Source organism: Sphaeramia orbicularis, chromosome 5, assembly GCF_902148855.1.
Source record: "Sphaeramia orbicularis chromosome 5, fSphaOr1.1, whole genome shotgun sequence".
Classification (NCBI taxonomy): domain Eukaryota; kingdom Metazoa; phylum Chordata; class Actinopteri; order Kurtiformes; family Apogonidae; genus Sphaeramia; species Sphaeramia orbicularis.
Genome location: NC_043961.1, coordinates 7,758,800 through 7,830,443, shown reverse-complemented (window position 1 = coordinate 7,830,443; position 71,644 = coordinate 7,758,800). Strand labels below are relative to the sequence as shown.

Below are 71,644 nucleotides of genomic sequence, written 5' to 3'. Positions count from 1 at the left end.
TTTGAGGGTTAAATCTGACTGGAAATGACCTGGGGAAAAGAAATAAAATAATAATAATAATAATAATAATAATAATAATAATAATAATAATAATAATAAATAATAAAATAAATGTGTATCTGTTGCTTAATTAAAAAGAAAAAAACATTTCATAAGGAAGTATAGAGTTGAATGACACTTTGACAAGTAAAATATTTGTAAAATGTTAAATCCATTTACTAAGTTCATTAATTATGAGTTGTTTTATATAAGTCTGGTAAACACCATGTTATAAATAAAATGGAATAATGACAAAATGACTTTTTCTATCACTGAATAGATTGAAATGTTCTTCAAAAATGAACACGATTTATTCAAATTATTGAAGTAAATGTAATAAATAGAATCTACATGAATGTGTGTGAAATATTTAATGAATGTGACTAAATGTTTGAAAAGTATTGAACATATTGAATGTATTTCATATCTTTACTGTCAAAAACATATAAATCTTGAGAACACCATGTTATTAAATAAAATGGAATAATGACAAAATGACTTTTTCTATCACTGAATAGATTGAAATGTTTTGCAAAAATGAACATGATTTATTCAAATTATTGAAGTAAATGTAATAAATAGCATTAGTGAATCTAAAGTCTAGATATTCAGGTAGAATCTACATGAATGTGTGTGAAATATTTAATGACTTTGAATGAATGTTTGCAAAGAACTAAACATGATTTAATGTATTTCATATCTTTACTGTCAAAAACAAATACAAGTTAAAAAAATCATCCAAAAATGTTAAAATGTGAAAGTTTAAGTAGATTAAGTAGATTTTCTGATGACACTAGTCTAATATCCAGGACAGAGTTTAGAGTTTGAGGATTAAATCTGACTGGAAATGACCTGGGGAAAAGAAAAAAAAAAAAAATAATAATAATAGTAAAATAAAATAAATGTGTATCTGTTGCTTAATTTAAAACTACTACTACTACTACTACTACTACTACTACTACTACTAATAATAATAATAATAATAATAATAATAATAATAATAATAATAATAATAATGAGGAAGTATAGAGTTGAATGACACTTTGACAAGTAAAATATTTGTAAAATGTTAAATCCATTTACTAAGTTCATTAATTATGAGTTGTTTTATATAAGTCTGGTAAACACCATGTTATTAAATAAAATGGAATAATGACAAAATGACTTTTTCTATCACTGAATAGATTGAAATGTTCTTCAAAAATTAACACGATTTATTCAAATTATAGAAGTAAATGTAATAAATAGAATCTACATGAATGTGTGTGAAATATTTAACGAATGTGACTAAATGTTTGAAAAGTATTGAACATAGTGAATGTATTTCATATCTTTACAGTCAAAAATAAATACAAGTTAAAAAAAAAAAAAAAAACGTCCAAAAACAGACTAAATTGTGAAAGTTTAGTTTGTTCAGTAGATCTAGTGTTTTAAAGTGATGACTCTAGTGGAATATCCAGGACAGAGTTTAGAAGTTGAGGTTAAATGTGGCAGAAATGACCTCAGATAAAACATTATTGAATGTCTTAAGGTCAGAACTCCAACATCCCGTAGTCCGTGCTTTTCAGTCTGATGACTTCCTTTTCTATAATAGTGATGATGCATCGGGGCTTTCCACTGAAGCAGCGTTTCTGAGCAGCGTTCGCACCTGCTCCTACATTAGGTGACCTGCCCCGAAGTTTCAGAGCTGGAGGAGAACGTCACTTTGTTTTACTTTGAGCTGGAACCAAAAGGTGAAAAAGAAGGTTTAAGGACAGAAACAGTCGACTGTTTTCAGTTCAACAAACAAACCTGTGTCTGTGACTGAACGGCATCTGGAAAAGAAAACAACACTTTCTGTTTGTTTCCTTCTTCTCATAGTACGACTGGGAATTAGAGCCACGTAAGGGAATAAAAACACCTGTCAATACCAGAATGAAGTCAGAAAATGTAGACAAAAGCCTGTAATTTATGAGAATGAAGTCGAATACAAAAACAGTCATAATTTAATGAGAATAAAATCATAATATTATGAGAATATGTGTTATTTAAAAACAGGTGGGAAAAAGGTCCATAATTTACAAGAATAAGTCGTAAAATATCAAAAAAACAACTAATTTTATGAGAATAAGTTGAATGCAAAAAGAGTCATAATTTAATGAGAATAAAATCATATTATGAGAATAATGTTGTCATATTTGGAGAATAAAGCCATATATTACAAGAGCAACATCATATTTAAAAACAGGTGGGAAAAATATAATAATTACGAGAATAAAGTCGTAAATATTTTTAAAAAAACGTAATTTTATGAGAATAAAGTCGAATACAAAGCAGTCATAATTTAATGAGAATAAAATCTTAATATTATGAGAATAATGTCATCATATTTCGAGAATAAAGCCAAAATATTAACGAGGATAACTGCGTAATTTAAAAACAGGTGGGAAAAATATCATAATTTCCAAGAATAAAGTTGTAAAATATTGAAAAAAAAAAAAAAAAAAAAAGTAATTTAATGAGAATAAAATCCTAATAATATGAGAATAATGTTGTCATATTTGGAGAATAAACCATAATATTACAAGAACAATGTCGTAGTTAACAGCAGGTGGGAAAAATATAATAATTTAAGAGAATAAAGTTGTAAAATATAAAAAAGCATAATTTTATTAGAATAAAGTCGAATACAAAAAGAGTCATAATTTAATGTAAATAAGTCATAATATTACGAGAATAACATTGTAATTAAAAAAGAGGTGGGAAAAATATAATAATTTACAACAATAAAGTCGTAAAATATTGGAGAAAAAAAACTTAATTTGATGAGAATTTAGTCAAATATACAAAAGTCATAATTAATGAGAATAAAATCATAATATTATGAGAATAATTTGTCATATTATGAGAATAATGTCGTAATTTAAAAACAGGTAGGAAAAATATTATAATTTACGAGAATAAGGTTGTACCTACTCGTCACATAATGAAGAAGGTGGAACGTTTTGTCAGGTTCTGCTTTTATGGGTCCATTCTGGGGCCAAATGTTTTGTACATGAAAAAATAAAATTTGAAACTGAAAATTCAAGTTTAGTCTTGAATTTTGAAAATACAACAATGAATTAAAAAATAAATATCCAATCCACTTTATTTATAGCACATTTAAGCAACAAGAACGTTTCCAAAGTGCTGCACATCATCAAAACAATTAAAAGAAATGCACAAAAACACTTTAGGTCGGGTGGGAAAGTGGGAAGGATAAAAAGAAAAATGAAAGAATGGAAGTCCTTTGTCTCACATTGCACTGTCATGCCTGTGAAATTACTTCCAATAAAAAAGTTAATATTTGATGATGACAAAAAGCTAAAAGAAAACCCAAAACAAAACAAAAAAAAAAAAACAGAACAGAAAACACAGAATACCATTAAAAAAGCTAAATATCAGTCCTTTAAGTCAGAGTATTGCTGTCACATAAATCAGTCTCTGTCTTTATTTATTTTGGGACTGGACCATCTGTTTTTACAGCAGATTAAAGCTGGATATTTGGAAACAAACCACATCTGAACATTCTGCATCTGAAAATCAGAGCCTGAACGCGTCCCAGAGGAAACGCAGACGGGGGAAGTAGGCCAAAGGCGGACCACTAATCCTCCAAGCAGCGCCGCGTCCACCCGTCCAGGCCGGCCGTAATCTGGGCCGGTCCCAGCCCCGTGGATGTGGGCTCCAGCTGTTTGACGGCTGGATTAGAGGGTCAAGTGGGATCAGGGCGCCGCGCTGCACCACCACTTCCACACCAGGGTAGGTCTAACCACACCCACAGACTGGGACAGAGGATCTGGTTCCATCAAACTGAACCAGGATTAGATCAACACAATAATCTGAACAGTACCATCTGATCTAGACCTGAATCTGAACGGTACCATCTGATCTAGACCTGAATCTGAACGGTACCATCTGATCTAGACCTGAATCTGAACGGTACCATCTGATCTAGACCTGAATCTGAACGGTACCATCTGATCCAGATCTGATCCAGATCTGACTCTGAACGGTACCATCTGATCCAGATCTGATCCAGATCTGACTCTGAACGGTACCATCTGATCTAGACCTGAATCTGAACGGTACCATCTGATCTAGACCTGAATCTGAACGGTACCATCTGATCCAGACCTGACTCTGAACGGTACCATCTGATCCAGATCTGATCCAGATCTGACTCTGAACGGTACCCTCCGATCCAGACCTGAATCTGAACAGTACCATCTGATCCAGACCTGACTCTGAACGGTACCATCTGATCCAGATCTGATCCAGATCTGACTCTGAACGGTACCATCTGATCTAGACCTGAATCTGAACGGTACCATCTGATCCAGACCTGAATCTGAACGGTACCATCTGATCTAGACCTGAATCTGAACGGTACCATCTGATCCAGACCTGACTCTGAACGGTACCATCTGATCCAGATCTGATCCAGATCTGACTCTGAACGGTACCCTCCGATCCAGACCTGAATCTGAACAGTACCATCTGATCCAGACCTGACTCTGAACGGTACCATCTGATCCAGATCTGATCCAGATCTGACTCTGAACGGTACCATCTGATCTAGACCTGAATCTGAACGGTACCATCTGATCCAAACCTGAATCTGAACGGTACCCTCCGATCCAGACCTGATCCAGATCTGACTCTGAACGGTACCATCTGATCTAGACCTGAATCTGAACGGTACCATCTGATCTAGACCTGAATCTGAACGGTACCATGTGATGTAGACCTGAATCTGAACAGTACCATCTGATCCAGATCTGATCCAGATCTGACTCTGAACGGTACCCTCCGATCCAGACCTGAATCTGAACGGTACCCTCCGATCCAGACCTGAATCTGAACAGTACCATCTGATCCAAACCTGAATCTGAACGGTACCCTCCGATCCAGACCTGACCCAGATCTGACTCTGAACGGTACCATCTGATCTAGACCTGAATCTGAATGGTACCATCTGATCTAGACCTGAATCTGAACGGTACCATGTGATGTAGACCTGAATCTGAACAGTACCATCTGATCCGGACCTGAATCTGAACGGTACCATCTGATCTAGACCTAAATCTGAACGGTACCATCTGATCCGGACCTGAATCTGAACGGTACCATCTGATCCGGACCTGAATCTGAACAGTACCATCTGATCCGGACCTGAATCTTAACGGTACCATCTGATCCGGACCTGAATCTGAACAGTACCATCTGATCCGGACCTGAATCTGAACGGTACCATCTGATCCGGACCTGAATCTGAACAGTACCATCTGATCCGGACCTGAATCTTAACGGTACCATCTGATGTAGACCTGAATCTGAACAGTACCATCTGATCCGGACCTGAATCTGAACGGTACCATCTGATGTAGACCTGAATCTGAACAGTACCATCCGATCTAGACCTGAATCTGAACGGTACCATCCAATCTAGACCTGCATTTGCATTTTTAGAGAAAATCAACATGTTTATGGAATGACTTCTTGTGTCATCTTGCGATAATAAATAAACAAATCAAGTAAATATTCTTTATTAAACATTAAAAAGTAAAAAAAAAAAAAAAAAAGCAAAATCTCATGTAAAGTTTGGGCAAAAAAATGTATTTTAATTATGGAAAATTACCGTATTTTTATGAGATGGTTATTTTTCGTTATTTTACAGTATTTTTTGGCACCCCTGCTGCTGGAATAATACTGTTTGTTTTTTTTTACTTTTTTTGTTTGTTTGTTTGTTTGTTTTTTACAGTGTGTCTGTATGTGGAACCTGAATTAAAATGATTTTAACACCACTGATTGTTAAATCTTCAGTGTAATTTTTGCATTTCACAAATTCATCCAGGGGCTGGACTGAACCCTTTGGTGGGCTGGATTTGGCCCCGGACCGCATGTTTGACACCTGTGTAGTAAATGTTTAGGAACTCCTGTCAACACTCTCTCTCTCTCTCTCTCTCTCTCTCTCTCTCTCTCTCTCTCTCTCTCTCTCTCTCTCTCTCAACAGGAAGTGAAGAACAAAAGTCTGATCAGAAGTCCAGATCTAATCACTTGGACGTAAACAACTGAAAAACACGATGCTGCCTCTCACTCTATTTTCAGCTCCTTCCTCCTGGCATTGAAATGTGGAAATGTGGCATAAAAAAAAACCCCACACAGTAAAAAAAAAAAAAAAAAAAAAAAAAGACGTAAAAAATGGTATTATTCTGGCAGCAGGGGTGCTGAAAAAATACTGTTAAATAACGGAAAATAACCATCTCATAAAAATACGGTAATTTTCCATAATTAAAATACAGCTTTTTTGCCCTAATTTTACATGAAATTTTGCATTTTTTTAACTTTTTAATATTTAATAAAGAATATTAACATGTATTAAAACAAGCAAATTACATATATATATTTATATAGTATATATATATATATATATATATATATATATATATATATAAATGATTTCCAATGAGACTCAGTTGTACAATCCACTGATAAAAACTGTATTTGGACAGTTTATCAGTGCTTATACATGTTATACATTCACAAAAATACATTTATTCAACATTTTTCTTGTGAAACCTCCCATAATTACACAAGATATTTGTCAGTTAACAAACACATCTTGTTAAACTTGCAGAACAAATACTTCTTTTATGGTTAATTGTCTGTAATTTTATTTCATTTTATTATTATTAGTTTTTTAGAGTATTCAACTTTAAGTTAACAGTTTAATCTCATGAATAGAAAAGAAATATTTGTGGAGGATTCTGTTGGGTTCTGTAAATTGGCTTAGAATCTGGTTTTGACCAACTCTATATATAAAGTGTCATGAGATAACTTTTTGTGATCTGGCGCTATATAAATAAAATTGATTGATTGAGTGATTTGATTGGTTTTCTCCTGTAAGTCGCTTTGGAAAAAAGCATCTGCCAAATGCATAAACATAAACATAAATTACAGTGCATTTGCAAATGTATTTTAACTGTATTTTTCTGTGAAAAAAGAAAAATATTCTTTTTTAAAAAATAGAATTTTTTTGGTTATTCACAGTTACAGTTTCTTCATGTTATTTTACATTTGACGTGTAAAATCAGTCTATTTTTGTCATTTCATTTATATTTACCTGTTTCTTAAAAATACAGGAAAAATCTGTAAAATAAACAGTGAAAATTCTGTTAAATGACAGATGTTTTTTACAGTGCATAGTCTGCCACCTCGTAGCTAATTATGCGGATCGGCCTAATTGCAGCTGTTGTTACTAAAATAACTGTGTGATGGTGCGCCTCTCAGCATCTCGTTAAAGAACAGCCTCGTGCTTTTGCAACACTTCCTGTCAAGCTCGACTGGTTGGTCCACATTGTTCCTGACAGAGGGAGTTCCTCTATGACTGTAAGGAACTGTTGTTGTTACACAGACCCACGCTGAGCTCTGATTGGCTGAATGACAGGTGTGTAACAGGCCGAGGTGTGCTCCAACTACAAACACATCCAATAAAAACAGATAAGACCAATAACACCGACGTAAAATACTCCGAACGCGCTGATCCGTGGATCTATGTTTTATGACACACTTTACATTTTATTAGATCTCAAGGATGTGCAGGATGTGTTCTAGTGCATGAAAACAGAACTTTTACTCATAGGAAAACAACTCCACAGGGTGCATTAAAACTGCAGCAGATGAGCCAATGAAAATCAATTACACAGAAACGAATATGGTTTGAACTCAAAGCCTCCACCCTCTAAACCCATAAAGACCCAAACATCCACTGGTGACCAAAAGAATTTACTAAGATAAAAAGTTAAATAACTGTTGATCCTTTAATCCTATCAATCCGTGTAAATAATTAGTGTAAAATACAGTTCTTCATTTAATTAATTCACAGTAACCCAGTGTTTGCAGAATCTCCCTCCTGCCTCTTCCGTTTTGTCCTCTGCTTAGGGAACTCCTCTTCCCCTTAAAAGTCCTCTTCCTGCTCTGAACAGATCTGACCTTAGGAGTTCTCTGAAGGGCGGGGATTCTTAAGGAATAGCTTTTATCTTTACTAGGATCTACTCTTCATTTTTAGGGCAAATTCTAAGAAAACATCATGATTCTAAGAATTTTCTTAGAATTTGGCCACTAGGAGCAACTCTTTGCACTAAGAATCTTCAGGAATACGGGCCCAGGAGCGCTACTGCTGTGAATTTGTGTTTGTAGCAGGTGCCATTTTCTTTTAAGTTTTTTGTTTTGAAATAATTCTTGAAACTTTAGATTTTTGTTTCTGTATGCCAATATCCTAAACAAATGATTCATATTAAAAATTCCAGTTCAGGGTTTCAAAATAAAAATTATGTTGAAAAATATGGTCTCAAAGTTTCATTGACTGTGAGTGTACAAGCAGAGGATCAGTACCTAATAAAAATATTATCTGCGAGTAAAAAGTCCATTATGAGATTGTGGTGCAAACTAACACCCCCGACCATGGACCAGTGGGCATACACTGTGGAGGAGAGACTGACACAAACTGAGACTGCAAGAGTCACAGTTTGATAACAAGTGGGAAAAATGGACAAATTCTAGAAGGCAGGAAGAGGACGCCACCACCTTTTCTTCTCCTACCGAACATCAAGGACATGATGATTCATCGCAAGGTTGAATACTCACCAGTGTACATGTGTTTCACCTTTCCACTGTAATATTCAAGAAAACTTTAATAAAAAATAAGTTAAAAAAAAAAAATACTCATCATTTGTCTTTTAACCCTTTCATGCATAGTGGCCACTCCAGTGGACAGTTCTTCTGCATCTGTTCTCTTGTATATTCATGGGTTTTGTTGTTTTAGTTCCATATCAGCCAACACACTGGACACTTCTGCACCATCACAAACACTGACATTCATACAATTATTGTAACTTTGCTGCTCTTGATAAACCTGATCTGCAGTAACATGGTTAGTGTAAATTAATTGCTAATTGTTATTTGACTCTAATTAACAGTTTTCTGAAACAAAAAGGTCTTTTTTTTTTTTTTTTTTTTTTTTTGGGGCATATCCTCCTGAGACCCAGCAATACAATGTGTCTTCTGTCGGGGACAAAAGTTTGACAGTTTAACTTAAAAAATACTTTCCATTGCAAAGGACATTCCATTAAAAAAAATAAATCAGTAAATAAAAAATAATTTTTAAAATGTATGTGGAAAAAACTATTGCATTATGCAGTTTCCAATCAAGACCATTTTTAATGTAAAAAAGCTAAAATTGTCAATTTCCTGGGTCTCAGGAGGATATTATCTCCATGAATTGAGTAATAGCTATATTAGAGTATGATAAAATGTGAGAAAACATCAGATTAGCAACATTAAAAATGTTTTTATTTCATAGTTTTCACATAGTATATATATAAAAAACCTCTTCTTCTTCTTTTTTTTTCATACTTTATTTACAAAATACTGTATATACCAGAACATGGCATGGAGAAAAAAACATAATGCTCGAGGTGAGACAGGAAGAAATTAAATACAATTACATAAATAGGTAAGTAAATAAAATAAAATAAAAGTAAAGGAATAAACAAGAAGAGAAAAAAAAATTACAACTTAAATTCTTCACATAAGGCTTTAGTCTTCACAGCTTTAGGGTTAGTGCAAAAGTTAAGTGTGTCTAGATCGGATTTCAAGTAAGATTTAAAGACCACAAAGCTGGGTTTCTGACTGGCAAATTTGCTTGTATGTATATGAAATGTAGCTAATAAGGAAATGAGATTAAGAATAAACAATTTCCAAACAGGCAAATCAGTAATAAAGAAACCAAATAAAATATCTTCAATTTTGAAGTTAAAAGAAATATCCAGTTTTCTATTAAAAATGAAAAAGATTGATATCACACCAAAAAATTTGACAAAAGGCACATTCCCAAAACAAATGAGTTAATGTTTCATCCGAATTATGACAAAATGAGCAAAAAGGGTAAAAAAAAAAAAAAAAAAAAAAAAAAAAAGTCTTCTTTTTTTTTTTCTTTTCATACTTTATTTACAAAATACTGTATACACATATACCAGAACATGGCATGGAGAAAAAAACATAATGCTTGAGGTGAGGCAGGAAGAAATTAAATACAATTACATAAATAGGTAAGTAAATTAAATAAAATAAAAGTAAAGGAATAAACAAGAATGTATGAATGTATGTTTGTCCCTTGGTTGTTTATTGTAAAGCATCTTTGAGTACTTAGAAAAGCGCTATATAAAACCGATGTAGTATTATTATTATTATTATTATTATTATTATTATTATTAAAAAAAAAAAAAAAAAGATTGATATCACACCAAAAAATTTGACAAAAGGCACATTCCCAAACAAATGAGTTAATGTTCATCCGAATTATGACAAAATGGGTCCAAAAAAAAAAAAAAAAAAACTTTTTTTTCATACTTTATTTCCAAAATACTTCACATAAGGCTTTAGTCTTCACAGCTTTAGGGTTAGTGCAAAAGTTAAGTGTGTCTAGATCGGATTGCAAATAAGATAAATAAACCAAGAATAAGATAAAGAAACCAAATAAAATATCTTCAGTTTTGAAGTTAAAAGAAATATCCAGCTTTCTATTTAAAAAAATAAATAAATAAATAAATAAATAAATTGATATCACACCAAAAAATTTGACAAAAGACACATTCCCAAAACAAATGAGTTAATGTTTCATCTGAATTATGACAAAATGGGCAAAAAGGGTAAAAAAAAAAAAAAAAAAAAACATAAAAAAAAACAAAACAACTCCTTTTCCCTCCTTCCCCACATGTTGTTCCACGCTGCGGAGAGCCTGTGAGTGACAGCCCCCAGTAGAGCCCGCCTCCATCCCTCCTCAGCCGACCAATGGGGTTGCGCATCGGGGACGAGCCTTCCTCCTCCGCCTCTCCCTCCACTCCAGGAACAGGCTGAGCGCACACACGGCCGGTCATGTGACGGGCATATAGTAGAAGTCCAGGAGCGGCTCCGTCAGTCCAGTCTGCTGCTGCTGCATGGCGAAGCTCAAGGGCAAAGGCCGCTCTGGAATCGCACCGACGCACCGGACGGAAACACCACTGCCCTTGCACGCGCTCTGCCCTGGGATTCTATCATCTGGGAGCGCATGAAGGTAAGGGGCTGGGGGGGTGGTTCTGGGGTTCTGGTGCTGCAGCAGCTGGACGAAAACATGTTTACGTTGAGAGCGGAGACGCGCGTGTACTCATGCGTTATGCATAGCGGAAGAAAAACAGCGCGCGGATCTGTGTATGTGTGTGGGGGTGGGTTTGTCATTATTATTATTATTATTATTATTATTATTATTATTATTATTATTATTACTATAGGTTCCAGATACAGGTCAGGAACAGAATGTAAATAAATGAATGGATATGGGGTTTGTAGGTGTTGGTGTTTTTGGCCTAAGTTTGGCACATTTTTGGTCTCTGCGCACTTTTTGGATCCAAATAACGCGATTCGCTTTGACGCGCACGTTAATGTATGAAATATGATATTTAAGGTTTTTTTTAATGTGAAATCAGCGCAAATGTGTGTTGGAATGGATGCATTAAACCAGTCCAAACATGCTCCGGCCTGTATGTGCTGTATGTAAACACAATCTAAAAGCTGATCCCGTGCGTCTTTTTTGCGTCTCAGATTGATTTTGCTGCTGTTGAATAGTCGCGTAAACAAACAGGACAGGTGATTTACGCATGCAGCTCAGGAGCGCACACTCTGCTCCCGGCTGCCCCGTGCGGTGTTTTCTGATAATAATGTTGACAGTTTTTTTTTTTTTTTTTTTTTTTCCCTCTCTCTTCTGGTTGGGTTTACTCTCGGTCAGGCGGACCATACGGGGGCCCCTGGAAAAGGGAGGGAGGGAGGGATGGGTGTTGGGGAGGAGGGGGAGTGGGTATGACCGACGCTCCTTGTTCCAGGAAAATAACCTATTTATGAAGTGTGTAGTGGGACAGAGTGAAAGGCATGATCTAATAACAGAAGAAAAACTGTTAGACTTAGAAGTACTCCACTGCTGTAGAAAAAGCAAAAAGGTATGATTATGAAAATATTAAAATACAACTTAGTGAAAAAAAAAAAAAGTAGAACGGGGATCATGGTTGTAACAGTTTTGGATTTTTCATTATAGTTTAATTTAGTTTTGACTTTTTTTTTTCTAATTCAGTTTGTTTTCATTTGTTTTTAGAGCAGGTTTGCTAGTTTTTATTAGTTGAAATTTTTTTTCTAAATGCTTAGTTTTACTTTTTTTAAAATATTTTTTCTCTTCTTCTCCGTCGTATTCAAATAAATCCCAGACAGGACTCTGCTGCTTTCTCCCAACTTTAGTCTCCATGTTTCCAGGTAGAGTGGGGACCAGAAGACGACTGGAAACCACAAGTGACAAGAAGTGATGGACCGTTAAATATCATATGGTGCCGCTAGCTAAAATTGCTCGAGCGAAATAAATCGCTTACGTATCAAACCGACATTAACAAAGACGAAAACAAAGGGAATTTTATCCATAATTTTTTATCTGTTTTAGTTAGTTTTGGAAGCACACAATACAGTTTCAGTTAGTTATTGTTTTTTTCTTTTAATTATAGTTTTTATTTATTTCAGTTAACGAAAATGTTTTTTCAATTCTAGTTTTCGTCATTTCGTTAGTTTTCGTTAATGATAATAACCTTGACAGGGAGTCGTTTTAGGGCAGGGGTGTCAAACTCATTCCAGTTCAGTTCCACATTCAGCTAAATGTGATCTGCAGTGGGCCGAACCAGTAGAATAATAACATAATAATATATAAATAATATATAAATAATGTCAACTCCAAACTTTCCTCTATGTTTTAGAGGGAAAAAGTAAAATTACATTATGAAAATGATTACATCTCCAAACTATCCTTGCAAAAGATGTGAATAACATGAACAAACTGAGAAAGTAAGTGTAATTTTAACATCATGCTTAGGGATGTAAGAAAATATCAGTTCTGCAATATATCACGATATTTCATTTCACATATTACTGTATCGATATTAAAAAGTGCTGTATCGATATTTTTAGGTATTTATTCAAATGCAGATATTGTGGAGGTTCGTTTTTGGTTTTTGTTTTTCTTTTTTGTTTATATATTATTTCACACTCTTTTATTAAATAATGTTAGTTCCTTTGTTGGGATTGAACTAAAATACTGTTCTGATGTTAGTTCTGAACTAATAGAATATGAACATTTGAGCAGGATCTTAAACTGTAATGTCTGAAAAATATGATTTCAGTTTGAACACAGGAACAGTTTGTGATTTAACATTAGATCCTGTTGTGATCAAACACAAATGTGTTTAGTATTTGTGCAGATTTTTGATGTAATTCAGTTCTTCAAGGAAATAATCATTTAAAAAAAAGAAACAAACAAAAAAATTGCCTTTTTAACAGTATCATGATATATCGTGATACATCGTATCGTGATCCTTGTATTGGGATTTGTATCGTATCGCCAGATTCTTACCAATACACAGCCCTATATTGACAGTAGGGAAGTGTTCCAGAATAAGGGTCCAGGCCCCTCAAAGGGTCCCAAGACAAATCAGATGATGAGGTCAATGATGAAGGAGGATGAAAGTGAAGCTGAAAATGTTCTAAACTGTGCTGCACTTTAGGTCCTTGGACTGTTCTATCGTTCTACTGCACTACAGCTCAAGGACAAATATCATATCGCTAGATTCTTGCCAGTACACACCCCTATTCTCAGTTGATTTTGCCTGATAAAATAAAGTACTGGGGTGACACGGTGGTGCAGTGGTTAGGACTCGTGCCTCACAGCAAGAAGGTCCTGGGTTTGGTTCCAACACCAGTCGATGGGGGGTGGGACCTTTCTGTGGGGAGTTTGCATGTTCTCCCCGTGTTTGCGTGGGTTCTCTCCGGGTACTCCAGCTTCCTCCCACCATCCAAACACATGCACTGATAGGTTAATTGGTTAATCTAAATTGTCCATAAGTGAGAATGTGAGAGTGATTGTTTGTCTCTATATGTTCAGCCCTGTCATGAACTGGCGAAATGTCCAGGATGAACCCCGCCTTCGCCCGTAAGTAGCTGGGATAGGCTCCAAGCGACTACCGTGACCCTAGTGAGGATAAAGCGGGTTCAGAAAATGAATGAATGAATGAAAATAAAGTACTGCTGTTACGCTCGGTCTAGGGATTGCCGAGACGCAACATGGTGTGAGACTCCCCTCCCTCCATGTCCCTTAACAAACAGGAGCAAATTAAAAGAAACAAATGACCAGCAGTCACGCCACTGCAATTTGAGAAATGTATTTACAAAAAAGAAAATTAAATCAGGTAGGGAATCTAAATAACAAAGAGAGTCATACTTCAAATTCGGCTGATCTACAAACACTAACGAAGGAAACCAAATACATCAATCTTACCTAAAACTCTAACGGAAAAACAGGAGAAAACTTAAAGAAAAAGATTCCCTCCTTTGTAGCTGATTTTACAAAGTTCCAAAAAATGACAGAAGTCTGGTCTGAACAGAGGGGGATGGGACGAGAGGAGTCTCCTGGGACGAAGGAAGATCTGGCTTTTAAATTTCCCAGCTCATCTGTGAGGCACCAATCAGAAGCAGCCAGCAGAGCAGCAGCACTCCTGCAGCTCAACCTCAATCAACCACTGTCTGTTTGGAGGGAAAGACAGAACACACCCACGCACAGAAGAGAACAGAAAAAATGACAAAAATACAACAGAATCACAAATGACACAGCCCATTACAGAATAAAAAAAAAAACACTAACCCTTAACAACGACTAATAAATTTAACACATATTCCAACTAAAAAAAGTGTATAAAGAAAGAACAATGAGATTATATGAACAGTTATAAGTTTTACATTTGGCTTCGTATTTGTTTTGTATTTTGTGACATATTTATTTACTTGCTTTGGACTGGTAAAATGTTTTTGCATCATTTCATCAGGTTTATATTTACCTGTTTAATACTTTCTGGATATGTAGTTTTGCACTTGGTTTTGTATTCATTTGGTACTATCTTTGGATGCATTTAGTTGGTTTGTCTGACTTTATACAGTATGATTTTATAGCTAGTTGTGTTTGGCTAACCATTAAGGTTATTATTAGTTAGAAGGGGGTAGGAAATATAAGATTTTCTTCATCCTGCTCCTTTTCGAGCATGGGCGTGTACATGTTTGTTTACTTGATGATTATTGAATGTTACTGATGAAATGCACAACCATGAAATAAATAAATAAATAAATAAACACCAACAGCATCTCTCAGATTTAAACCAGCAGAGTCGTGGTTATTTCCAACTTTTCATAAAATAATCTGTGGCGTTTGCCCATACTATAGATGTATACGAGGCGCTAACAGCTCCCATAAATAGAGATTTTTTTCTCTCTTTCAACATTTCACTTGGTTTTGTTTCAACAAATAAGAAAATCATCCATTTTTTTTTTTTTTTTTTTTTTACCAGAAGCGGTCCAACTGAAGACAGATTTTTGTATCAGAATTGAGTTTTTTCTTGTGTTTCCCATTAATCATGTGATGAAGCATCAGATTTCTGTAAATGCCCGTTTTTAAAGTATTTCAGACTCGTTCAGTAGTATTTGTTTGTACTGTGTTGGGACTTTAACCTCAGTTACAGATCTGAATGTAACCAATGTGCTTATTGTGTTGTAAGATTAAGTCTCTTTTCATGGCGTTGTTTCACTGACGCTGATATTTGCGGACAGCCACATTCCTCTGTGAACTAACTCCACTGCATGTGCACTGAATATGGGATGAAGATGATGTGTCTTATCACCGTCTGTGTTTGTTTCCGTTTAGGTAAACTATCCTGACTGCAAACCTTGGATTGCAACAGTGTCCTCAGCGCTGGTTTTTTTTCTACCCTGAGAGCGAACACCAGCTGTCCCGCTATCTCATTTGAGTGGGAACGGTGGCCTCGGTGACCTGGCTTTGTTTGGTTTAACCGTCCCAGGAGCAAGGAATAACTGTGGTCCAAATCATCCTAAACACAGACTGCGAGTCCAGCAGGAGACAGCGCTTTGGCCCTGGCCAGGGATGGTCGATAACTCCCCTGTCGGAGAGCAGGTTTTTCTTCCGTGCGGTGGCTCTCCGCCGGCCTACAGGCTGTCTGACATGGTCACAGACCTGGGCTCCTACCAGGTGATGCCATCGCCGTTTTCTGAAGATGACATGAGCGAATCATCCAGCCCCCGTTCCTGCTCCAGCCCGGACTCCCAGGTGCTCAGCTCCAGCTATGGGAGTAACTCTAGTGCTGAGAGCCAGGACAGCATCCTGGACCAGCTGTTGTCCCAGGCCTCTTTAGGAGGGGCTGGTGGCGCTGCGACAGGAACCACGGCGCCTATTCCTTTATCGACTTTCCTCTGGGACTCGCGGAGAGAGGAGTCATCCAAACGCGAACCGGTGAAGGAGGAAAGTTTTGACTTCTTATCCTGGTCCAATGTGGAGGTGGAGGAACGACTGGCGGGGCCCTTCCAACCAACGCTGGAGGAGATCGAAGAGTTCCTGGAGGAGAATATGGAGGTGGTAACAATGAAGCAGGAGATCCGAGAGGGTTGTCCAGGGTTCGGAGTAGGACTGGAGGAGGCGCTTGGTCTGGAGGTTGGTGTGGAGTGGTGCAGGGAGGCCTCACCGGAGCCCAAGCTGGAGCCAGAGGCCAAGTATTCAGACCAAACGGTTCCGAGCAACAGTTCTGCTGCTGCTCCGGCTTCTGACGCTTCCATAGAGACCAAAACCACATCAGGAAACCCCACACACGAGTCCAGCACAGGGGCCAAGAAGGCGCCGACCGGCAAACCTGCCGACGACAACAGCGGCAGCGGAGGGATGCCGGTCATCCTCCAGATTCAGCCCGTTCAGATCAAACAGGAGCCCACGGTGGCGTCTCTTACCCCGGTAGCCCCGCCCCCACAAACTGCTACGGGCTCAGACATCAAAATTGCGCAGCTGCTGGTCAACATCCAAGGCCAAACCTTTGCCCTGGTGCCCCACATAATGCCCTCCCCCAGCCTTAACATCTCTTCAAAATTTGTGCGCATCGCCCCCGTCCCCATCGCCGCCAAGCCTCTGGGGCTCGGGGATAACTCCGGCAGCCAGGGATCAGGGATTCTTGTCGGAGGTCAGAAGTTCCAGAAGAACCCAGTGGCGGATCTTATCAAAATGCACAAATGCACTTTTCCGGGTTGTACCAAGATGTACACGAAGAGCAGCCACCTGAAGGCGCACCTGAGGAGGCACACGGGGGAAAAACCCTTCGCCTGCAACTGGCAAGGATGTGGATGGAGGTGGGTACCGGAGATTCACGTCACAGCCAAGACTTTATATTGTTGTGTTGAACCATGTTTCTTAGAAAAAATGCCAAACTTTTTGTGGGTCTTTTTGTTTAATGCCGTCACTTCCTTTAACCCTTTTAGGACCATAGTGTCTCCAGTGACGCATTGTTACACCCACTGTCATTCAGATAACTGGAACTCCTGAATCATTGGCACTATTGAGAAAATCTAAACATCATCTGAAAACTGAGATTGGGTTCTTTCTACGGCTGTAGAACACATTAGGGTAGAGGCCCCCATTCGCCGAGGGGGAGGGGTGGAAATGGGCGGAGCAGACTGCAGTAGGGGAGAGAGAGATGGAAGATTTGTATTACCTTTAGTGGTGTTTTAGGGAGGTTTTAGCGTTATTTTAAGGAGGTTTTAGCGTTATTTTAGGGAGGTTTTAACGGTGTTTTAGGGAGGTTTTAGCGGTTTTAGCAGTGTTTTAGGGAGGTTTTAGCTGTGTTTTAGCTGTGTTTTAGGGAGGTTTTAGCAGTGTTTTAGGGAGGTTTTAGGGAGGTTTTAGCAGTGTTTTAGGGAGGTTTTAGCGGTGTTTTAGGGAGGTTTTAGCTGTGTTTTAGGGAGGTTTTAGCAGTGTTTTAGGGAGGTTTTAGGGAGGTTTTAGCTGTGTTTTAGGGAGGTTTTAGGGAGGTTTTAGCAGTGTTTTAGGGAGGTTTTAGGGAGGTTTTAGCTGTGTTTTAGGGAGGTTTTAGGGAGGTTTTAGCAGTGTTTTAGGGAGGTTTTAGGGAGGTTTTAGCTGTGTTTTAGGGAGGTTTTAGCTGTGTTTTAGGGAGGTTTTAGGGAGGTTTTAGCTGTGTTTTAGGGAGGTTTTAGGGAGGTTTTAGCAGTGTTTTAGGGAGGTTTTAGCGGTGTTTTAGGGAGGTTTTAGCTGTGTTTTAGGGAGGTTTTAGCTGTGTTTTAGGGAGGTTTTAGCGGTGTTTTAGGGAGGTTTTAGCAGTGTTTTAGGGAGGTTTTAGCAGTGTTTTAGGGAGGTTTTAGGGAGGTTTTAGCTGTGTTTTAGGGAGGTTTTAGCTGTGTTTTAGGGAGGTTTTAGCTGTGTTTTAGCTGTGTTTTAGGGAGGTTTTAGCTGTGTTTTAGGGAGGTTTTAGTGGTTTTAGCAGTGTTTTAGGGAGGTTTTAGCGGTGTTTTAGGGATGTTTTAGCTGTGTTTTAGGGATGTTTTAGCTGTGTTTTAGGGAGGTTTTAGCTGTTTTAGGGAGGTTTTAGCTGTGTTTTAGGGAGATTTAACGGTGTTTTAGGGAGGTTTTAACGGTTTTAGCAGTGTTTTAGGGAGGTTTTAATGGTGTTTTAGGGAGGTTTTAACGGTGTTTTAGGGAGGTTTTAGCTGTGTTTTAGGGAGGTTTTAGCTGTGTTTTAGGGAGGTTTTAGCTGTGTTTTAGGGAGGTTTTAACGATGTTTTAGGGAGGTTTTAGCTGTGTTTTAGGGAGGTTTTAGCGGTGTTTTAGGGAGGTTTTAACTGTGTTTTAGGGAGGTTTTAGCTGTGTTTTAGGGAGGTTTTAGCTGTTTTAGGGAGGTTTTAGCTGTGTTTTAGGGAGATTTAACGGTGTTTTAGGGAGGTTTTAACGGTTTTAGCAGTGTTTTAGGGAGGTTTTAATGGTGTTTTAGGGAGGTTTTAGCTGTGTTTTAGGGAGGTTTTAGCGGTGTTTTAGGGAGGTTTTAGCTGTGTTTTAGGGAGGTTTTAGCGGTGTTTTAGGGAGGTTTTAACGATGTTTTAGGGAGGTTTTAGCTGTGTTTTAGGGAGGTTTTAGCGGTGTTTTAGGGAGGTTTTAGCTGTGTTTTAGGGAGGTTTTAGCTGTGTTTTAGGGAGGTTTTAACGGTGTTTTAGGGAGGTTTTAGCTGTTTTAGGGAGGTTTTAGCTGTGTTTTAGGGAGGTTTTAGCTGTGTTTTAGGGAGGTTTTAGCTGTGTTTTAGGGAGATTTAACGGTGTTTTAGGGAGGTTTTAACGGTGTTTTAGGGAGGTTTTAGCTGTGTTTTAGGGAGGTTTTAGCTGTGTTTTAGGGAGGTTTTAGCTGTTTTAGGGAGGTTTTAGCTGTGTTTTAGGGAGATTTAACGGTGTTTTAGGGAGGTTTTAACGGTTTTAGCAGTGTTTTAGGGAGGTTTTAATGATGTTTTAGGGAGGTTTTAACGGTGTTTTAGGGAGGTTTTAGCTGTGTTTTAGGGAGGTTTTAGCGGTGTTTTAGGGAGGTTTTAGCGGTGTTTTAGGGAGGTTTTAACTGTGTTTTAGGGAGGTTTTAGCTGTGTTTTAGGGAGGTTTTAGCTGTGTTTTAGGGAGGTTTTAATGGTGTTTTAGGGAGGTTTTAGCTGTGTTTTAGGGAGGTTTTAGCTGTGTTTTAGGGAGGTTTTAATGGTGTTTTAGGGAGGTTTTAACGGTTTTAGCAGTGTTTTAGGGAGGTTTTAATGGTGTTTTAGGGAGGTTTTAACGGTGTTTTAGGGAGGTTTTAGCTGTGTTTTAGGGAGGTTTTAGCTGTGTTTTAGGGAGGTTTTAGCTGTGTTTTAGGGAGGTTTTAGCGGTGTTTTAGGGAGGTTTTAGCTGTGTTTTAGGGAGGTTTTAGCGGTGTTTTAGGGAGGTTTTAACGGTGTTTTAGGGAGGTTTTAGCTGTGTTTTAGGGAGGTTTTAGCGGTGTTTTAGGGAGGTTTTAGCTGTGTTTTAGGGAGGTTTTAGCTGTGTTTTAGGGAGGTTTTAACGGTGTTTTAGGGAGGTTTTAGCTGTTTTAGGGAGGTTTTAGCTGTGTTTTAGGGAGGTTTTAGCTGTGTTTTAGGGAGGATTTAGCTGTTTTAGGGAGGTTTTAGCTGTGTTTTAGGGAGATTTAACGGTGTTTTAGGGAGGTTTTAACGGTGTTTTAGGGAGGTTTTAGCTGTGTTTTAGGGAGGTTTTAGCTGTGTTTTAGGGAGGTTTTAGCTGTTTTAGGGAGGTTTTAGCTGTGTTTTAGGGAGGTTTTAGCTGTGTTTTAGGGAGGTTTTAGCTGTGTTTTAGGGAGGTTTTAGCGGTGTTTTCGAGAGGTTTAAGCAGTGTTGTAGGGAGGTTTTAGCTGTGTTTTCGGGAGGTTTTAATGGTGTTTGAGGGAGGTTTTAATGGTGTTTTAGGGAGGTTTTAGCTGTGTTTTAGGGAGGTTTTAGCGGTGTTTTAGGGAGGTTTTAGCGGTGTTTTAGGGAGGTTTTAATGGTGTTTTAGGGAGGTTTTAATGGTGTTTGAGGGAGGTTTTAACGGTGTTTTAGGGAGGTTTTAGCGGTGTTTTAGGGAGGTTTTAGCTGTGTTTTAGGGAGGTTTTAATGGTGTTTTAGGGAGGTTTTAACGGTGTTTTAGGGAGGTTTTAGCTGTGTTTTAGGAAGGTTTTAACGGTGTTTTAGGAAGGTTTTAGCGTTTTTTTTTAGCGGTGTTTTTAGCGGTATTTTTAGCGGTGTTGGAGCTGCATTTTAGGGAGGTTTTAATGGTGTTTTAAGGAGGTTTTAACTGCCTTGGTGGAGGTCTGTGCTCTCCGAGTGCTTTTCTAATTTTTTCACTTTTTTATCTGTATTTTTCCAGAGAATGACTAGAAATAAGTAAAAATAAGAAGCTGGAACATGGACACAGAATAATCTAGACAAACAAAAATGTTTGAGCAGATGTAAAATACTTGAAAGTCTATTTCTATAATCTGATAAAATTTCATTATCCACATTTACAGTTGTTTTTCATAGTAAATATGCTAAAAATTAAAGTCTGTTTTTTTTGTTGTTGCTAAAACGCAGTGCTTTAAATATTTATTACATACAATAATCATAATTAATAGACAGATGTTGAAAGTTAAGTTCTTCCTGAAAAAAGATGCAAAAGAATTGACAAAAAAGACAGTTTCTGATACTTTTATAGCAAAAACGCCTTAAAGAAATCTAGGCGGCCTGTCATAATGGTAGTCATTAAAGGGTTAACTGGTCCGAAATACCAAACCATTGATGGAACATTGTCTGCTAATACTAAGTTTCCATAATCAACCTACAGCTTTGTAATGCTTTTTTTTTTTTGTTTGTTTTGTAATTATCTTTTTATTACTGTTTTCAGGCAGTCTTATCCTATCAGCATTTTACATCATGTTTGTAACTTCTACATATGTCAAGAAAAACATACTCATACAGGGGGGCATTGACAGAAATAGTAAAGAATATACATAGTAACCTAAAATAAAGTCAATGGGAAATACCAAGTATATTTCCCATTTCATTCTTTCCTTCCATAAACCCTTTTTCTTTGTATAAGATTAACACCGAACATTTAAAGTGCGTAGCATAAACTTAAGGTTTCCATGGGTCTATATGCACGATACTCATCTTATTAAGTAAAATCTGCTCTTAATAGTTTTACAAAATCATCCCAGTTTTTCCAATAACTGGTGAATTTGTCTGAATCAAATCTGACAGAGAACGTCAACTTCTCCATCCTATCCCTCTGAGACCCAGGAAAGTGCAAGTTTTGCCTCTTTTTTTATATATATATTTTAAATAGTTGCCTTTATTGAAGACACCACAATGCAACCATTTTTTTCTGATGCATTTTTTAAATTTTCATGGAATGTCCTTTACAGTGGACAGCGCTTTTTGTTTTGTTTTGGGGTTTTTTTCCCCAATAAAGTTATGAAAGTCTTGTCCTCTACAGATGACAAAAAAAGCATTGCTGGGTCTCAGGAGACTACAGATGTCATCTATAACCTCTACTCAGTCCTCCATTTTGGTGCATCCTTTTTTAGCCACTTCCGAGTGATGGCTTTTTTACCTGCCAACGACAATATTCTTAAAATATACCTCTGAATTTGAACTTAAACTTACTTGTGAATTTGTTTTCCTCTGGTTCTCTTTTCCCAAGTTTATGAATGGATATTGGACTTTGAACATTTCCTCCATGCTTTTCTTTAAAGCCTGCCAATACGGTACAATATAAAGGCAATCCCAAAATATATGAAAATGATTGGCTTTATTTTCACCACACAGTCTCCAGCATTTTGTATCAGGAGATTTCTGCGCTGGTGGAACTAAATATCTTACATTGTCTTTGTAATGCTTCAGTGCAGGGGTCTCAAACTCATTTTCTTTCAGGGGCCACCCTCAGCCTGATTTCATCTCCAGTGGGCTGGACCAGTAAAATAATAACATAATAACCAATAAATAATGACAACTCCAAATTTTTGTCTTTATTTTAGTGTAACACCCCCCCCCCCCCCCCGATTAAATTATGAAAATACTTCCTTTTATAACAAAAAAGATGTGAATAACCTGAAAAAAAAATGAAATTTCTTAAGAAAAATAAATGCAATTTCAACAATATTCTACCTTAACTTATCATTTCTACATATGCATTATGGATCAGATCTACAAAGACACTAAACACTGAGTAACAGGCAGAAAATAGTTAAAATTGTGCTGAATTTTATTTACATATTTCAGGTTGTTCATATTTGTTCAGGTTATTCACATTTTATTGTTACAGGATAGTTTGTAAATGTAAATATTTTCATAATTTAATGTTATTTTTTGCACTAAAACAAAGACAAATATTTGAAGCTGTCATTATTTGTAGGCACAGTGTAATATGAGTTTTTTCCACATCAAGAAGAAAATCTGGAGTCATTATTTTTTGTCGGTTATTCTGCTGTTATTTGACTGTAGATCATATTGGTCTGCGTGTGGAACCTGAACTAAAATGAGTCCCACTGCCTTGACTGTGGAATTTTTGCACTTTGTAAATTCATCCCATGGGCCGGATTGGAACCTTTGGTGGGCTGCATTTGGCCCCCGGGCCGCATGTTTGACACCCCTGCTTTAATGTGTTATCATACCAGATAAGTAGGGCCGGGTAAAAAAAATCAATTTGATGGATTTTGGATCAATTTCATTTTGTGTAATCGATTAATAGTGGATGAGATCAATTTTTCAGAGCGGAGGTGCAGCCGGCTCTGTCTCGTGACCCCCTCGGAGAGGCGGGGTCGTTCTAGAAATATTAACTTCTATCACCTGTGGCTGAGTGCGGAGTTAGAGGAATAGAAAAGTGCCAATCATGAAGCTCCGCCCACTCCCCCTCCAGTGAGTTTGTTGTACCAAGGGCCCAACATGATTCTGTGTCGGGGGGGCCAACGTTGGTAGTGGTGCCCCAGGGTGATAGGAATGTAAAGCTGTATAGCAGCAGGTATAAAACAGAATAAAGAAGACAAAGAAGTCTGTTCTGTAGAAACACCGTACTGTTTGTGTCCTGTTCATTATTTCAGAGCAGATTCATCTGTTTACTGCTGAAATGTCAGATTTATTTCCTTTCTATTGTCAGTATTGATTAGGGCTGCAGCTATCGAATATTTTAGTATTCGAGTATTCTACTGAAAATTCCTTCAATTAATCGAGTAATTGGAGAAAACTTATTTTTGCTTGGTTAAAGAGCAATTATAAATACGCAAGAGGAAATAAGGTATTTCACTTAATAATGAAGGGCCAATTGGTTTCCTTTTTTTTTTTGATAATTACCATTTTATTTGTTACATTCATATTGTGCATACGCAACAAAATGTATTTTCTTGACTAGAAACATTTTCAGAGGCAATTGCAAACAAATAAAAATAAATAAAATTTAATCACTTAACTTAGTATTTCTTGTAAGTATCAAAAATATAACACATTAATAACTTTAAAAAAAAAAGCATAAACATTGCCTTTTTGATGTGCAACTGAACTGTGGCAGCTGTAAGTTTCAGAATTTACAGTTTAGACAAAACAGGAATGTGTTGTGGCATAAAAGAGGCAAGAACATTTGAACAGGAACTGTGAACGAGTCCGTGCATGAACAGTTTGACACATTTCTGCGAAATTCAGGAGAATCAAGGCAATGGCCCCCCCACCTTATCTGTCTGTCTCATAACCTATAACCCCCCCCGACACACACACACACACATCCAGTTAATTGATGATTCACTTTATTTTAGCAAAAAGTAGTTTGGCTGTGACAAGGTAAGACACGCCTTTCACTGAGCCGTGCACCATTTTGGCTTTTGGAAAATGAACCGTGCAAATCATGGGTGCACTGCCTCAATCTGTGCTTGTCACAATCATTAGCCAATAATTAGCCAATCGTAGCCATAATAAACACAAACCAAGCCCTCAACAGGACAAACGCTATGTTAGTAAAGTACATTAGCGTTAATCTCACTGATTTGCCCTATGTTTATTTTATTTTCTCTGGGGTCGTCCGCTCCATTCTGAGTGTCTTATGAGAAGATGCTCCATCACAGATGTGCTGCTGTTTTATGGAAGGGCCGTGTTACAACAGATACATGTCACCGCGTTCACCTTGCTGTTCAGTCTGAAATGCTTTCACACTTTTGACATTTTCTGTCTTTTTTATTGTTTTTTTTGTCTTTCGTCATCATTATTGTATTCACTCGCCTCTTCCCTCTTCCTGCGGCTTCATTCGAACACTTCTGCGTCCTCTGTCATCTTCCTTTGTTGTGCCACATAAAGTAGTCCGTGCTTTGAGCTTTACAATTAAATAAGCAATTCCTCATTTTTTGTAATCGAGGTACTCAAATTACTCGAGGAATCGTTTCACCCCTATTATTGATTCTGTGTTGCATGGCTGCGGTAGTCAAATAATCAGGTTACAGCTCAAAATTGTACTTTGGTATTACTAAATTAATTTAAATTAATTAATTAATACTGAATCGAATTGATATCAAATCGTGATTAATCGATTTAGAACCTTATGAATTGAAATTTAATCAATTAAGGAAATTGGCCATGATACCCAGCCCTACAGACAAGACTTCACATTCATGACTGTTGCATAAAAACTGTTGAAAGGTTTATTTTCAGGACCGAACAATCACGGCAGAATACATCTTGCATGATTTCAGAGGTTGTAACCCTCATTTGTTGGCGTGGCCTATTTAGAAACAGCTTTAATTATATGTCAGTAGGACACGTCATGTTCCTGGGAGTTGGTTTGGGTTCATCTGTTTTTTTAGTGGACACACCCCTTTGCAAAGCTTAAAACAACAAAAAATAGAGTGATAAAACCGTGTTCTGCAACATGAATGCGATTCTTCCTAATGGAGGTGATTATTGCAGAAGCGTAGCCTTGACAGTGACTGACTGTGGAATGCCAACAGAGCGTCAGGAAGCTCTGAGTTATTTAAGGATCTGTAATAGAGAAGTCAAACAAAAGCAATCATTGTGTTTTCTGTTCACTAAGCCCCGGAGCTGAAGAGCTTTTAATGGCTGCCATGCTGCTTCCCCGGCGTTAATTGGAATGATGTGAGGTGGCGTTATATAAACAGGCTGTCTCGCACACATGTCGACAGCCAGTGCGATATCTAGGATGTGCAAGAATAGCTGGGGTGGGTTTTTTTTGTGGATGTAAACTAAATCTGGGACGGAGTCACATGGGCACTACATGGGCACCTCCTGTTGGGACTGGGTCGCTGGGCAGTTGCCGGGGCAGTGGGGGTGTATTTGTGTTTTGCTGAGTGTAAAAAAAACAGCGAGATCTAATTTGGAACCTGCTGTGTGCAATAGTGAACGGCAGAGAAAAAACCTGGATGGTTTCATCAGAGGCAATTTGTGCGCTCATTAAAGTCCAGCGTCTCTGCATTCGTCAGCGTGTGATGAGTTTGTGTAACTTCAGTAAAGTTGAGCTGCTTCTTCAAACTGGACAAAGAACTCTGTTCTATAGAAACACCGTGCTGTTTGTGTCCTGTTCATTATTTCAGAGCAGATTCATCTATTTACAGCTGAAATGTCAGATTTATTTCCTTTCTAATGTCAGTAGTGATTCTGTGTTGCATGGCTGCAGTAGTCAAATAATCAGGTTACAGCTCAAAATTGTACTTTGGTATCACTAAATGAATCTGAATCAATTAATTAATACTGAATCAAATTGATATCGAACTGTGATTAACCCTCCGGTATCCCGGTGCACCTTTTAGGCACACTTTGCACTTCATTTTAAAAAAACTTCATATTATTTTTCCTAATTTAAATAAGGTTAGAATTCAAAAGTTGTTCATTTTTGCGTGATCTTTAAAATTCTGTCCACCAACTAAAATGTGCACATTGTAAACAAAAGAAAATTACAAGACTAGCGTCTGTCTGCCAAGTGTGCCTAAAACGCACTATTTCTTCCATTTGATCTGTATGATTAGGGCTGACCTTGATTTACAAAAATAAAATCAAATTAGAGCAGAAAAATAAATCAATATATAATATTTAATAGTTAGATTTATAGGTGTGCATTTTACGCACACTTGGTGACAGATGCTAGTATTTTTGAACATTTGACCTAGCGCCAAAAAATAATAATGAAAATTAACCAATGTTGGAGTTAATCATTGACATATGCCAGGATGAAAAAAATCAAATAATATGTGATCCACTTTTTATGTAGTATATTGAAAAAATTTTTTTTGTGTGTTTTGTTTTTTGCATCCAAAAAAATGGTTTGTTTACGTTACAAACACGGCATTTAAAGGCTTAAAAAATGTGACAATTATTGAGTATTTGGTGTTTTTATTTATGGCTCAAGTTGATGAAATAGAAAAAAAAGTGTAAAAGAATTAAAAACAAACTGTATGAAATTTTTTTGACATTATGCCACAAGTGTGTGAAAAAGGCACACTTGGTGCTTAGTAAGGGCCTTGCTGGATGGGATACCAGAGGGTTAATCGATTCAGAACCTTATGAATCCAAATTGAACAAGAACAGCATTCAGAGAGCGCAGAACTCTGCCAAGGCAGATCAGTGGGCCCCCGTGCCCCCCCTCCCCCTGATCACCACCAAAATTTAATCATTTCTTCCTTGTGCCAGTATCAACATTTCCTGAAAATTTCATGAGAATCCATCCATAACTTTTTTTGAGTTATCTTGCTAAGAAAAACAAACAAACACGCACGCAAACACACAAAGCAAAGTGATCACAACACCTCCTGGCGGACGTAATCAATTAAGGAAATTGGCAATGGTACCCAGCCCTACAGATAAGACTTGGATATTCACATTTATGACTGTTATATAAAAACTGTCTAAAGCAGAGGTCTCAAACATGCGGCCCAGGGGCCAAATAAAAGGTTCCAGTCTGGCCCCTGGGATGTTTTTGCCAAGTGCAAAAATTCCACAGTCTTGAATTGAATTAAGCAAAAAAAAAAAAAAAAAAAAAAAAGCTTGAATTAAGGAAAAACTGTTGAATTAAGCAAAAAATCTTCCATTAAGTAAAAAAAAAAAAAAAAAAATCTTGAATTAAGCCAAAAAAATCTTAAATTTAGCAAAAAATCTTGAATTAAGCAAAAAATCTTGAATTAACAACTTCAGATTTTTTTCTTTCTTTTAGCACAAAAAATAACATTAAATTCTGAAATTATTTACATTTACAAGCTATCCTGTAACAATAAAACATGAATAACCTGAACAAATATGAACAACCTGAAATGTCTAAAGAAAATTAAGCACAATTTTAACAACTTCAGTGAAGTTGAGCTGCTCCTTCAAACTGTCAGAAACCATTTTCTTTTCCAGAAACCCCTGAATACATTGTGCACTTCTAAGATAAATGTGTCATAATTATTCTGTTATATTGAACGTAGTGAGTCACATTTAATAGCACTATTTAACATCCTTTTCGAATGTTGGACTTCCTTTTATATAATGCTTTTTTTGTTTGGTTTTAATGCTAATTTGAAATAAATAAACTATTTATTTTACATTAAAAGATAAAAATATCCTTAAATGGGCTGAGATCACCGGTTTAACTGACGTTCCAGTGCATTTTTACTGGTAGAAGGTTGGAAAAACACGAGTTACGGGTTGACTGGAACACAACATAAGTAAATGGGAAGATTTTTTAGAAATGATAAAAAAAATTGAACTTTGACATACCTTTCCCAAAATGTTCTATTCTGGGTCCCTGGCAATCTATAAAAATAATTTGGTATGAATTCAACCAATAGTTTTGCTGCTAAAGTGTTAACAAACAAACAAATAAACAATCTGAACCAAAAACAAAACCCCTTGCCTCCTTTTCGAGGTAATAAAAAAAATCTGATAATTAGTTCAGCTAATTTAGTTTACAAGGCTGGATTTTCTAGAGAAGAATAAACTTTTAGCCACTGAGTAATTGGAGTAAAAATAGCACAAACATGTGACTAAGGCATGTTTATTAGAAGCAGTGAAACCAACAGATCAGACTAACATTAGATCCAGAATGTACTTCCTCTTCTGTGGTTTGACTCAGACTGTTGTTTTAACTCATGACCGGTTAAATAGTGTTTGGTGGTAACTGGAGTCACTTATTAAGACAAACGTACACATATGAAAAACAGAATTATGGCCCTTTTTACATCAATGTCTATTTATTTATTTATTTATTTATTTATTTATTTATAACATGCAAAGAAACAAAATAAAACAAAACGAAGCAAATTAAGACAAAAACAAAATAACATTTAAATGAACAGAATCTATCTTCAAGCACGTACAGGTCTGAATTTTGCATGGTCGAAAAGGAGTAGGAAGAAGTATAAACTAATTTAATCCAACCCCTCTGTGCTTTTACACCTTTATTACTAACTTAATACAAGAATCAAACAATACAATTTTTCCTAATTTTAGCATTAAACCAAAACAAATACATAATACAGTAACTGAATTATACACAACAATATGTTCATGGCAGTACAGTCATACAAACAGACTCAACAATTCAACAATTAACTGCAATAATTACACCATATTTATCAATACAACATTATCCATAAACAAACAGGCTTCATTGTCATTATTAAATACTGGACCTCACAAGAATCAATTCTTTATATCTTTTTTTAAACTGAATTCTGTTTGATATTTGTTTTATCTCCACATACAGTTTTACTCCACAGATACAGAAACTTTTTAACCTAGTGCGTATTTTATGAATCTGTAAATTAAATTTTCCCCGTAAATCATAACCTCCCTCTCTTTCACAAAACATTTCTTGAATATTGCCCGGCAGTAAGTTATTCTTTGCTTTATACATTATTTAAATAGTTTTGAACTCCACAAGGTCAATGAGTTTTAAAGTTTTAGATTGTAAAAATAGTGGATTCGTGTGTTCACAAAAACCAACATTGATTTATTTGTAACATGAATGAATACATGAATGCGCACATGCAAGGCACAGTAAGAACAGACCATGTGTTTTAACTAAGAAAAATGAATGAACAGTTGACTTTTTACTGCTTAATCTCCTCCTTTCCCTTTGTGCTCAGTGATTGAATGTTTCAGCAAAAAGAGAAAAATGGCAAAATTAATGACATTCTTGCGGTTCAAACATGTTCTATACATGAAATCGCCTGGTATTACAAAAAAAGTCACCACTAAAATTAAGTTACAATTAAATTGACACTGGCAATATTTCCTTTTCTATCCTATATGTTGTATCTACTGCTGTAGACACTGTTGGATGTTGAAGTACAGTCGTGGAAAAAATTATTAGAGTATCCAAAATCATCAAAAACAATGGTTATGCAATCCAGTCCTAACTCCTGTGAGTGTCATGTGACTAAAACAAACAGAAAAGAAAAACATGAAAAGCACGTTTTTTGTCAGTACAATGCCATAGATATTGATGAAAGAACTGAAGTGAGTTTGGTTATTATCAAGAAAACATGTTAAATGTTTAGATATCAGCTGTGAAATTAAACTACTATGAGCTATGTTTGTTGGTATCATTATATTTGTCCAAACAAATGGACCTTTAGTTGGACTAGGCATTAAAATGAACAAGAAACTGAAGAAAATAATATTTTTTTCCGCGACTGTAGTTGTCATTTATAATCTGGCTTTACATTTTGCTGCTTTTTAGTCCTAATTTTATCATTTTTCTCTTGTTGTTCAAATATTCACTCACTGAGCACGAAGCGAAAGGAGGAGACTAAGCGCTAAAAAGTCAACTGTTCATTCATTTTCCTCAGTTAAAGCATGTGCTCTGTTCTTAATGTACCTTGCATGTGTGCATTCATGTATGCCATCTACGAACTGAGCATCTGTTACACATGTACGCACATGCACACCAAGCAGTTATGCAATTTCTTTTTTTTTTTTTTTTGGCCACAGCTGGTAAAGGTCAGGCTCGGAGACGTCTGTGCTCTTAAACATTTAATCATTTATGAAACTTTTTTTTTTTTTTTTTTTTTGCATGCAGGTACTGTGTTATTAATATTGTCTGAAAGCTTTGTGTTGGTGTATTTGACTTCAGTACCAACCTGGCAACCCGCCACCACTCATGTACTGTATTTGTAACACTGCACAAGTGTGTTCCAGTACATGAGGGGGTGTGGGGGGTGTCTGGGGGAGGGGGAGGGGGGGGGGGGTGCAGAAAACTGTGCAGTAGTAATCCAGGCTATGTTGAAGCTAACAAAGGGCTCTTGTCTGTACACAAAAGGCAGGATCCAGGCATCCAGTCTGGATGGAAGTTGTGTGTCTGTGTGAGATAGAACCTGTGTGTGTGTGTGTGTGTGTGTGTGTGTGTGTGTGTGTGTGTGTGTGTGTGTGTGTGTGTGTGTGTGTGTGTGTGTGTGTAACTGTATGTGATGGGGTAAATGAAGGGGCCGACAAAAGGAGGAAAAAAGTTGGGGGAAAGTGTGAGAGAAGCAGCCGAATGAAGTGAGAAGTAGTGAGGTTTTCAAAGTGAACAGAGAATGAAAAGTGGCGCTGATGGGACAGGAGGGTCCGGAGAGGCCGACGGAGTGGGAGAAAATGGCCTGTTTCAGTTTGCACACAATTACTTGAAGGGAGCAGCAGTAAGGAAGTGGAGCGAACAAAGCCAAAGTGTTGAATAGTTACCATGACTGTAGGCTAGGAACGTCCAGGCTGCCACGCTGCATGAAAGGGAGGAGAGGGATCCGTCAAAGCTCCTCACATGGAGCAGGAGGAACAGGAAGGGAACATGGACCACAGTCATTTTAGTCACTAACACAGAAGGGTCCGAATCTGGGATGGTAGTTCTGTAATCCCCGTCCTATTTGTGCATGTTTCTGTAGGAGTTTAGTTGCTGTGATGTGGAAGCTGGTCATGTGTAGGGCTGTGTATCGGCAAGAATCTGGTGATAGGATACAAGTCACAATACTAGAATCATGATACGATATATCACGATATATCATGATACTGTTAAAAAGGACATTTTTTGTTTGTTTCTTTTTTTAAAATGATTATTTCCTTGAAAAATTGAATTACGCCAGAAATATGCACAAATACGAAACACATTTGTATTTGATCACAACAGGATCTAATGCTGTATCACAGAATGCTCCTGTGTTCTAGGGATGTAACGATTACCGGTATAACGATAAACCGCAGTAAAATTGCAGTAATTGCAGTATTACTGTTTAAATTCTAATTATCATGATAACTGTGTTTGATTACCGCACATGTAGGGAAAAAAACCCTATGTAAAGATCTGCTTTTATGTCAAATATTTGAGTATAGTTTTAATTTATTACAATTTTGATTTTATATAGCTAATATTTGGAACCAATGTTCACTTTTAAAGTCTTTGAAAAGGTTAGTTTAGCATCTTTGTGTTATTTATGCAATAAAGTATATACATTTTTCAAATTGAATTTTATATATTTTTTTGTGTTTTCTGTCCTTTTATGTTTTCAAGTAGGTTAAAGTGAAAAAATAATAGACAGATGAGGTAGATGAAGTTGTGCTGAAAAAAAAGATACCAAACATGAGGTATAGTAAACATTTGTTTATATCGTATATAAAGGCAAAATCAGAAATACTGAAAAATGGAAAAAATAGGCTCAGACCACTAAGGGTTAATATTTGAATGTTTCTGCAACAGAAAGTACATTGTTCCTATTATTTTATTTTTTATTTTTTATTTTTTTTTTTGTGCAATCCCAAAAAAGGAACTAACATTATTTAATAAAAGATTGTTAAAATAATAATAAATAAAATATAAACAAAAAAAGCCAAACAAAAAAACAAAAATGAACCTCTACAATATCTGCATTTGAATAAATACCTAAAGACATCGATACAGTACTTTTTAATATCAATAAAGTATTGTGAAATGAAATATCATGATATATTGCAGAACCGATATTTTCTTACATCCCTATAAGGGATTACCCAAAACAAGGACCTACTTTATATTGAAATAAATGTTGGAATGGCAATCAATTCATGGGACATTACTGTGTTTTGACCCTACTGTTTCATCCATTTTAGAGGTACCTGACCTTAAACATAATAGTAACACAGATTAGGTTAAACATGTTTACTTCTACAAACTGACAGCAGTGATTCATGACAAATTTACACGACAACATGAGAATTAAATCAAAGTTTCTATCAGTTTTCCAAATTGCGTAACATTAGAGTAACAGTAGGCTGTTTGTTTTATTGGCATAAATAGTCCTTATCGATAGATCTGCACTTGTAATGATGTAACATGGATGTTTGTGTTGGATCTGAGGGATAACGACCTTTTCCTCCCCCTCAGTTGATATCACGAGCTCGAAGCGTTCTTGATATTAACAGGTATTTATTGCATGTGTCTTTAAGATGCCATGCCCTGAGAACTAGATAAACTAAAAAAAACAAAGGTAACACTTTATAATAAGTACACACTATGAAGCATTAGTTAAGCATTAACAAATACTGAATTCATCATTTATAAAGCATATTTCTGACATGAATACTCATTAATATATGGTTTATAAGCACAATTATAAATGTTTTACTCATCATTCATAAGCTCATCTACAGTATGCTTAATGATTGTATTTTCATACTTTATAAATTATGGATTCAGCATTTAAACATTTAGTATTCAGACATGTACTAATGGTAAGTGAATATGTCAGTGTGTATTTTACACTAACTCACACATTTATTTTCCAATAGATGTCCTATAAACAGTTATTAACCCTTTAATGCACGAATTATGAGAACCTTAATGAAAATTTTTTCCTGAGTGTTTTTATTCCTCTTTAGGCATGGAAAAAAAAACCCAATGCGATTGGAAATTTTATTTTGAAAAATAAATAAAAAAATAAAATAAAATAAAAATAATAATTTAAAAAAAAAATACATTAAAAAAAATAATGAAAAAAAAAAAATCTTATGAACCTATTTTTCATGAAGTTGCAAAAATGTCCACTCAGCTGGACACCACACGTTTAATTTTTGACGCACAGAAACTTATTTATTTATTTACATCTTATTATTTATTTACTGATAAATTGTGTGAAAACTATGGGGAGGGCTTGTGATTCTGGGGGTTTATGCTCAGGAGAGATCTACATAATGTTACCAATTCATGTCAGAAAACATATGTAGTATCTTTAAACTTTAATAAAGATATGTGTAAAAAAAAAACAAAAAAAAAAAAAACAAATGAAAAGAACAACAAAATCCATGAATATACAAGAGAACAGCTGTAGAATAGCTGTCCACTGGAGTGACCAGTATGCATGAAAGGGTTAATACAGGAATCCATTATTTCAGGTAGTTATAAAGCACTTACTACTCATTAATTAAGCATATGGTGTGAGCTCATCTAAAGTGTGGACTGTATGCCATATAAAGCCTTTACAAATGAGATTTAAAGATTGGAAATGCCTAAAGCAGGGGTGTCAAACATGCGGCCCGGGGGCCAAAACCGGCCCGCCAAAGGTTCCAGTAAGTAAGGCCCGTGAGATAAATTTGCAAAGCGCAAAAATTACACTTAAGATATTCACAATCAAGGATGTCGAACTCGTTTTAGTTCAGGTTCCACATACAGAACAATGTGATCTCAACTAAAATAATAGCATAATAACCTATGAAGTTTAATGTGAAACATATAATATTACATTATACTTCTAAATAATGACAACTCCAAATTTTTCTCTTTTTTTGAGTAAAAAGTTACATTGAATTATGAAAATATAAATATTTACAAACTATCCTGAATGCGAAAAACCTGAAACCTGAAAAGTGAAATTTTAACATTATTTTTCCTGTTATTAAATATTTTGTGCCTTTTGTGGATCCCATCCGTAATATGCATGTATAAGTGGTAAGTTGAGGTGTAATAATGTTAAAATTGCACTTATTTTCTCAAGAAATTCTAGTTTTTTTCAGGTTATTCACATCATTTTTGTTTTGATAGTTTATAAATGTACATATTTTCATAATTTAATTTTGATTGCACTAAAACAAAGACAAAAATTTGGAGTCATCATTATTTACAGGTTATTGTATGCTATTGTTTTACTGGTCCGGCCCACTGGAGATCAATTTGGGCTTAATGTGGCCCCTGAACTAAAATGAATTTGACACCCCTGGCTTAAAAACTCACAAAAGTCTGAGTTATTCTAACAAAGGAAAGACACGGCACATGAGATTATCAAACAAACTGCATGACTGAATGATGAATGATTACAAATGATTAGTAAAACCATTATAACTGTGCTGATAAACCATATATTAACGTGTATTCATGTCAGAAACATGCTTTATAAATGATGAATTCAGTATTTGTTAATGCTTAACTAATGCTTCATAGTGTGTACTTATTATAAAGTGTTACTGAAACAAATCACATAAAATGATCATGAAGCTATACAAGCATTCTCATAGACAATAATAGATGAAACATATCAAATATCTAACAGAGCGAAGCTAACAGAGAAAACTGTCTTTGTATTTGAAGAAGAAAACTCGATGATGGTGTAACACAGATGTGGAAACAATAACCTCTGTAGTTTATTCAGTCATATATATTTATACACTCTGTGGACACACGTTGTCAGTTTATTGTTGGTTTTCGGAGGTGTGAGTGCATTCTGGAATATCATATCAACATATAATAACATCTGTAATGTATGAAATTCCATCCAGTCTCCACAGGACAGTGATGATACTCTGTGGCCCTTGTAATAAGATTTAAATCGATAGGATCTGAAACCGCTGCAGAATGTATTTACTTTCCCTGTTAGATATGAGACTTCTGCAGAAACAACTATTCCTCCTGGGGTTGACGCAACGACAAGCAAGACATTAAAATATTATCGACAACCAACCATAAATAAAAAACCTTAAGTGTGATATTTAGTTCATATATCACAAAAACAAACAAAACAACACGTTCAAAGAGTTCATTCTTGGTAATAATCAATTACACTGGGTTACAAAAAAATGTTTTTTGCAAGTTGTCTAGGTTTTTTCAACTGAATTAGGACCATTTTGCACCGCTAAATCCAAAAATGACATCTGTTTTTCTCAATCAGGTCAGGTTTTTTTGCTAATTTGATTTTGAAAAATTTGATGCATGACTTGTATACCATGTGTGGCGCCCAAACTTTATCTTGGTCACCAAGTTTAATACCAAAATAAGATTGGTAAACACACTTTATGAAACTTGTGACTTGATTCCTGTTAGGTACAATGGTGTATTCACCGCAGATGTAGCAGAATACGTCAGGCTTATTTTTGCAAGATCTTCTAGTTGAAGCCATTTCATTCACCTGTAATATTAAAAAGAAAAACATTAATCATAAATTGGCAAAAGTAAAATCTTCAGAACTCGTTTATTGCAAGAAATATGAAAGAATTTTGTATCGTATGATGTGAAAATGCCCATAAATGTAAGCAAAAATGTTAAAAAGCCAATATGTAGCATAGTTCAGAAAGTTGACTTAAATGAGCAAAATTAATGTGATTTTTGGATTCAGCACACCAAAATTATCCTAAATCAGCTCAAAAAACTTAAACAATAAATTTGTTTTTGACCAGTGTTAGAAATACACAAGAGTGCACTATCTAGTTGATTCACAATTTAGTATCACATTAAAACAGACCCTTCTATTCAACAGAGGAGGTTTAAAGGTAGAATGTTGAACATGTTTGCACTGAAATGTCTAATAACTAAACGTAAATGTGTACATCTTCTGGTTATGTTCTAAATTTGTATCATTTTGGGATAACCTATATTCAACAATTGTTCAGATATTGGGTTATGCAATCCCTAAAACATGTTTGGTTATGTATTTCAATTGTATTATTGGTAATAATGTAATTAAAAATGATAGATATTTGTTTAAAATACTATTAGCAGCCTGTAAAAATATTTACTGAGATTAAAAGAGAAACTATTTTTCAGATAAAACACATTTTTATATTATTTTAGATTGTATTTAATACAAAAATCCACATGGAACACGGTCAAAAGGGCACGAAAATTATGTGCTACTATTTTTTCAAATAATTTTTTTTTTTCTCTCACAGGTACAGTACATTTTGGGAATCGATCTACTTATTCAAGGCAGTGTTTCACAAAAATGACCGCTGTTGCAAAATCACTTGCGATTTATATGTGTTTAAATGTTCGGGTTCTGTATGTAACACCAGTGGACACGATGGGTTCCACAAAAAACCTGGAATGAGACTGAGACTGATGAAAAACCCACATGTGTGGATTAGAAAAACCACTAGGATCGACACATTTAACAGTGTCTCTATTTAGAGTCTATAGAAGACTATTTACACACATTTTCACATCTAATGCACTGACATCTAAGAAGATTTAATGTCCATATTTGGGTTCTATTTTTGGACCCAATATTTGATCAAAAATTCATTAATTATGGGATGGCTCAGAGCAAGAGTCTATTTTTTGTGCATTTATCTGAAGTCATCATTAGGTCCATCCTGGGAGGAAATATGACAACATTTACCTTTTATTATTGGGTCTAAAAAGCTGGAAAAGTGCCAAATAAGTACCAAAATAAACCCAGTTTCATGGAAAGACCCGTCAGTAAATGAAACATAGGCAAATACTTGATGTTCACTGAAAAAATGCAAAATACAGAGGATTATGTCATTATAAATTGTGATAAATCACTCAAGAAAAGTAAAACATAGAAAAAAAAACATTCTGGACCTGCCACAAAAGTAACTCTGGGTCTTTATGGGTTAAACTCGTTGTATCTACGTACAAACGATAGAGAAAATGATCCATTCCTGCTGCCCCTTAAGTGTTTCTGCTTAATTACAGGGTTCGATTGTATCGATTCATCATCTTGTCAGGTCAGTGGAGCAACATCTGGGAAGCAGAGCCTGGCTGGGGACACGTTTAGAGAGCCAGGCTGTTGGGAAGACGCCCTGGAGCTGTCATCCCACGGCCTCGGCCAAGCCTCGCATGTGAACCCAGCCCAGATGCTCTGCGTGTCCCAATGAATTACAGGCAAAATGAGTTGTAGCATCGAGATGTGAAGCATTTTTGCGTACGTCAGATAATTACACTGTAAAATCTGTTGGGCTCGGTGCTAAAACTCTGGCCTCTGCAACCTTTGTGTACATGTCAGAAAAAAACAGGGAGGCTGCCAAAACTGGAGAGTAAATAACAGTGTGAGGGCAGGGAAAGGATCAAGGTTTGCTTCTCGTATTGCATCATACTCTATCGACACTTATCAAGTTCAGCGCTTTGAATTATTACTGTTATGTATGGTACTGGGTCAAAACACGCTATTCGAAATCTCTCTGACGGGACATTTTAGAGACAATTTGACAGATTAGTGTTGCTAAATGACCCACGTTTTTACTTTTAAATTAATTTTTGCTTTAGTTGGACCATAAGGGATTATCCAAAACAAGGAGCTACTGTATACTGAAATAAATGTTGGAATGGCAAACAAGTAAAGTTCGCTCTGATGGGACATTACTGTGTTTTGACCCTACTGTTTCATTCATTTTACTCTGTACTCGACCTTAAACATAGCAGTAACTAGGGCTGTGTAGTGGCGATACGATACAAATCACAATACTAGGATCACGATACGATATATCACAATATATCACGATACTGTTAAAAAGGCCATTTTTTGTTTGTTTCTTTTTTTAAAATGATTATTTCTTTGAAGAATTGAATTACATCAAAAATATGCACAAATATTAAACACATTTTTATTTGATCACAACAGGATCTGATGTAATACTGCAAAATGTTCCTGTGTTCAAACTTAAATTATATTTTACAGACATTACAGTTTAAGATCCTGTTCAAATGTTCCTATTCTGTTAGTTCAGAACTAACATCAGAACATTATTTTTGTGCAATCCCAACAAAGGAACTCACATTATTTAATAAAAGAGTGTTAAATAATAATAAATAAATTCTAAACAAAAAAGAAAAACAAAAATAAAAAAATGAACCTCCACAATATCTGCATTTGAATAAATACCTAAAAATATTGATACAGTACTTTTGAATATTGATACAGTATTGTGAATTGAAATATTGCGATATATTGCACAACCGATATTTTCTAACACCCCTAATGGTAACACAGATTAAGTTAAATATGATTACTACTATAAACTGACAGCAGTGATTCATGGCGGATTTACACAACAATGTGAGAATTAAATCAGAGTTTCTATCAGTTTTCCAAATTGCATAACAGTAGAGTAACAGTAGGCTGTTTGTTTTATTGGCATAAATAGTCCTTATTTATAGATATGCACTTGTAATGATGTAACATGGATGTTTGTGTTGGATCTGAGGGATAACAACCACGGCTCGACATAGTGCCAGTATGGAAATACTGATTTACGAGGACTACTAAATCAGTATATTTTCCAGGGGTTGTTCTGGTTTCATGCTTTCTAAAAGAAGTGTTGTATAAAGTAGTGGAGAGTCATAGTTAGCGTACCAAAAAATGACTTTGGTAGAAGTTCAAGTCATCAACAGAAATGCTACTCAAGTGAAAGTCTTGAACCCTTTATAGTTCATTCATAGAAATACTCTGAAATTCCAAATTTCAACCATAGTGTTTTATTGGAGAACAGAACAAGACTTTATTACTTTTGTGAAAGTTTCCAAAATTCAAATATTGTATTATGTAGAAAATCAAGGTTAATCAAGTTATTATATTCATAACGCATTTAGACCCAAAGATAAACCATCCTCCTGACTTTGTTGCCGTCACTGGTAATCTCAGCGGTGAAAACACCAAATTACCTTTAATTTATTTTTTGTAAAGTGTTGGGATACTGTGCATTAAAAATGTGTCAAAGTACAAATATGCAACTGAGTAAGGAAATGTAGTGAAGTAAAAGTGATAGTAAACAGATCAAAAAATACTCAATAAAGTACAAATTCTCCCAAAACATACTTGAGTACAGTAGTGAAGTATTATTACTGTCGAGGAGTGTACTGGTGGTATTTCACTACTCTGTCAAAAAGATTTTAGGACAAATAGTCACATATGTCTGAAAAAACATCGCAGCATTCTGATAGACGACTGTCTACTGAGGCTTCACAGCTTCTGTTTATTGACTAAAATATATTTTATCTGCTGTTTCATGGAGTTTTCAGCAGATGTAAAGTAGCGCCGTCCCTCACACTTCCTTACTTCCACATTTTGGTCCAAATATGGTCACGTACAGCTCCAAAAGCAGAACGACAATTGCTAAAACGCAACATTAGGCTTCAAAATGATGGTGAAAAAAACAAAAAGTGACATCATGTTGGCTACGTCCACTTATTGTGGAGATCAATGGGATGTCTTTTTCATCGAAGAACCACAAAAATAGTCGCTTTTCCATTGGACATCTGCGCAAAACTTTACCGATATTTACTAAATGTCGAAAAAACAGAAGTGTGTAATGTCAGTTTTTCCATTAAATCACAAATGTGATGATTTTTTTTATTTATTATCACGAGATGACACAAGAAGTCATTCCATAAACATGACGACAAACGTAAATATGGTTTTGATTTACAGATATATTCATTATTATTATTATTATATACTACCCCTCTATCTCCTACTAAATTAAAAAATGATCAGGTTTCCTGGTGTGTCCACACATACTGCCACGTTTCTTCTTCTTCTTCGCTTGTTGTAACGCACGTCAACATCCAGTTTTTTAAATTCACCTGACTCTAGTTGCGATAAAAGGTCTTTCCTTTGCAGTTTTGTGTGCTATACCATTTGCACTACACCTGAAAAACTACCTCTTGCCAGTGCAAAAACTTTTAATCGAAAAATGAGACTTTTGGCGAAATTGTCATTTTTTTCGTTAGGTAAATTTTTATGCACAAGTTATATTTGCGCAATTTGAGGGTGAATGGAAAAGCGACTAATGTTCACTTTCCTTATGAACTGATGCATGTCTTTGGTTAACCTCTTCTCACCTTCATCTCACTTCTCCATTTATCTTGTTTTTTGTCGCAGGTTCTCCCGATCGGACGAGCTGTCGCGACACCGGCGGTCCCACTCAGGCGTCAAACCTTACCAGTGTCCGGTTTGTGAGAAGAAGTTCGCCCGCAGTGACCACCTGTCAAAACACATCAAAGTGCACCGATTTCCACGGAGCAGCCGGACAGTGCGTTCAGCAAACTGATCGGATCGCTGGGAACGCTGGGAAATACAGGCCTAGGCCACGTTAGCGAGGAGTGAGCGAAAAGGCGTGGGCGTGTGCAGAAACGCCTGTGCAAGTCGAGTCAAAAAGGAAGACGCAAGTGGAATTACTACCTTGCTTTTTGTTCCAGCAGTCTGTGATTGTTCTAATTTATTGTACAAAGACAAACCGACGCAGTCACCACATGTGCGATCAGCTAAAGGTTGTTGTTGCTGTCGGTGCTTCGGTATGTCGTACTCCTTATGTTTGTTCTGTTCTTATCTCGGAGCTCAGCGGAAGATAAGATAAGCTTTTATATTTTCATTCAGTCTGGATTATGTGATTGCTTTGGTAACAGGATTGAGCGTCCGTTCTACCTGGAAAAGAACAACAGCCTTGTATCTTCCTAAAAACTGCCCGTGTCTTTGAACATTCCGCATTTTATGCAATGTTTCGGAGGTCAGGCTGAATGGACTTGGACTCCCAGTAACTACACCTCAGTGGTACTTACCGTTCCTGGGGTCCACAGAGGTTTCTCCTGTGAGGTTTCTCTGATAGCTTTGTCCTAGTTTTTGCTGCCTTGAACCACAGTTCAGTAGCCTTGTTTTCCATCAATGTTTTCCATCGACGTATTTCACATTTTGAAGTTTCGTATTAGAAACAATCAACCCTCGTATTATCCTTGGGGTCAGTTTGACTCCACTCAATGTTTGTCCTTCAAAAATAATAGTTGACTTTTGCAGACAACTTTTTTTGCTTTTCCTAATTTGAAGGGGACAGCTAAGTATAAAATTATCATGATGCTATTTTTTCAATGTGCTGAATCCTTTTGAGTTGATCCATAACGGGGGGGGGGGGCAACAAACAACTATTCCTACCAGAACTTTGCTCCTTCTGGACTACTGAACTGGACTAGAGGTGTGTATTGGCAAGAATCAGGTGGCACAATACAAATCACAATACTAGGATCACGATATGATATATCACAATATATCATGATACTGTTAAAAAGGCAATTTTTTCTTTGTTTCTTTTTTTTTTAATGATTATTTCCTTGAAGAATTGAATTACACCAAAAATCTGCACAAATACTAAACACATTTTTATTTGATCACAACAGGATCTAATGCTATATCACAAAATGTTCCGGTGTTCAAACTGAAATTATATTTTACAGACATTACAGTTTAAGATCCTGCTCAAATCTTCATATTCTATTAGGTCATAATTAACATCATAATATTATTTTAGTTCAATCCCAACAAAGGAATTACCATTATTTAATAACACAGTGTTAAATAATAATAAATAAAATATAAAGAATAAAGAAAAACAAAAAACCATAAACGAACCTCCACAATATCTGCATTTGAATAAATACCTAAAAATATCAATACAGTACTTTTTAATATCGATACAGTATTGTGAAATGAAATATCGCGATATGTTGCAGAACTGATATTTTCTTACAGCTCTAAACTGGACTAGTGAATTCCTGCCAAAATGAGGAAGTTAATGTAGGTTTGGAGTTGATCACATCCAAGTCTGTCCAACTACACATGCCTCCCCTCGAAAATTATTATCTCAAGTACGATATTAACAATAATAATAATAAACAAACTTCCTGATACAAAAACTGGCTCAACAATTTTATGTAAATCCTTTTCTGGAGGCAAATACCCCTGAGGTCAGATTGACCCCATTCAATGTTTGTCATTCAGAAATAATAGTTGACTTTTGTTGACAACTTTTTTGCTTCATATTTCATGACTTTTCCTAATTTGATGGAGACAACTGATTAAGCGTAAAATGATCATGATGATATTTTTTCAACATGCTGAATCCTTTTGAGTTGATCCGTAACAGGGGGGTGGGGAAAACAACTATTCCCACCAGAACTGTGATACTTCTGCTGGTGTGGACATGTGGGAAACAACTGGACCATAGTGAACTCCTGCCAAAATGAAGAAGACAATGGAGGCTTGGAGTTGATCACATCCAAGTCTGTCCAACTGCACACACTTCCCCTTGAAAATTATTATCTCAAGTACAATATTAACAATAAGAATAAACAAAATACCTGACACAAAAACTTGGTCAACAATTTATGTAAATCATTTTCTGGAGGCAAATATCCCTGAAGTTGGACTGACCCAAAGGGTAAATGTGTTAGTAGTATTTGAGGAGAATAGGAGACTTAAGGGAAAATGCAAAATGTGAAAAAATGTATTTTTATTTTATCTTTATTTAACCAGGAAGTCCCATTGAGATTAGAAATCTTTTTTGCAAAGGAGACCTGGCCAAGGTATCAACCATACAAAGTCCAAACAACATAAAACACATACATGATACACAATGAACAATAAAACACAATAACAACTAGTCAACCGTAATGGCAACCAAAATGTGCAATTTCAAAAAGCTTCCACACTCACTTAAGGATTTTTTTCACTCACTTAAGGCAGTTTTCACTGGAGCATTTACTGGGATAATAATGTTGGACGTAGCAAACATTTAACAGAAATGAAGGATCAGCTGTTTTTTGCTCGTTGAAATAAGGAAGAAGAAAAGTGTCCGTCATCCTCTCATGTTTTTACACTTCCCATTAAAGTGTAAAAACATGACAAGTACAAGAGGACAGATGAGGAGAAAACAACATTCTTATTTTAGTACATTTTGTCTTCCAGAGACAAAAAGGGAAACTGGAAAAACTGAACACTGCTGGACAAAAAATAGCCCAACACATGATTTAGCTGAAAAAATAATGATTGGAATTATGCCATGTGTTTTCAGGAGGTTTATCACATAAGGGATGAAAAATGTCCTATAATGTATTTATCAGAGGGATAGAAAGAGGGAAGTTGGGGAGCGATTGCACTGGAAAAAATCCAAATCTTACCAAGTGTATTTTTCTCATTTTTAGTCAAAATATCCCATCACACTTAAAATCAGACAGAATCACCTAAAGAGGAACGTTTCAGTGAGATATAAGAACTAACTTATAGACAATAGATCTAGAAAATTGAAATTTTCACTTGTTTCACTTGGTTTTTTTGCTTGAATTAAGCAAAAAAAAAAAAATCCTGAATTAAGCAAAAAAAAAAAAAAATCTGGAATTAAGCAAAAAATCTGGAATTAAGCAAAGAATCTGCCAGTGGAACACGTGAAAATTATCTCGGTAAGATTTCTTGAAATAAGAAATGAATGAGAAAAATACACTTGGTAAGATTTAGATTTTTTCCAGTGTGGAGCTGTCACAAAGCTAACGTTAGCCACGTGTTTGAAAGCTCTAGTGCCAACATAATGTCACTGTACAGCTTTATGATTTATCCACATTATAAGACAAGTCGCAGAATATTTCAGTTTTAATCTACAGACATATAACCTGTAACTGAAATTTGGAACTCCATATGTGGCTAATGCTAGCTGCATGTTAGCATCCACTGATCCCCTTATTATGTTCCAGTTTTGAGTGGCTTTTTTTTTTTTTTTTTTTTTTCATTTCACAAAATCAGACACAAAATCACAGAAGAATGATTCTTTGTTTCTCATTTCTTGCTTAAATATGTTATTTCTATATCGCCACCACCCTCTGACAACAATACGTCACCTAGTTTATTTGCTCCATTAATTGCCTAACTCATGTTTTTGTATCTTTTTGAGACATTTTGAAAGTTTGGGACAAATTGCCTTGACCGTTTCATGGAAACATGGCTACTGACAGATATGGCGGCTAATTCTTTTGCCTTTTAACTTGATGTTGATGCACAGGAAAATCATGCTATGTAGATGTGAACTACTGATGGAACAAAGCAAGGGAAACCTCACGATAAGCTACCGAGATTCTCGCATTTTACAGCAACTTTCTAAACCTGCTGACACACGACGAGGAGTAACAGAGCAACACAAGAAATGCAAAAGCATAAACGTTGAAACGCACAGTGATTGTTAAATGGGCCTTCTGATCAGTGTTAAATGTTCTTTGTTATTGTTTTTTTGTTTTTTTTTAGCTAAGTCATGTGTACCGACTTCTGCTGGTCTTCTGTTATCGCTTCTCTGGCCTTACTGTACCACAAAAACCTTACTTAGGAGCCAAATGGTTTTGGAACACAGGCCGATCAGTAGCTGGGTTTCCATTACCGTCAGAAATCCGCAAAATGTAAATTGCGCAATAGAAAACTGGTAATAGAAAAACCAAAATGTCGCTAAGATCGTAAAAAAAGTTTTTACACTCTCATGAGGTGGTTCTTGAGACGTTTCGATATAGAAGTATAGCGCAAAAGTGTTATGGAAACACATTTTGATCCATGTAGTCCCAGTGGTTTTGCTCAGTCCAAACGTCTCCCCTATGACCCTGTACTCAGAACAGGTGGTTCTAGTTTGTTCAGGACAATAGACACTGGCTTTAGTGGAGGAACTGCTTCCCCAGGGGAGGACCAGTCTGGGGACACCAGAGGTTCAAGAACATCGCACATTTCAGTAAATGGGGGCGCCGCTACCATGTGGGCCCTCATGAAAAGTAAACGTTGTGGAATATTTTATAAAATTCAGTCTCTTGACGATCTGTTGGATCTGCTGGGGGGGGATTATGTATGTGATGGTGTGGTCCATACACAACATCAGTTACCGTAGCACAGGGGTAGACCAGTCCTGGTCCTCGAGAGCCGGTATCCTGCATCCTATCATCAAGCTCTGCAGAAGCCTGATAACGACTGTCAGGAGGACTGGAAGAGGGAAATATCTAAAACATGCAGGACACCGGCCCTCCAGGACCAGGGTTGGACACCACTGCCATAGCCTGAAAACGAAACTGAAACTTCAATTCAATTCAATTCAACTTTATTTGTATAGCCCAATATCACAACAAGGTTATCTCAAAGGGCTTTACAGAGTCAGCTGGAGTAAACAACTCCAAAAACTTAACATCCTTTCAATGCCTGACTCCCGGTTTCTACGCCTCTATGACACAGCAGATCTTACCCTGTATCCACTGGACCCCCTCCATTGCCCTATGGGCCCCCCCCCCAACAAATGCTTGCCCCCCCCAATCAGCGCCCCAGCCCGGGTGACTGCAAAATTCTGGATCCACAACTGGTTGGTGAATTCCTGATGTCCAGTTCTGTCCCATAAATCCATTGTGTGTGTCGATAAATGCGGATTTTCCTTGGGACGATTCTCCATTCCCTTCTTCTTTAGTTGAAGACAGTGACAACACTGGAGGTTTGGATTAAACTCAGTGAAACATCTGCCTTAAACCAGCATCTAGCGAGAACTATATGGTATTTTATGAGAATAAAGACATGTTCTGAGATGGGACTTCAGTAGAAACATGCATCACAAGTCAAACACTCTTCAACTGACACGCTACTTTGTTGAAATTGTAGAAATATTGTTTTTATTTTGCGGAAAACCGTCATGGAAACCCAGCTACTGACTACGTTAAGTCGCAGAATTGTAAGGTATCATAATCTTGCCCATGTCAGCCACAAATCTGAATGTCTCAGTCTGCTATTATTATTTGAACTCTTATTTTGCTGACGACTTGACACAAGAGCTGCCTCAACTCTGCTTTATCTGTTACTGGAAACAGCCCTCGAAGCCTTTGTCCTCAGCTGACGGTCATGTTCTGTTGAGGTGACATCATCATTGGACACGCTACTCATCATGGTGCTGAACTACCAGGAGGATGGGCTTCTGGGAAATGTAGTCAGATGGATTTTAAGGCCACGACGCAGGTGCAGGTGTTGTCACTTTCCAGAGACTGATTGCTATCGAGCATAGTCTGCCATGTGTCCCACCCCACTGTGAACATGTAGGGGTGTGGCGGCGCCGTCCATGCGTTATCCATGTGTGTGAAGTGATAACAAGCAGGGGTACACGTCATTGTACATCATTCCTTTCATTCAATTTTTGAATTTTTAATGCTTGTGTGAACACAGGTGTTTTATCGCATCCTATGAATGTATGTAAATATGCAGAAGTGTACATCACTGCATCCAGGAAACAGAGACTATTCTGATACTATATCTTAAAAACAAATCAGTGGTTGTGAAGATTTCTAGTGTAAACCCTAAATGTGTACATAACTTAACGTTTCAGTACATATGAATATATTATATATTTTTTTTTCTTTGTTCTATCCAAGATGCATTTACAAATAAAACTGAAAAGAAACAACTGTGTCTATATTGTCCTCAGTCTTGAGACACTTAAAGCTCTACCGTATGATGTGTCATTTTTACACTTTTCTTTTGTCATCTTCAGATGCTCCTAATAATTGTGTCAAACTAAAATGTAAAAGAAATCCACCAGGTATTGAAACTCAAAAATGTTTAATTCTCATGTATTGCTCATATTTCTGATAAAAGTCTGACCAATCATTTTATTCGGTCCGAATGATATAATTGGCCGAGGCTGGCTGAGTCTCCTGTCAATCATCCATTACCTCCGTCTCCATCCGATATGTGTACCTCTGAATGTGACGCTTCACTGGTGCTGCTCCTGTCACTGACCACAGTCTACTGTCAGGAGTCCAATGAATGAAGGATGGAGATAAAGTCCAGGAGTAAGGTGGACTGGACTAAACAGACAGGTCAAAGGTCAGCTTTTATGACTGTGGGACTCATAAAGGTTCATGTAGTTGGGGTCACACAGTGTAGGATGATGAATGTATGGACTATGAAACCTCAAATGTCTACAGAAAATTTGCAGAGGCCATGTGTTCACAGTGCATACACCCATCCCCTGGACACCTCATCTCCAGGAGATGAGTGAAGACCCTGACCCAGTGCTGCACAGACCAGACCCTTAAATACAGGGTCTACAGGAGCCCCAGCAGGTGGATGATGTGTCTGATTACTGAGGGAGGGGTCCATAGACACACCGAAGTGAACCAGACCTCCACCTCTACCTCCGCTTCCACAGCACACATCAGGTAAGAGGAGGAGAGCATCAGTGCTCAAAAAGGTAAAAGTGTCATATCGTAAGGCTATAGTATGACTTCCCAAAATGACCTTTTATGACATGATTTATAAATTGTCTAAATTGTAATTTAGGATGTTCTTAAGCTCATAATAAACACTCCTTGAAGTGTTTCAGGCTGATTTAAATCATTTTTCAGGTGGTCACCAACATACTCCAAAAATGAGTTTTTCGTAATGCTATAGTATGACTTCTGAAAATGAACTTTTCGGACATGATTTCAAACATGTCTAAATTGTGATTTTGGATGTTCCTAAGCTCAAAATAAACACTCACTGAGTTTTTTCAAGTTGATTTCAAACACTTCTCAGGTGGTCACCAACATGCTCCAAAAATGAGTTTTTCGTAAGGCTGTAGTATGACTTCCAAAAATGAACTTTTCGGACATGGTTTAAAACATGTCTAAATTGTGATTTAGGATATTCCTAACATCATAATAAACACTCCCTGACGTTTTTCAGGTTCATTTAAAAAGTTTTTCAGGGAGTGACTAACATTGACAAAATGAGTTTTTCGTTAGGCTATAGTATGACTTTCGAAAATTAACTTTTCAGACATGATTTATAAGAAATCTAAATTGTGATTTAGGATTTTCTTAAAGTTATAATGAACAACCCCTGAAGTGTTTCAGGTTGATTTCAAACAATTATCAGGTGGTCACCAACATGCTCCAAAAATGAGTTTTTCGTAAGGCTATAGTACGACTTCCGAAAATAAACGTTTCGGACATGATTTCAAACATGTCTAAATTGTGATTTAGGATATTCCTAAGATGAAAATAGACACTCACTGAGTTTTTTCAAATTGCTTTCAAACACTTTTCAGGTGGTCACCAACATACTCCAAAAATGAGTTTTTCGTAATGCTATAGTTTGACTTCAGAAAATGACCTTTTCGGACATGATTTCAAACATGTCTAAATTGTGATTTAGAATGTTCCTAAGATCATAATAAACACTCCCTGAGGTTTTTCAGGTTCATTTAAAAAGTTTTTCAGGGAGTGACTAAAATTGTCAAAAATGAGTTTTTCGTAATGCTATAGTATGACTTCTGAAAATTAACTTTTTGGACATGATTTATAACATGTCTAAATTGTGATTTAGGATTTTCTTAAGGTCATAATAAACACCCCCTGAAGTGCTTCAGGTTGATTTGAAAGAATTTTGAAGTTGTCACTAACATGCTCCAAAAATGACTTTTTCGTAATGCTATAGTATGACTTCCGAAAATGAACGTTTCGGACATGGTTTCAAACAGGTCTAAATTGTGATTTAGGATGTTCCGAACATCATAATAAACACTCCCTGAGGTTATTCAGGTTCATTTAAAAAGTTTTTCAGGGAGTGACTAAAATTGTCAAAAATGAGTTTTTCGTAATGCTATAGAATGACTTCCGAAAATGAACTTTTCGGACGTGATTTATAACATGCTTTGATTGTGATTTAGGATGTTCTTAAGGTCATAATAAACACCCCCTGAAGTGTTTCACATTGATTTAAAAGAATTTTCAGGTTTTCACCAACATGCTCCAAAAATGACTTTTTCGTAAGGCTATAGTATGACTTCTGAAAATTAACTTTTTGGACATGATTTCAAACATGTCTAAATTGTGATTTAGGATTTTCTTAAGGTCATAATAAACACCCCCTGAAGTGTTTCAGGTTGATTTGAAAGAATTTTGAAGTTGTCACTAACATGTCCCAAAAATGACTTTTTCGTAATGCTATAGTATGACTTCCGAAAATGAACTTTTCGGACATGATTTATAAGAAGTCTAAATTGTGATTTAGGATTTTCTTAAGGTCATAATAAACACCCCCTGAAGTGTTTCAGGTTCATTTAAAAGAATTTTGAGGCTGTCACCAACATGCTCCAAAAATGAGTTTTTTGTAAGGCTATAGTATGACTTCCGAAAATGAACTTTTCGGACATGATTTATAACATGTCTAAATTTGATTTAGGATGTTCCTAACATCATAGTAAACACTCCCTGAGGTGTTTCAGGTTCATTTAAAAAGTTTTTCAGGGAGTGACTAAAATTGTCAAAAATGAGTTTTTCGTAAGGCTATAGTATGACTTCCGAAAATGAACTTCTCGGACATGATTTATAACATGTCTTGATTGTGATTTAGGATGTTCTTAAGATCACAATAAACACTCTTTGAAGTGTTTTAGGTTGATTTAAAACAATTTTCAGGTGGTCACCAACATGCTCCAAAAATGAGTTTTTCGTGTGACTTCCGAAAATGAACTTTTCGGACATGATTTCAAACATGTCTAAATTGTGATTTAGAATGTTACCAAGATCATAATAAACACTCCCTGAGGTTTTTCAGGTTCATTTAAAAAGTTTTTCAGGCAGTGACTAACATTGTCAAAAATGAGTATTTCTTAAGGCTATAGTATGACTTCGAAAAATTAACTTTTCGGACATGATTTATAACATGTCTAAATTGTGATTTAGGATTTTCTTAAGGTCATAATAAACACCCCCTGAAGTGTTTCAGGTTGATTTGAAAGAATTTTGAAGTTGTCACTAACATGCTCCAAAAATGACTTTTTCGTAAGGCTATAGTATGACTTCTGAAAATGAACTTTTCGGACATGATTTATAACATGTCTAAATTTGATTTAGGATGTACATAACATCATAGTAAACACTCCCTGAGGTGTTTCAGGTTCATTTAAAAAGTTTTTCAGGGAGTGACTAAAATTGTCAAAAAAGAGTTTTTCGTAAGGCTATAGTATGACTTCCGAAAATGAACTTTTCGGACATGATTTATAACATGTCTTGATTGTGATTTAGGATGTTCCTAAGATCATAATAAACACTCCCTGAGGTTCTTCAGGTTGATTTCAAACAATTTTAAGGTGGTCACCAACATGCGCCAAAAATGAGTTTTTCGTAATGCTATAGTATGACTTCCGAAAATGAACTTTTCGGACATGGTTTCAAACATGTCTAAATTGTGATTTAGGATGTTCCGAACATCATAATAAACACTCTCTGAGGTTTTTCAGGTTCATTTAAAAAGTTTTCAGGGAGTGACTAACATTGTCAAAATGAGTTTTTCGTAATGCTATAGTATGACTTCCGAAAATGAACTTTTCGGACATGATTTATGAGAAGTCTAAATTGTGATTTAGGATTTTCTTAAGGTCATAATAAACACCCCCTGAAGTGTTTCAGGTTTATTTAAAAGAATTTTGAGGTTGTCACCAACATGCTCCAAAAATGAGATTTTTGTAATGCTATAGTATGACTTCCGAAAATGAACTTTTCGGACATGATTTATAACATGTCTAAATTTGATTTAGGATGTTCCTAACATCAAAGTAAACACTCTCTGAGGTTATTCAGGTTCATTTAAAAAGTTTTTCAGGGAGTGACTAAAATTGTCAAAAATGAGTTTTTCGTAATGCTATAGTATGACTTCCGAAAATGAACTTTTCGGACATGATTTATAACATGCTTTGATTGTGATTTAGGATGTTCTTAAGGTCATAATAAACACCCCCTGAAGTGTTTCACGTTGATTTAAAAGAATTTTCAGGTTTTCACCAACATGCTCCAAAAATGACTTTTTCGTAAGGCTATAGTATGACTTCTGAAAATTAACTTTCTGGACATGATTTCAAACATGTCTAAATTGTGATTTAGGATTTTCGTAAGGTCATAATAAACACCCCCTGAAGTGTTTCAGGTTGATTTGAAAGAATTTTGAAGTTGTCACTAACATGCTCCAAAAATGACTATTTCCTAATGCTATAGTATGACTTCCGAAAATGAACTTTTCGGACATGATTTATAACATGTCTTGATTGTGATTTAGGATGTTCCTAAGATCGTAATAAACACTCCCTTAGTTTCTTCAGGTTGATTTCAAACAATTTTAAGGTGGTCACAAACATGCTCCCAAAATGAGTTTTTCATAATGCTATAGTATGACTTCCGAAAATTAACTTTTCGGACATGGTTTCAAACATGTCTAAATTTTGATTTAGGATGTTCCGAACATCATAATAAACACTCCCTGAGGTTTTTCAGGTTCATTTAAAAAGTTTTTCAGGGAGTGACGAACATTGTCAAAAATGAGTTTTTCGTAAGGCTATAGTATGACTTCCGAAAATGAACTTTTCAGACATGATTTATAAGAAGTCTAAATTGTGATTTAGGATTTTCTGAAGGTCATAAAAAACACCCCCTGAAGTGTTTCAGGTTGATTTAAAAGAATTTTGAGGCTGTCACCAACATGCTCCAAAAATGAGTTTTTCGTAATGCTATAGTATGACTTCCGAAAATGAATTTTTCAGACATGATTTATAACATGTCTAAATTTGATTTAGGATGTTCCTAACATCATAGTAAACACTCCCTGAGGTGTTTCAGGTTCCTTTAAAAAGTTTTTCAGGGAGTGACTAAAATTGTCAAAAATGAGTTTTTCGTAAGGCTATAGTATGACTTCCGACAATGAACTTTTCGGACATGATTTATAACATGTCTTGATTGTGATTTAGGATGTTCCTAAGATCATAATAAACACTCCCCGAGTTTCTTCAGGTTGATTTCAAACAGTTTTAGGGTGGTAACAAACATGCTCCAAAAATGAGTTTTTCATTATGCTATAGTATGACTTCCGAAAATTAAGTTTTCGGACATGGTTTCAAACATGTCTAAATTTGATTTAGGATGTTCCTAACATCATAGTAAACACTCCCTGAGGTTATTCAGGTTCATTTAAAAAGTTTTTCAGGGAGTGACTAAAATAGTCAAAAAGGAGTTTTTCGTAATGCTATAGTATGACTTCCGAAAATTAACTTTTCGGACATGTTTTCAAACATGTCTAAATTGTGATTTAGGATGATATTAGGATCATAATGAACACTCGTTGAAGTGTTTCAGGTTGATTTAAAAGAATTTTCAGGTGGTCACTAACATGCTCCAAAAATGACTTTTTCATAATGCTATAGTATGGCTTCCGAAACTGAACGTTTCGGACATCATTTATAACATGTCTAAATTTTATTTAGGATGTTCCTAACATCATAGTAAACACTCCCTGAGGTTATTCAGGTTCATTTAAAAAAGTTTTTCAGGGAGTGACTAAAATTGTCAAAAATGAGTTTTTCGTAATGCTATAGTATGACTTCCGAAAATTAACTTCTCGGACATGATTTATAACATGTCTTGATTGTGATTTAGGATGTTCTTAAGATCATAATAAACACTCTTTGAAGTGTTTTAGGTTGATTTAAAAACAATTTTCAGGTGGTCACCAACATGCTCCAAAATTAGTTTTTCGTGTGACTTCCGAAAATGAACTTTTCGGACATGATTTCAAAGATGTCTGAATTGTGATTTAGAATGTTACTAAGATCATAATAAACACTCCCTGAGGTTTTTCAGGTTCATTTAAAAAGTTTTTCAGGCAGTGACTAACATTGTCAAAATGAGTATTTCTTAAGGCTATAGTATGACTTCCGAAAATGAACTTTTCGGACATGATTTATAACATGTCTAAATTGTGATTTAGGATTTTCTTAAGGTCATAATAAACACCCCCTGAAGTGTTTCAGGTTGATTTAAAAGAATTTTCAGGTGGTCACCAACATGCTCCAAAAATGAGTTTTTCGTAATGCTATAGTATGACTTCCGAAAATTAACTTTTCGGACATGGTTTCAAACATGTCTAAATTGTGATTTAGGATGTTCCGAACATCATAATAAACACTCCCTGAGGTTTTTCAGGTTCATTTAAAAAGTTTTTCAGGGAGTGACTAACATTGTCAAAATGAGTTTTTCGTAATGCTATAGTATGACTTCCGAAAATGAACTTTTCGGACATGATTTATGAGAAGTCTAAATTGTGATTTAGGATTTTCTTAAGGTCATAATAAACACCCCCTGAAGTGTTTCAGGTTGATTTAAAAGAATTTTGAGGTTGTCACCAACATGCTCCAAAAATGAGATTTTTGTAATGCTATAGTATGACTTCCGAAAATGAACTTTTCGGACATGATTTATAACATGTCTAAATTTGATTTAGGATGTTCCTAAGATCAAAGTAAACACTCTCTGAGGTTATTCAGGTTCATTTAAAAAGTTTTTCAGGGAGTGACTAAAATTGTCAAAAATGAGTTTTTCGTAATGCTATAGTATGACTTCCGAAAATGAACTTTTCGGACATGATTTATAACATGCTTTGATTGTGATTTAGGATGTTCTTAAGGTCATAATAAACACCCCCTGAAGTGTTTCACGTTGATTTAAAAGAATTTTCAGGTTTTCACCAACATGCTCCAAAAATGACTTTTTCGTAAGGCTATAGTATGACTTCTGAAAATTAACTTTCTGGACATGATTTCAAACATGTCTAAATTGTGATTTAGGATTTTCGTAAGGTCATAATAAACACCCCCTGAAGTGTTTCAGGTTGATTTGAAAGAATTTTGAAGTTGTCACTAACATGCTCCAAAAATGACTATTTCCTAATGCTGTAGTATGACTTCCGAAAATGAACTTTTCGGACATGATTTATAACATGTCTTGATTGTGATTTAGGATGTTCCTAAGATCGTAATAAACACTCCCTTAGTTTCTTCAGGTTGATTTCAAACAATTTTAAGGTGGTCACAAACATGCTCCCAAAATGAGTTTTTCATAATGCTATAGTATGACTTCCAAAAATTAACTTTTCGGACATGGTTTCAAACATGTCTAAATTTTGATTTAGGATGTTCCGAACATCATAATAAACACTCCCTGAGGTTTTTCAGGTTCATTTAAAAAGTTTTTCAGGGAGTGACGAACATTGTCAAAAATGAGTTTTTCGTAAGGCTATAGTATGACTTCCGAAAATGAACTTTTCAGACATGATTTATAAGAAGTCTAAATTGTGATTTAGGATTTTCTGAAGGTCATAAAAAACACCCCCTGAAGTGTTTCAGGTTGATTTAAAAGAATTTTGAGGCTGTCACCAACATGCTCCAAAAATGAGTTTTTCGTAATGCTATAGTATGACTTCCAAAAATGAACTTTTCAGACATGATTTATAACATGTCTAAATTTGATTTAGGATGTTCCTAACATCATAGTAAACACTCCCTGAGGTGTTTCAGGTTCCTTTAAAAAGTTTTTCAGGGAGTGACTAAAATTGTCAAAAATGAGTTTTTCGTAAGGCTATAGTATGACTTCCGACAATGAACTTTTCGGACATGATTTATAACATGTCTTGATTGTGATTTAGGATGTTCCTAAGATCATAATAAACACTCCCCGAGTTTCTTCAGGTTGATTTCAAACAGTTTTAGGGTGGTAACAAACATGCTCCAAAAATGAGTTTTTCATTATGCTATAGTATGACTTCCGAAAATTAAGTTTTCGGACATGGTTTCAAACATGTCTAAATTTGATTTAGGATGTTCCTAACATCATAGTAAACACTCCCTGAGGTTATTCAGGTTCATTTAAAAAGTTTTTCAGGGAGTGACTAAAATAGTCAAAAAGGAGTTTTTCGTAATGCTATAGTATGACTTCCGAAAATTAACTTTTTGGACATGTTTTCAAACATGTCTAAATTGTGATTTAGGATGATATTAGGATCATAATGAACACTCGTTGAAGTGTTTCAGGTTGATTTAAAAGAATTTTCAGGTGGTCACTAACATGCTCCAAAAATGACTTTTTCATAATGCTATAGTATGGCTTCCGAAACTGAACGTTTCGGACATCATTTATAACATGTCTAAATTTGATTTAGGATGTTCCTAACATCATAGTAAACACTCCCTGAGGTTATTCAGGTTCATTTAAAAAGTTTTTCAGGGAGTGACTAAAATTGTCAAAAATGAGTTTTTCGTAATGCTATAGTATGACTTCCGAAAATTAACTTCTCGGACATGATTTATAACATGTCTTGATTGTGATTTAGGATGTTCTTAAGATCATAATAAACACTCTTTGAAGTGTTTTAGGTTGATTTAAAAACAATTTTCAGGTGGTCACCAACATGCTCCAAAAATTAGTTTTTCGTGTGACTTCCGAAAATGAACTTTTCGGACATGATTTCAAAGATGTCTGAATTGTGATTTAGAATGTTACTAAGATCATAATAAACACTCCCTGAGGTTTTTCAGGTTCATTTAAAAAGTTTTTCAGGCAGTGACTAACATTGTCAAAATGAGTATTTCTTAAGGCTATAGTATGACTTCCGAAAATGAACTTTTCGGACATGATTTATAACATGTCTAAATTGTGATTTAGGATTTTCTTAAGGTCATAATAAACACCCCCTGAAGTGTTTCAGGTTGATTTAAAAGAATTTTCAGGTGGTCACCAACATGCTCCAAAAATGAGTTTTTCGTAATGCTATAGTATGACTTCCGAAAATTAACTTTTCGGACATGGTTTCAAACATGTCTAAATTGTGATTTAGGATGTTCCGAACATCATAATAAACACTCCCTGAGGTTTTTCAGGTTCATTTAAAAAGTTTTTCAGGGAGTGACTAACATTGTCAAAATGAGTTTTTCGTAAGGCTATAGTATGACTTCCGAAAATGAACTTTTCGGACATGATTTATAAGAAGTCTAAATTGTGATTTAGGATTTTCTTAAGGTCATAATAAACACCCTGAAGTGTTTCAGGTTTATTTAAAAGAATTTTCAGGTGGTCACTAACATGCTCCAAAAATGACTTTTTCGTAAGGCTATAGTATGACTTCTGAAAATGAACTTTTCAGACATGATTTATAACATGTCTAAATTTGATTTAGGATGTTCCTAAGATCATAGTAAACGCTCCCTGAGGTGTTTTAGGTTCATTTAAAAAGTTCTTCAGGGAGTGACTAAAATCGTCAAAAATGAGTTTTTCGTAAGGCTATAGTATGACTTACGAAAATGAAGTTTTCGGACATGATTTCAAACATGTCTAAATTGTGATTTAGGATGTTCCGAACATCATAATAAACACTCCCTGAGGTGTTTCAAGTTCATTTAAAAAGTTTTTCAGGGAGTGACTAACATTGTCAAAAATGACTTTTTTGTAAGGCTATAGTTTATGTTTATGTTTATGCATTTGGCAGACGCTTTTTTCCAAAGCGACTTACAGTGGAAAACCAATTAAATCACTCAAACAATCAAATTTCTTTATATAGCGCCAGATCACAAAAAGTTATCTCATGACACTTTATATATAGAGTTGGTCAAAAACCAGACTCTAAGCCAATTTACAGAAACCCAACAGAATCCTCCAGGAGCAAACACTTGTGACTGGTGACAGTGGAAGGAAAAACTTCCTTTTAACAGCAGAAACCTGGAGCAGACCCAGACTCCTGGAGGATGGCCGTCTGCCTTGATCAGTGGGGGTTAAAGAGAGAGGGTAAAGCAAGAGAAAAAGAGAGAGCGATAGAGACTGGGGGAGAGGGGGAGAAGGGGGGAGTAGGGGGTGACACATGGAGGCAGATGAGGATAAGTGAGTGGTGATGATGAGGGCAGGGAAGAGGCAGGACCACCGCAGCAGGTCCAGAGATAATCCTGGAAGAATCTGTGGTTATCCTGGGAAAAAACCTTATTAGAATATTTAAAAAGGAATGTTTGAAAGTGCTAGGATAGTAGGTGCTCTCGGAAAAGCTGGGTCTTCAGGAGCTTCTTGAAGATAGGCAGGGATGCCTCTGTTCTTGTAGCACTTGGCAGAGCGTTCCACCAACGTGGAACGACCCATGAAAGGAGCCTGGATTGTCTTGTGCAAGGTCTGGGGACCACCAGACTACGTTCCCCAGACGAGCGGAGTGGTCGTGGAGCAACATAAGCTTTTATCCGTGCACCTAGGTAGGTAGGAGCAGATCCCCTGAGAATTTTGTAGGCTAGGTTTAACGATTTGAATTTGATGCGGGCAGCTAACTTTTTGGACATGATTTCTAAGAAGTCTAAATTGTTATTTACAATTTTCTTACGGTCATAATAAACCCTCCCTGAAGTGTTTCAGGTTGATTTAAAAGAATTTTCAGGTGGTCACCAACATGCTCCAAAAATGAGTTTTTTGTAATGCTATAGTATGACTTGCGAAAATGACGTTTTCGGACATGATTTATAAGATGTCTAAATTGTGATTTAGGATGTTCCTAAGATCATAATAAACACTCCCTGAAGTGTTTCAGGTTGATTTCAAACACTTTTCAGGTGGTCACCAGCATGCTCAAAAAATGAATTTTTCATAAGGTTATAGTATGACTTCTGAAACTAAACTTTTCGGATATGATTTCAAACATGTCTAAATTGTGATTTAGGATGATCTTAGGATCATTATAAACACTCTTTGAAGTGTTTCAGGTTGATTTAAAAGAATTTTCAGGTGATCACCAACATGCTCCAAAAATGACTTTTTCGTAATCCTATAGTATGACTTCCGAAAATGAACTTTTCGGACATGATTTATAACATGTCTAAATTTGATTTAGGATGTTCCTAACATCATAGTAAACACTCCCTGAGGTGTTTCAGGTTCATTTAAAACGTTTTTCAGGGAGTGACTAACATTGTCAAAAATGGGTTTTTCGTAAGGCTATAATATGACTTCCAAGAAAATGATCTTTTCGGACATGATTTCAAACATGTCTAAATATTGATTTAGGATGATCTTAGGATCATAATAAACACTCTTTGAAGTGTTTCAGGTTGATTTAAAAGAATTTTCAGGTGGTCACTAACATGCTCCAAAAATGACTTTTTCGTAATGCTATAGTATGACTTCCGAAAGTGAACTTTTCGGACATGATTTATAACATGTCTAAATTTGATTTAGGATGTTCCTAACATCATAATAAACACTCCCTGAGGTGTTTCAAGTTCATTTAAAAAGTTTTTCAGGGAGTGACTAAAATTGTCAAAAATGAGTTTTTCGTAAGGCTATAGTATGACGTCCGAAAATGAACTTTTCGGACATGATTTATAAGAAGTCTAAATTGTGATTTAGGATTTTCTTAAGGTCATAATAAACCCTCCCTTAAGTGTTTCAGGTTGATTTCAAACAATTTTCAGGTGGTCACCAACATGCTCCAAAAATGAGTTTTTCGTAATGCTATAGTATGACTTCCGAAAATTAACTTTTCGGACATGGTTTCAAACATGTCTAAATTGTGATTTAGGATTTTCCTAACATCATAATAAACACGTTTTGAGGTTTTTCAGGTTCATTTAAAAAGTTTTTCAGGGAGTGACTAAAATTGTCAGAAATGAGTTTTTCGTAAGGCTATAGTATGACTTCCGAAAATGAACTTTTCGGACGTGGTTTATAACATGTTTTGATTGTGATTTAGGATGTTCTTAAGGTCATAATAAACACCCCCTGAAGTGTTTCAGGTTGAGTTAAAAGAATTTTCAGGTTGTCACCAACATGCTCCAAAAATGACTTTTTCGTAAGGCTATAGTATGACTTCCGAAAATTAACTTTTCGGACATGATTTATAAGAAGTCTAAATTGTGATTTAGGATTTTCTTAAGGTCATAACAAACCCTCCCTTAAGTGTTTCAGGTTGATTTCAAACAATTTTCAGGTGGTCACCAACATGCTCCAAAAATGAGTTTTTCGTAATGCTATAGTATGACTTCCGAAAATGAACTTTTCGGACATGATTTATAACATGTCTAAATTTGATTTAGGATGTTCCTAACATCATAATAAACACTCCCTGAGGTGTTTCAGGTTCATTTAAAAAGTTTTTCAGGGAGTGACTAAAATTGTCAAAAATGAGTTTTTCGTAAGGCTATAGTATGACTTCCGAAAATGAACTTTTCGGACATGATTTGTAAGAAGTCTAAATTGTGATTTAGGATTTTCTTAAGGTCATAATAAACACCCCCTTAAGTGTTTCAGGTTGATTTAGAAGAATTTTCAGGTGGTCACCAACATGCTCCAAAAATGAGTTTTTCGTAAGGCTATAGTATGACTTCCGAAAATGAACTTTTTGGACATGATTTATAACATGTCTAAATTGTGATTTAGGATGTTCCTAAGATCATCATAAACACTCCCTGAAGTGTTTCTGGTTGATTTAAGGCCCACTTTTTTGTTTAGTTTATCTCTGTGACAGACTCACTGGGTTACTGTATGTTATTTTCTTTCACTTTTTAAAATCTCTAAAACGGCCTTTTATTTTACTTTTTTTTTTGGTTTTGTTTTGTTTTTTTTCAGCCCTTGTCATGGTTCGTGTGCAGTCTCTTTTTGTTGCGTTCCCAATTCACAGCCCCTGTCAATGAGTTACTTCTTGTTTTGGGGGACAACACAACACCAGCTAGCTTAGCAGGCACATGGTTATTTTACTTTTTTATTTTTCTTTTATTTTAAGACTTTAAACATGCAGCAGTTACACTCACAGCTCTCCTTTGTAATGGTTTACAGTAGTGCACATATCATATTGCAACTTGAAGACATTATTACACAATATTTCCAACATTGCTAAACATTTCCTAACAGAGAAAGTGACCCTGAAGTATCTGAGGTTACGTTCAGACTGCAGGCAAATGTGTCCTTAATCCGATTCTTTTTTTTTTTTTCTTTTTTTTTTTTACCCATATGTGACCTGTATTTGATCTGTTAAAGACAGTTTGAACAGCACTAATCTGACCCAGACCACTTTCATTTGTGGTCCTATATCTGATCCGTATCTGATATTTTCCAATGTGACTTCAGTCTGAACAGCCAGGTCGCATTTATCCCACTTTTACGTCACTGAAATGCGACAAATAATTCTGCGTCCCAGGAGGGGGAGCGGAGAGAAAAGCATATTTTCTTCTGTAAACACTTTGTGTGTTTACAGAAGGGTCGTGTATTATGTCAGGACCTCTTTAGGGCATGTGGGTCACTTAGGGGTCACATCCAATTCAGACTCAAAACTGATAAAAGTCGCATTTAATGTGGAATATGCACACAAAAACATCGGTGTAGCAGCCCTTGGCATCAATGTAACGGCGTAGAGTTCGACTGGTGCAAATCTTTATTTCATCATCATGCACCGTGAAACTAAAACACAAACATTTGCACATAAGTTACTTTACAAAGTTTACTTAGGTTACATTTTCTTTAAAAACAGACATTACAACAGGACATATTACTCATAATTAAAACTGTAATTTAATGCACACATTTCAAACAAAAGAACAAACAAAAGACCAAAACATGCCACTACAATTCATTAACACATACCTTGCTCCGCCTACCAAGGGTGCGAACTCCTCACTCATCCAATGTGTAACAGGTATACGAACCAAACTGCGCTTTCACAACAAAAAAAACAACCCATTCCACATGACTGTCAAGCTTGATATTTGTTCAAAGTAATGTGTCAAACAAATCAAACTCAAATGTTCTTTGTGCTCACCTCACGTCTTTGTTCAGCACAGTCCTGCTCTGCTCTGTGTGGCAACTCAAATGCATGTGGCAAAACAGGTGTGTGGCAATCAGCCTCATTATATCCCAAAAGGGGGTGTGGCCACAATAAACCAAAATGGGGAAAAAAAATCCAACAGAAACCAAAAAATAAAAACAAAAAAAAAAAGAAAAATCTAAAATAATAAACCTATCAACATGCCACTAACAATCGGATTTCACCCAAAAATCTGAATTGTGCATGGAGACCTGCTGTCTGAGCGTCAGCCATGATGAACTGTCCAGATTCTGTAAATGCAAAATAAAAGGGCTTCAGTGGTTACTTTAGTATCTCCTTTAGTGTCCGACACTTCAGCCCAATCCCCATTCACCCCTTGGCCCCTCCCCCTCTGTTTTGCGCGTACACATGAAAGGGTAGTGTTGTCCGATTCTCGATTCGACAGAGGGAAGGGTTGTTTGGCACTCGAACAGAGATTTTCCAGGACCACACTACGAACAGAGGGATAGAAGAAATTTCCCATAATTCTGTTCAAATCGTTAGCAAGATGGAGGTAAACACAGCTAAAAAAAGTGCAGCAGTGACGAAAGAAACACACAAATGTACGTATTTTCTTCGTAAACAACTTAAAATCATTTGATCGACTGTGTAATGCCGTTTCGATACATTTCTGCGGTTTATAGTCGATAGTCGCAAAAAGATGACCAAAGTCCACGCAACTGAGACGGTTCCAGGTGCTGACGGCATGGGGAATAAGTTATCGCATTTGTTTATAGTACCATCGATGACTGATGGTGACGTAACAGGTCTGGAAGGGTTGGACCATTCCATAGGGGAATATTTCGACCACTACCTTTTGCAGATTCGTTTCTAGGGCTAAGGGGGGCGGAGCTAACAGGTGAACTGGGATCGGACCATCCTTTACCAAAGGACAGGACAGAATTTCGATCTAAAATTCACTGGTGCATTTTCATCGGAACAGTTTTAGGTAAAATGTGAAGTTAATACAGCAGAATCTGTGTCTATTTTGCATGAGTTTGATCTTCATTCAGAGTCGTCGTTTCGGAGCTTTTAGGAACAGCACTCATTAATGTTTGGCTCCTCTGGTCACAGATGCTTTCATAAAATCAAGCTGCAAACGGTGAAATGAAAACTGGATCTTCAGCAGGAAGAGAAATACATGCAAATCAGGCCGGAAGAAGTGTATATGTCAGGGGTCTCAAACTCATTTTCTTTCAGGTTCCCCATTCAGCCCAAATTGATCTCCAGTGGGCCGGACCAGTAAAATATTAGCATAATAACCTATAAATAATGACAACTCCAAATTTTTGTCTTTGTTTTAGTGTAAAAAGAAAACCAATTAAATTATGAAAATACTTACTTTAATAAACTATCCAAACAAAAAAGATGTGAATAACCTGAAAAAGCTGAAGTTTCTTTAGAAAAATAATTTAAGAATATTTTTTTTTTTTTTTTTTTTGCGCTAAAACAAAGAAAAAATTTTTGAAGTGGTTATTTCAAGAATTTTTTTGCTTAATTCAAAATTTTTTGCTTAATTTAAGATTTTTTTTTTTTTTTGCTTAATTCAAGATTTTTTTTTACTTAATTGAAGATTTTTTTTGCTTAATTCAACATTTTTTCCTTAATTCAAGCAAATTAGATTTTTTTTTTTTTTTTTTTTTGCTTAATTCAATTCAAGACTGTGGACTTTTTGACATGGCAAAAACATCCCAGGGGCCAGACTGGAACCTTTGGCCGGCCGCATTTGGCCCCCAGGCCTCATGTTTGTGACCCCTGGTATATGTGGACGAGAATGGTATTTACAATAAGGCAGATCAACTTGGTATCATGAATTGCGAACAGATAACACTCCACTTTTAATTGGTGTGTTATCTGTACGCATTATAAGCTTTCAGCGCGTATATTTACGCCACGTAAAATAGCACGCCATTAGCGCGATTGGTGGCTAGTGCAATTAGCGATTAGGTTTAGCGATTAGCGGCTAGCGCATTGACACGCCATCAAATGGCGATAAATAACAAACACGTGAAAAGATGAAAATGCGTACATAAAGCACAGCAAATGTAATAAACTGGGGGCTCATACAACACAATTTCATGAGATCAGTCTGGGCAGATGATTAATTCAAGGAAATTTAGGAATAAAAACATGAACATTAGATCCAGAATAATTTAAGATTCACACTGACAAATTAATGTGACTTGGTCGTGTAGATTTAGTCTTATATCTGTTCCTGAATTGTCGATGTTTGTCTCTAATATTAAACAGTTCAGTAGGAACACATGCAGCGAGGTTTGTTCGAAGAACTTTTAGTGGTTTGTCTTCATTACAGCCAATCCACAGAACCTTCACTCTGTCTAAAACGGGGTACACACTTGAAGATAATCGGGCAATTTTTGTCCTGATTTTCCCCCTTCCAGACCAAGGACAGCAAATACCAGATTATTTTTGTTTTTGAAGATTATTTTATAAGATTATCCTGTGGTCTGACGTGTTTTGAGTGAATTTGTCCCGAGAATTGTAAATATTAAACGAGTTTAAGATTCACACTGACAAATTAATGTGTGGTTGTAAATATTAAACTCGTTTAATATTTACAACCAATAATCTTAAGTAAAGTTTATTTATAAAGCGCTTTTCACAGATAAAAATCACAAAGTCCTGTACATAAAGCAGGTGCAATAAAACAACATAAGAATAGTTTCATGAAATAAATAAAAAGGATAAACCCATCAACCAAAAGCTTTCCTAAATAAAAACGTCTTGAGTTTCTTTTTAAAAGAGTCCACAGAGTCGACCATACAGAGGGACAGGGGCAGGTCAGTCCAGAGTCTGGGGGGACAGGGGCAGGTCAGTCCAGAGTCTGGGGGGACAGGGGCAGGTCAGTCCAGAGTCTGGGGGGAAAGGGGCAGGTCAGTCCAGAGTCTGGGGGGACAGGGGCAGGTCAGTCCAGAGTCTGGGGGGACAGGGGCAGGTCAGTCCAGAGTCTGTGGGAACAGGGGCAGGTCAGTCCAGAGTCTGGGGGGACAGGGGCAGGTCAGTCCAGAGTCTGGGGGGACAGGGGCAGGTCAGTCCAGAGTCTGGGGGAACAGGGGCAGGTCAGTCCAGAGTCTGGGGGGACAGGGGCAGGTCAGTCCAGAGTCTGTGGGAACAGGGGCAGGTCAGTCCAGAGTCTGGGGGGACAGGGGCAGGTCATTCCAGAGTCTGGGGGGATAGGGGCAGGTCAGTCCAGAGTCTGGGGGGACAGGGGCAGGTCAGTCCAGAGTCTGGGGGGACAGGGGCAGGTCATTCCAGAGTCTGGGGGATAGGGGCAGGTCAGTCCAGAGTCTGGGGGGACAGGGGCAGGTCATTCCAGAATCTGGGGGGGGCAACAGCCTGAAAGGACAGGTCTCCCCAGGTTTTAAAACGAGTCTTTGGGACCTCCAGGAGGATCTGGCCTGAAGACCTAAAGGTGCACCCTGAGGAGTAGGTGCACGACAAGTCTGCAGTATACTGGGGGGCCTGACCATGCAGCGCCCAGAAAGTCAGGACTAAAATATTTAAATCAGTACAAAATTTGACTGGAAGCCAATGAAGAGCTGACAAAACGGGGGTGATGTGGTCTGTCCTGGGTGTACCTGTCAAAAGTCTAGCGGCAGAATTTGGTACCATCTGAAATCTGTTTAGAGCCGTCTTATTGAAACAAGGGAACAGAGAATTGCAGAAGTCAATACGAAACAAGATGAAGGCCTGAATGATCATTTCAAGGTCTGATTTTCACAACATCTTCCTTACCTTAGAGATATTTCTCAAGTGATAAAAACAGTCGACGACTCCCGACCAGAGTCCTGCACTGGTCCACTTTTCCAAACCTGCACCCGCCCGTACCCGCGTACATTAGACCAGACACCCAATGATTAAACACATTGTCTGCACAGTAACTCATTTTATTTTTTTAAGAACTTCTTTGTTTTTGTTCAAGTTTGATCACGCAAGATTTCTGGCTTGGAGGACTAAATTCTAGATCGGTGGTGGGACAGAATCATTATGTGTGTGGTGTTCTGTGTTGAAACTATCAGAGCACAACACACACAGTACGATCAAAACCGTTCAATGCCTGATTTTCTCTTCAGATTTAGAAAATCCTTGTGTGTTTAAGAACAGACGGATTCTCTCTGCACAACGTTGTCTTTTCTGAAGTCCTCCTCTAACTTTCCTTAACCTCGATTGAGAGCATCCTGAGGTGGTTAAAAAGTGGATAGGAAAAGTAGATCGGAGGTAATTTCTTGGAGCCATTAAAGCTTCACAAGTATCAGATTAGGATAATCGCAGCAAGTGGAAAAACAAACAGTACAAACTGTTACACGTCCTGTCCACACTCAGCTGATAGTATCCAGATACATTCAGCTTCTACCTGCTACAGAGTCATGGTAGACGATGCAGTAAAGATTCATAACTATACTGGCCTATGGTTGAAGAGGGGTATTTTATATGGAGATATTTGCATACAGTGGTGCAGTGGTTAGCACTCGTGCCTCACAGCAAGAAGGTCCTGGGTTCGATTCCAACCCCAGTCGACGGGGGGTGGGACCTTTCTGTGTGGAGTTTGCATGTTCTCCCCGTGTCTGCGTGGGTTCTCTCCGGGTACTCTGACTCCTCCCACCATCCAAAGACATGCACTGATAGGTTAATTGGTTAATCTAAATTGCCCATAGGTGTGAATGTGACAGTGATTGTTTGTCTCTATATGTTCAGTCTGCGATGAACTGGCGAAATGTCCAGGATGAACCCCGCCTTTGCCCATAAGTAGCTGGGATAGGCTCCGAGCGACCCCCGTGACCCTCGTGAGGATAAAGGGGGTTCAGAAAATGAATGAATATTTGCATACACTGCATCCAGTCCAGGGGTGTCAAACATGTGGGCCAAAACCAGCCCGAAACAGGGTCTGATCCAGCCCACGAGATGAGTTTTTGAGGTGAAAAAATTACACTGAAGATTTTAAGTCAAGTGTGCCAAACACATTTTAGTTCAGAGGCCACATACAAACCAGTCTGAGCTCAAGCAAATCAGACCAGTAAAATAATTACATAACCTATAAATGATGAGAACTCCAAATTTTTCAAGGTCAAGGTTACTTTATTTATACCCGTAGGTAGATTTGTTTTGCAGTCTAGGTGATTGCCTCAGCATTACAACAACACATACGTTGAACATGCAAGACAGGCACTTGATCACACTTACAGACAGAACAAAAAGACAGGACAAAAAGTGCTCAGTGTTCCACCATTCATCGGTATAGCAGCATGGATAAGTAAAAGAATAAAATAGATAGGATCAAATAAATAAAAACAAGATGCAATAAAACACAATAAAAACCAGAAAAGATAAAAAAAAAAAAAAAAAAAAACAATCCGGGATAAAAACCAGGACAAGAACATAAAATTAAAAAATTAAAAAATCTGAAGTCACAATAATAATAAATAGAGCAAAGAAATTGAATAAATAACTAAATAAGTTGGTAAAGTAAATTTTTCTTTGTTTCACCATGAAAAAAGTAAAAATACAAATGCTGTCAAATGAGTCAAATGTTTAATCAGATTAATCACAGTGTTGCTGTAGATTAATCACTATGAATTATCCATTTTTAGTCTACTGTATATTAATCGCATTTCATTTTGCATGAGCAAACAGACTCAAGAAAGAAGGGAATACATATGCATTTAACGTGTTTGTCGCAAGCTAGCCAAAATGCCAGCAGAATCCGCAACTAACATGACTTACTTTGCATTACTGTGGTATTTGAATCTGGAAGTGCTTCGGTGAAGAGTGTGTTTAATACTGTCTGTGGGTCGACTGTTCCGTCTTGTTTTTTTTGTCCTTATATTTCCATCCAGAGGGCCAACATGAGACAAAAACTAATAGAAATACTAAAATACTGATGAGAAAAAAAATATTAAAAAATACGCCCCCCCCCCCCCCCCCGAAAAAGTCACCCATAAATACCTAAAAATTTTTTTTTTTTTTAAAGTGCCCAATTAAGAGTAGGAGTTTTGTCCTCCCACAGGTGCTCATTGTGGACTTTTTACTCCGTCTCAAAGGTCTGTTCTCATGCCACTGTTTGCTCCTGCAGCGTTCTTGGCACAGTCTGTGCTTTTTAAACTATAATAACATGACAATCATCGTGGACAGTTGGTTTATCTGTCACAGACAAAACACACACCACATTTCTCCCTGTTTTCTACTCCTGGGTTTTCCACTCCAGTTCAACCCACAGACTTCAGTGTCTGACGCTGCTTTGTTTTCATTCATTGTCAGTGGTGTTTCACGCGTCGGCTCAGTTTGGCTGCTTTTGCTCAGCAGTTGTTGAATTATGGGGTTTATACTCGTTATACCACTGAGCATGAATGTCCAATGAACATGTTTACTCATGATCTGCTACTGGCTGTTATTAGTAATTTTGTAATTTTGGTAAAAAAAACAAACAAACTATTAATTACAGTCAAATAACAAGAACAAGCACTTGATTTACTCTCAAACATGTTACTGCAGATCAGGTTTATAAAGAACAGCAAAGTTACAGTAATGGTATGAATTGCAGTGTATGGGATGATGCATTAGTGTCCACTGTGTTGGCTGCTATGGAACTAAAACAACAAAATCTACAAATATACAAGAGAACAGCCGTAGAATAGATGTCCACTGTAGTGACCACTATGCATGAAAGGGTTAAAGTGGTGGAGCCCAAAGTGATATATATGTTGTTGTTTTTTTTTCCACTGGGCCCCAAATCCTTACACACATGAGGCTGTGTTCGCAAAAACACCTCTTCTCCTACTTCACATAAAGACTATTAAACAGGAGGAAATGATTGTGTTTGGAGGATGAGGTCTCCCAGCAGAATCCTAATGTCTGCTCAGATCCACTGATGCCCTTAAACAGCAGATATGCTAATGATGATTCCAGTCGAAGCCGGTGCTGGTTCTCCGTTCCCGCTGCCTCTGATGCCTCCAGTTAACACATTGCTATTCAGTTACAGTGTACATGGTTTTAAGTGTGCGTCCCGCTGACTCCCACCGTGTGCAGAATGCTGCTGCTGCTGCTGCTGCTGAGTCATCTTCCATCAGGAGTCTGTCCAAGAGCTGCACTGGATGAAGGGGATGATGATGATGAAGGCTGCTTCGGAGATCTGGAGTTTGTACTGGGGTAATGATGTGCTATATAAGTGTGTGTGTGTGTGTATGTGTGTGTGTGTGCGGTGCTTTAGGAGTAGGGTTACTGAGAACACAGAGCTGCGAGGTGGGGGAAGTGACAGCTAATTCATCCCATATGATCGGTCCCACGGTGGAAGCGTTTACCTTGACAACAGAACCCCAGTGTGCAGGAGGCCCACGCTCTCCACCTGGTTATGAGCTGCCTCACAAAATATGAGCGCATAAAGACTTCCTGGCAGCACATTACTGTACAGAAATGAGACGCTGCAGCTAAAGGTTAACTGTGAAAAGGCTGTTTTGTTTTGTTTTTTTCTGTATCTGGCTTAATCGCTTTCATTCCATTTCCATTCTTCGTGCTGTGACGCTGTTACCTCGGAGGCTGATGCAGACATTAACAGGAAATTAGAGGTTTTTCAGTTTCATTTAGTGTCAGCTTCATGGCTTCAGTTATTGTTGTTTCTCTGAAATGTTATCCTGAGTTTTAAGGATGTTTTTAATTCTGACTTTCATTGTGTTGACGGGTCAAAACACGGTATTCGACATCTGACGGGACATTTTAGAGACATTTTGACAGATTAGTGTTGATAAATGACCCACATTTTTACTTAAAAATTCATTTTTGCTTTAGTTGGACCATAAGGAATTATCCAAAACAAGGAGCTACTTTATACTGAAATAAATTTTGGAATGGCAATCAATTAAACATGCAGGAGACTTTCGTGACCAGTTTTTCATCAGATCTGTCAAACCTCAGTCATATCCTCAGTATCATGAATCCGTCAGTCTGTCTGTCATTACTCACCTGAATCTCTTCCATCACAGTGAACAGTTTCTTAGTGCCATCCACCAGAAACAAACCATGTATTTACAAACAGAGCTGGGAGGGAACTTGGGCATCTTCGGAATTTTGTCGCGACGTGCATTGTGGGAAGCAAAGGCTCGTGCAGCCGCCTGACGGCAGCAGCTGGAACAGACACGACGCAGAAACGGCAGGATCTCCCTTCCCTCTATGCATATTCCTCCAACTGTTTCTGCATTTCAGTCGTTTCTGCATCGTGTTTGTTTCATCCATATAACACCATATGGTTGCGCTTGTCAGATGGCTGCGCGAACCTCCCTTTCCCACATTGCATGCCACGACAAAATTCCGAAGATGCCCAAGTTCCCTCCCAGCTCTGTTTGTAAACACATGGTTTGTTTCTGGTGGATGGCACTAAGAAACTGTTCACCGTAATGCAAGAGATTCAGGTGAGTAATGACAGAAAGACTGACAGATTCATGATACTGAGGATATGACTGAGGTTTGACAGATCTGATGAAAGATTTGTCATGAAAGTCTCCCGCACCTTTAATAAATTTAGCCTTATGTTAGCTTATGTTGCATCATTTCTAGTCTTGACTTGTTGCTTTCTGTATTCTGGAGTGGTCTGGTAACACTGGTCTACAAATTTTTGGACTCGATCTGCTTCCGAGATAAAAGTGGCTAAATCTCATTTATTTTGATAAGATGAACTGAAAATCAATTGATAACTGTGCTGGTTAGCTAATGTATTCAAGATATTTAATGATATTGTTTTACATCAAAATCGCATCTGTTTATACAATAGATTTAGGAATTTTTGCTTAAAAATAATATTTATATTTTGAAAATATTTAAGTTGCACTTCTTTATCTGTCAAGAAATAAACCAGAAATATCTTAAGACATCAGGTGATTGAATATCTTATGAAAAACAAGCTAAAGTATCACTTAAAACAACAAAGTTCCCTTTATTCAGTATCTGAACGACCCAACAGCTCTGCTTTACTCTTAGGCAGCTCCAAATCTCTGACCAGGTCATTTAGTTCACTCTGTGATATGAGGTGTGGTTCAGGAGAGGAATGCGATAGCTCAAAGTCAGGGTCAGCTGACGTTGATTGCTCAGGGCCAGCTGAATCCTGGTCATCATCATGATCATCATCTGAGTCCAGAGTGTAGGATTCTGGTAGCACAGGAATTGGCAGTTCTTCTCCATGAGGTTCAGGGCGCAGAGCTGATGGAATATTTGGATACTCCACTGTCCATTTCTTCTTTCTTGACATTCCTTTTGCAACTGGGGGGATCATACAAAAGTAACAGTTGCTACTGTGATCTGTTGGTTCTCACCAAACCACTGGGATTGCAAAGGGCATAGATTTTCGTTTCTTGTTGAGCCACTGGCGAAGATTAGTTGCACATGTGTTACAACAATAATGTGGAGCCCAACTTTTGTCCTGATCTCCAACTTTGCAACCAAAGTAATGGTGGTATGCCTTTTTAACCACTGCAGTTATGTTGCGCTTTTGTGATGCAAACGTCACTTCACCACAAACGTAACAGAAGTTATCTGGGTTGTTCACACAAATTCAAGGCATCTCTCTTATCTGAAATCAAAAAATGATACAGTTCACTAGAGATATCTGACAAATGTGATCTTAGAAGCTGTTACATGCAACTTGTGATGCAAAAGTCAATTTCTGCTACCGTTCATGAAATTTCTTTACATGCAAGCATTTTGTCCACTTCCAAGAGAAAGATTTCTGCAAATAAAAACAAAACATTTTATGTCAAAACTCTAGACATATTAAAATGAATGTATAGGAATGTGCAGACAGACTTTCAGATAGAACTGGTTGCTTGTAGACACACTGTACCTTCTGATAAACTACCATTTTTGCCTTATTTTGCATAAATTTCCTATTTTGACCCAATACTGTATCTTGGAAACTATAGCCAATCTGCACTTCTGACTTACTTTTTCTTTATTAGTGACCTAAACCAAGAAAAATTTCACTACTTTTGTTCCGGAAGCATTTTGCTTGTAGACCAGTGTAATCTGTGTACGAATTTATTTATTTATTGTTAAGCTGAATGATTTTCTTCTTTCTTGTGTTCGAAATAAAGGATCATTTTCATTGATCTTGATACTGGCATAATTATTGACCAGTTGCAAATGAAATGTGTGACAGTTGAACATGTATAAGCTGATTAATTTGTTTCAATTATTAAATATATTTAAGAGCAAAGCTTTGACGCTCCAATCAAAAGAGCATCCACAATAAACAAACCTGTTCATTTCTGTTATATAATGACCAGTTCCATTAAATCTCCACCCTCTGGGCCTCTGTTGCAGTTGTTCTGTCTCTCTCCTTGTTGCTCAGACCTCCTTTACAGCCAGTGTTCGCTGTAATATCACTGGCTTCAATAACCTCCAGTTCGACACACAGGAGGCTGTATATCCCCCGTACAAATGCAGTATCTTAGTAATGTT

The 71,644-nt window shown here is 36.6% G+C and overlaps 1 protein-coding gene across 1 annotated transcript; it reads left to right on the top strand.

Annotated features, from left to right (window-relative positions):
- The first annotated feature begins 11,004 nt into the window (after positions 1-11,004).
- On the top strand, positions 11,005-41,580 carry LOC115419144 (Krueppel-like factor 15). The gene is made up of 3 exons (XM_030133781.1): positions 11,005-11,170; positions 15,869-17,352; positions 40,616-41,580. Exons 2-3 carry the CDS (start codon positions 16,106-16,108, stop codon positions 40,782-40,784), a joined length of 1,416 nt encoding a protein of 471 aa, XP_029989641.1. The 5' UTR covers positions 11,005-11,170; positions 15,869-16,105; the 3' UTR covers positions 40,785-41,580.
- The last annotated feature ends 30,064 nt before the right edge of the window (positions 41,581-71,644 follow it).

What these genes read in the sequence shown, in the direction of transcription:
- LOC115419144 (XM_030133781.1), top strand. Translation starts at nt 16,106, where the DNA reads ATGGTCGATAACTCCCCTGTCGGAGAGCAGGTTTTTCTTCCGTGCGGT. An exon ending in TGGCAAGGATGTGGATGGAG is followed by an intron (nt 17,353 to 40,615) that starts GTGGGTACCGGA and finishes TTTTTGTCGCAG; the next exon opens with GTTCTCCCGATCGGACGAGC.